This window comes from Microcebus murinus, chromosome 32 (assembly GCF_040939455.1).
Source record: "Microcebus murinus isolate Inina chromosome 32, M.murinus_Inina_mat1.0, whole genome shotgun sequence".
In the NCBI taxonomy this organism is placed as follows: Eukaryota; Metazoa; Chordata; class Mammalia; order Primates; family Cheirogaleidae; genus Microcebus; species Microcebus murinus.
The window spans coordinates 5002307-5074238 of NC_134135.1; the positions used below are offsets into that span (position 1 = coordinate 5002307).

General features: G+C 43.9%; 3 protein-coding genes and 1 long non-coding RNA gene across 12 annotated transcripts in view; 3 read left to right on the plus strand and 1 right to left on the minus strand.

The window, feature by feature from the left end:
* Positions 1–18254: 18254 nt before the first annotated feature.
* LOC142865740 (uncharacterized) lies at positions 18255–22623 on the plus strand. Its single transcript, XR_012915877.1, has 3 exons — positions 18255–18340; positions 19238–19366; positions 22546–22623. It is a non-coding gene; the product is annotated as an uncharacterized LOC142865740 (long non-coding RNA).
* ZNF613 (zinc finger protein 613) lies at positions 20292–36206 on the minus strand. Of its 6 annotated transcripts, none has more exons than XM_020283500.2 (6): positions 34502–34936; positions 33849–33888; positions 29235–29445; positions 25457–25583; positions 25082–25174; positions 20292–22598 (listed from the first exon to the last, which is right to left on the minus strand). In XM_020283500.2, the coding sequence occupies exons 4-6, from the start codon at positions 25488–25490 to the stop codon at positions 21106–21108; spliced, it is 1620 nt and encodes a 539-aa protein (XP_020139089.2). In that variant the 5' UTR covers positions 25491–25583; positions 29235–29445; positions 33849–33888; positions 34502–34936; the 3' UTR covers positions 20292–21105. The 6 variants fall into 6 exon arrangements, with proteins under 6 accessions (XP_020139089.2, XP_020139082.2, XP_020139087.2 ...); XM_020283493.2 differs by having other exon boundaries at positions 29245–29445; positions 34502–34934; XM_020283498.2 differs by lacking the exons at positions 33849–33888; positions 34502–34936 and adding an exon at positions 36079–36206 and having other exon boundaries at positions 29245–29445.
* Positions 36207–36375: 169 nt separating this feature from the next.
* On the plus strand, positions 36376–50545 carry LOC105882871 (uncharacterized). 4 transcript variants are annotated; one of them, XM_012785561.3, is made up of 5 exons: positions 36376–36560; positions 38738–38912; positions 47019–47145; positions 47441–47533; positions 48141–50545. In XM_012785561.3, the coding sequence occupies exons 2-5, from the start codon at positions 38898–38900 to the stop codon at positions 49784–49786; spliced, it is 1881 nt and encodes a 626-aa protein (XP_012641015.2). In that variant the 5' UTR covers positions 36376–36560; positions 38738–38897; the 3' UTR covers positions 49787–50545. The 4 variants fall into 4 exon arrangements, with proteins under 4 accessions (XP_012641015.2, XP_012641025.2, XP_012641023.2 ...); XM_012785571.3 differs by having other exon boundaries at positions 48276–50545; XM_012785569.3 differs by lacking the exon at positions 47441–47533.
* A 17375-nt stretch (positions 50546–67920) lies between these two features.
* The window catches only part of LOC105882842 (uncharacterized), a 13144-nt gene continuing 9132 nt past the window's right edge, over positions 67921–71932 (plus strand). The window contains 2 exon segments of the mRNA XM_075998987.1: positions 67921–68035; positions 68601–68825. Coding sequence (XP_075855102.1) covers positions 67921–68035; positions 68601–68825 — 340 coding nt within the window.

Below are 71932 nucleotides of genomic sequence, written 5' to 3' on the forward strand. Positions count from 1 at the left end.
CAGCCAAAATGTCCTTCAGTAGGTGAATGGATACATTCTGTGTGATTTCAATTATGTAACATTCCTAAAATGGCAAAACTATGGATACAGTAAAAAAGATCAGTGATTTCTAGATGTTGAGGGAAGGAAAGGATGAATAGGTGGAGCACAGAGGATCTTTATAGCAGTGAAACTACTGTGTACGATACACATCATTGGCAACACTAAGAATGAACTCTAATGAAAACTATGAGTTTGGGTGATAACAATGTGTCAATATAGGTTCATCAATTGTAACAAATGTACCACTCTCCCGTGGGATTTTCGCAGAAGGGAGGCGGTGCGTATATGAGTATGTGGAATAAGAGAGTACAGGGGAAAGCACTATAAATTCCACGTAAGTTTTCTGTGAACCTAAAAATAATCTGAAAAATAAAGTACATTTTTGAAAAAAGGAAACTAAAAATTCAAGGAACTTTATTACTTATTTCACAGCATGCTGTATGAACATCTGATTGCGTCAGTTTCACTTTCTCCCTTTCCAACCCAGTTCCGGTAGGGATGATGCAGAGAGGCCCTGGTGAATGCTGCACATGCAGTGGGTTTGACTGACAGTTCAGGAACCTTGAGTATAGAAAAATTCAATCATTTAAAGCAGCAGCTAGCAAACCTCTCCCACCATTTGCCCCTACAGGGAGCTATTATCATTATTCCATATATAAGAAACAGTTCTGCCTACTGCTCCAAAGGTTGATATTATCCCTATCTTCCAACGAATTGTTTTTACACATTCAATGAAAAGACAGTTCAGGACAAGTGCTGCTTCTATGTCTGTCCATAAGATATGTCCATACATGAGAAACCCACAGACATCTGTCTTCCAACAATACCCATCGCTCATTTCTTCACTGTGATAATTATCCCGTAAGTACATCACTTGCTCAGCTACCCATTAATCTGACAGAAAAGCTAAGTCCAAATCCATTTAATTTGTCTCAAGAAACATTAGATTAAGTCTACTATAAACAGAGTATTATCCCCAGGACGAGAGTAATCTACCTTACTCACCTCTGCTATGTCCATGCAGGTCCCAAAATTAATCCACTGAAGACCCCAATCCCATTAGGGTTAGAAAGCCATGTGGCTCTTTCACAAGTTTCTGTATTGACATTTCAAGGGTGATGAGAGAAAAACAACTGATCACTGGACAAAAAGATAGTTTACATATTTCTAATAAAGTCAGGAAATTTTGTGTTTCTCAGCCAGAGAAAGCACAGTCGGAATACGGCGGAGTCATCATTCATGAGAATAAAGGGGCTGATAGTTGGAAAACACACAGTAATTAGAGAAGCAGTGTTCACCAACCACAGACTGGGGTTATGGAATAGAGCAAGACAAGCATGCAAGATGGAAGAGAGAGTGTAAAAGGACACAAAGGTGGTCACCAGGAGAAGGATGCTTTGGGTGGCTCTGGACTCAGGGGAGGATTTAGAGGACCCATTAGTCCTGTGAATGTGACGGACCCGCTGCTTGTGCCTGTGCAGAATGAAAATCATGGAGCCACTGGACAAGATTATGAGCACAGAAAATAAAACTTCAGGAAATACAAGTAATGCTATATATAGTGCATCTAGAATTTTTTCACGACCTAGAGTAGAACAATAGCCAAAATTTCTTTTCTCTGTTATGTTTTTGCTGCTCCATTTGACAAGTATATTCACAGGAAAAATAAAATGTACTGCTATGAACAGGATCCAGCAGAAGAGAACGGAGTAGCCAATGTACTTTGGGGTTTTTATTTTCAGATCCTTCCACCTGGAGTTCCTGGGGCTGATCGTGATGGCCTGGAAAACACTCAAGAGGCAGGTGGTGCCAATGGACACTCCCCTGCCCACTCTCTGGACATACAAAAGAAGTTTGCATCCAAAATCACTGAAGAAATGTTTCAACCTAAAAGCTGTCAATGTCTGAGGAACCCCATTAGAAAGAATAACCACGGAGTTGGCTATAATCAAGTTCTTGATAATCAAGTCTTTGGACCTCAACCTGTATTCAGCATGGCAAAGGAAGACATAATGGTAGAGAAGAGAGTAATTGCCCAGGACTCCTATTGCAGTCTGTGTAAAGAAGATTATTCCTATTGCCATATTCCCAAAGGCTACTGTGTCCTTCAGCACATTTTCCTTTACATTATGACAACAATGATTCCTATGAGCAAAAAGCTTCATTAAATATTTTTGACAGCAAGAGAAACTTTCACGTGTTCTCCTGTGGGACTGTCAAGGAAATCGAGATGCACACAGAAATGGAGAGGATTAACAGTCTATTTCATGAAACTCGGTATTAAGGATGAGCTGGTGTTCCCTTGGAGGAAGCAATGACAAGTTAGAGCAAATAGAAAAAAATCATAATGCAACATTTTCAGAACAAACTGCTTTTGCTAATCATATGGAAATAATAGACAGCCTCAGTCACTACCACTCTGAAAACCACGCACATGCATATTAAATTAAAATGACTCAATTGATTGTTTTATATTCACCCAGGGGTGTCTTGTACAACAATGCTAATGAATGCAAACAATACATTTAGAAAAATCATATGCAATTAAAAAAGACAAGTTGGTGGCCAGGCGCGGTGGCTCATGCCTATAATTCTAGCACTTTGGGAGGCGGAGGCGGGAGGATTGCTTGAGCTCAGGAAGTCGAGACCAGCCTGAGCAAGAGCAAGACCCCATCTCTACTATAAATAGAAATAAATTAGCCAAACAACTAAAAATAGAAAAAATTAGCCAAGCGTCGTGGCGCGTGCCTGTAGTCCCAGCTACCTAGAGGCTGAGGCAGGAGGATCCCTTGAGCCTAGGAGTTGCTGTGAGCTAGGCTGACGCCATGTCACTCTAGCCAGGGCAACAGAGTGAGACTCTCTCAAAAAATAAAAACAAGACAAATTTAAAAAATTATTGCTTTATGATTACATTTATATAATCTAAACAAGCAAAAATGACTTAATCTCTTAAATGTTAGAATAGATGTAAAACTATGCCCCAACAATTTCTCTTATACAAATACATTCAACAGAACTATCCTGTTGGGAGTGGAGAATTAGAGGAGGCATAATGGGGCACTGGGGTGCTGGCAACATTCTCTTTTTGTCATTTAGGAGTTGCACACAGAGGTGTGTGTTGTTTGCAGAAATTCCACTGAGCTGTGCTGTGCACTTGTAATTTGTGTATGTTCCTTTAATTTTAAAATATCCATAGTTCCCCCAAGAGCGGGAAGGAGGGAAGATATTGTCCCTGTGAATGAATTTGACCTACTGCTATTGTCTACACAAGATGAAACTTATGTAGCCACAGCCCCAGATTATGTGGCTACACCAGAGACACCAGAGTAAGAACAACACTGCACACCTTGAGTTGCGATTTTGTCACGAGGCTCAGTAGAACAGTATTCTAAATCCTTTATTTTAAAAAAATTTTAAAATAAAAAAAACCCTTTATTTTTTCTTTGTGCTGTTTTCCTACAATTATACAACCATATACATATGTGTGAGCTTTTATTTTCAGTTCGACCAACCTGGAGTTCTTGGGCCTTGTTGCGTGACTGGACGCACTCAGAGGGAGGTGATATCATGCCTATGGACATAGTCTACCATCACTGTGAGGGTATAAAACAAATTCGCATCCCAAATCTTTGAGGAAATACTGCAATCTAAAAGCTTCCATGGCCTTCAGGACACAAGAAGTACCCATATTAATGTGCTTGAGAATTAAATATAAGGACATCAACCTGAATTCAGTGCAGTAAAGAAAGAGATGATGGTAAAGAAGAGGGAAAGTGCCCAGGATTCTAACCATAGTCTGAGATATGTGACCATCCCTATTGCCAAACATCTGGAGCTCATTCTGCCAATTCCCACTGACTGACACCAGCAGAGCCAGAGGATCCTGCCTGGAGAAATCCAGTGAGGGCTACATTTATATCAACAAAATCCAGTATTCTCACCAAGAAATATTTATTTACTTAAGGTTTATTCTGTTAAGAGACTTCCTAGAGTTGAATGTATAAACTTTAAAAAGGTCTTAAAATATATGAATCACTGCTATAATGCCTTACTTATGGTACCTTCTTTGATTTTTCAGAATTATATGATGTAGACACTAGTATTATTTTTTTGTCAAGACATGCAGATCATAAAAACAAAGATGTTAATTGATCTTGTCTCAATTCACATTCTGGATAGGGGCAGTGTGAAGACTTAAACTTGGGCTGGATACAAAGACAGTACCCTTAGAATTATGCTACAATAACAAATAACAGGTATGTTTTCAAATAATCTATACCTATACTTATTTTGTTTTTATAACTTGCCATTTTATGTTTTTTGTATTTTATAATATAATTTTGGTAGCAAGAATTTTCTATTTTGATGTAAAATTTTATTCTATAGACCAATATTAAGTATGAATAAAGCTTCAGAGATCTTAGTAAAATGTAGTGCACCCACATAGGGGTGGGGAACCTGTGGCCCTGAGCCCACATGTGGCCTTCTAAGTCCTCAAGTGTGGCCTTTTGACTGAATCAAAATTTTACAGAACAAATTCTTTTATTAAATGGGGTGCAACAGAGAAAGATAAAGTTTTCTTGCCTGCTTTGGCGCTTATAAAAAAGCAATCTTGAAATCGGAAGGCTGCAGGGTCCCCACCCATGCCGGGTAGGATTCATTTGCTGTCATTGTAGGAACAAAAATATAGTGGCGTCTATCAAAGAAATTATCGAGCCATATTACTTTGTCCCTGACCTATGAAACGTGAAACACTTTCTGTGATAAAATAGTAAGCACAGAAGGTAAGTTATTGTTAATTTCAAGCTAAATGCTTATCTGTTACTAATAACTAGGTTAGGTGCAACTGCTAGTAATGAAGTGAGATTTATGAAAAATATTAAAATGCAAGAGACTAACATAAATGGAATCTGGAAAATATGAAACCTTGAATAATTTATATAATCAAATAACAGGAAAATGTATTGTGAGCTTGGGGTTGATGTTAGTATATTATGAAACCAGAGGAAATAACACAAAATAACACATTTGGTCCTTATAACTTCTTTCTAATATTCATAATTATAACATTACCTTTCCCTCCAATGTGTTCCTAACTTCAGAGAAAACTCAATCTTACCACAGTCATCAGACCACAGACAGACGTTACATAGAGACAACAATTACTAGCTCCATTAAGTGGATCATAAACCTGTATTTAAATAAAAATATTTTACTCCAGAAGCAAACTCAAATCATGGTCTCTGCATAGGATTTGGTAATTCTTATAGTTCCATCCTAATAGTTATTATAATTATGTAGGCATTATAAACACATTTATAATACCGAGCATTCACTCTGTGATTTGTGTAAGGTAATGTGAACAGCCAATTCATTTCATTACTACAATCCTTAAGCACCTTCAAAATGAGTATCAGATTTTTATTAGCATTTGAATTATTCACCACCAATCATCCTCAGCTAGAGTTTTATTAAATTACACTAGGAGTCATCAGAGATTGACACAGGGTCTAGGACCCATCTCTTTTTGTGAACTCGGCTCATAGCTTAGAACTTATTCCTTCTTGTTGTCTAGCTTTGCCAGTGGACCTTTTACTACCCCTGAAGAATCCCGTTTCCAGGCATGAGCACTTGGACTTTCTTTCTTTACTTAAGACTTTGCAATGAAATACAAAACACTTACTGGAGTTCTTCGGTCTGCGCGTGGTGGGCTCAGTGTGGAGGTCAAGACAGCAATACACGGTGAAGGGGAGGCAGTCGGAGTCTGAGATAAAGGTTGGTGACTCTGTGATCTCACCTCCCCTCAGAACTGCAATTATCATTTCACCTGCAGTGGGAATGACAGTGCAGGCTTGGGGAACTGAGAACATTTCCAGAAAAACTTTTTTCCAGTTGCTAATTATGAAAACCAATTACAAGCTTCTCGTGAGTATCTCCAAAGAGACTGTTGGAGTGTTAGAGAGGCTATTACTTTTTCAGGATGCCCGAGGCACACCGGCTCTCATGCGTAAGTACTATTGAGCTCTGGGCCTCGAGGTCCTTGCGAGGGTTTTGTGTCTCGCTAGATTCCAGCGTCCCTGAGTTCTTCCACCCAAAGTCAAGTTAAGTTTTCATTTTGGGGTCCCTGAGTTGCACCATTTTAAGTATTCAGCCTAAAAACAGAACCAAACAGTACCAGAGAAGGATGTCTAATGAGGCAAGAGTGAAAGGAAGAACATGATGTTAACAATTGACATTGGAAGTCATTGGTTTCTTCCTCATGATGGCTGACTTAAGGCATTTCCAGTGTGCCTCATCCACTTATAAGAACCAAAATAGTGTTAAATGATCACACCTTGAACATATTATCCAAGAAGGAGCATAGCTGTTCAACAGAAAAGCAAAAGGAAAATCCAGGTTCTAGGAAGAAGTGCAGGCACCGTCCAGGCTGGACCGGCTAAAGGCCACGGTGAATACCCAGTTGGGAGAGCACGAGTGAGTGTCTCTGTGGGCCGCTTTCCTGCGGAAGTGCAGTGCAGTCCAGTTTGTCTCCAAAATTTCCCCTTTTCATAAGGACACCAGCCATATTGGGTTAGGGGCCCAACCTACTCCAGTGTGACCTCATCTTACCCTAACTAATTGCTTCTTCAATGACTCTATTTCCAAATAAGGCCATATCTTAATGTAGTGGGGGTCAAGACTGCAATATATGACATTTGAGGGGGATACACAATTCAAGCCATACGAGAAAGGGTGTGATGATGCCATACTCACAAAATGCAGATGTGACTCAGCTAAATAATGGGAGAGAGGCCCACAGAAGAAGAAGCGAAGGGAATGTTTCTTTCTCAGGCAAATGTGGAGTCCCAGGTCACATGCTAAGTCCTCTATTCCTTGGGAAAAGCCATGCTTTTCTAATTTGAGAACTTCTACTTCTCTACTTCTGAAATACAAGCCAAAAAGAGAATATGGTGTGTGTGTGTGTGTGTGTGTGTGTGTAGTATCATGGGAAATTAATGAAATTAATGAAGAATGACTTTACTGTATTGTTTAAATATTTTACTATTAAATTTATTTCTATCTGTATTATTTTTCTATTTAACAGAACAACTTACCACAAACTTAGCAGTTTAACAAAACGCTCATTTATTTTCTTTCATTGCTTATATTTGAAATCTTTGGGGTTCGCCTGCATACTCCGATTAGGGTGTCACAAGCTAAAATCAAGCTTTCAGTCAGGCTGGGATCTACTGTTGACATTCTGGGGAAGAATTCACATTCAGGATATTTTAGATTTTGACAGGATTTATTTTCTTCTTACACTTACCTTTTTTTTTTTTTTTTTTGAGTCGGAGTCTTGCTCTGTTTCCCAGGCTAGAGTGCCGTGGCCTAGCTCACAGCAACCTCAGACCTCTGGGCTCAAGCGATCCTCCTGCCTCAGCCTCCCGAGTAGCTGGGACTACGGGCATGCACCACCACCTGTTCTCCATCTTCAAAGCCGGCAGTGGTGTGCTAAGTCCCTTGCTTCCTCCAATCCTGCTTTTCTTCTCCTATAGCATCTTCTGCCATGTCTTTCTGATAAGCTGCTGTAGTTCCTTCAACTCCTCCAGATAATCCAGGACAACCTCTCAATCTTAAAATAAGATGATCAGTAACCTAAGCAATGGCAAAATCCTCTTTACCTGTAAAATAGCAAAACCACCCAGGTAATGTTACCCCCAGGGTTGTGAATCTGCCCGTGGTGTCATGAGACCCGCACATTTGTGTCAATAAAAAAGTTAGTTTTAAACATTGTCTCTATATTTACAGAACTATTACCACTGGTTATCTCTGGTGACGGATTCATATAAATAAAAAGCAAAGGAGAGTAAAATCTTAAACATTTTATTTTTTATGGTAAAGCTTACAAATGTAAACTTATATCAATAATAGCTTAGAAAGCTTAAAATAAAGTGTTATATTTTACAAATATCACAAAAATAAAGGAATATTTATCACCTCAGTCTTGGCGAGTAATAGTCTTTGTTCCATGACCGTTCTTCACACAGAAGGGGACCATCCAAATGCATGAGCTGGCGCCTCTTTGGAGCAGAGTACCGGACCCCGTCAGCAGCCTCTCCGCTAACCCTGGCTGTGGAGACTCCTGCACGGGGAAACCCAGAGAAAAGAGCAACTGCTGTTGAGTGTTGTTCACCTAAAGTTGCGGCTGCTGTCCTCCACTGTATACTCAAGTTAAGGGGGCTTTGGGGGCACTTTATAGGAACAAGGCTTTTGCCTCTCGAGGTGACATTAGAATGTAAGGCTGTTGTGATGTGACCATCAGCGAGGGGATGAATGAATGAGGGAATCTACTAACGGCCCCCGGATGCCTTTTGCCACCTTCATCACTCCTTGCCTAATCCTTCCTTTTACCCCACTTCTATTTTCCCCTGCTTCGCCCTCCACCCCTCCTCTGTGTGACCTCTAGACAGCCACTAAATCTGCGCCCTCCCTCGGACCTCCATCCAACCGTTCCATAGTTCTCCTGGGCCCCCTCCCATGACATCTGTGACACCCGTCCCTCAGTGCCCTTGGTCCTGGAGCCTCCGTCAGACCCTCCCCACCTTCAGTCGCCCCTACAAGCTCTATCAGCTGTGCTGTCCTTGCTCTCACCTGTATACACTTCCAATCCCGGTATCTCAGCTCTTCCCCCGGGTTTTCTATGGCTCAACCCAGAAAATGCCCAGCTCTCACCGGCATTCCCATCTCTATAAAACCAACGCACGCCCTGGACCCATGACCCCAACCCTACAATCCTGACCCTTCCTTGTGGGCCCTGCAGCTCACTTACACCCACCACCCTCCACACCTCCCTCATTGTCCTCTGCCCGTTTTGCCTGCCTGCGTGCCCATGACCTCCCCCAGGCTCCAGCTCCTTGTCCCAAACTCTGTCTGTCTACGCTCCATCGTTATTCTACAAGATTGGCCCACCCCATGTGTATTCCCCTTCCTTCCACACGGTATGTTAACCCCTCCCCTCTACTGACCTGTACCCACTTTGGTCCACTAACCCCGTCCTCACGAGCACTGTTGTTCCCGTGACCCTCTGCTACTCTTATCACCCCATATCCGAAAATGGCCCATATCTTAACTTCCTTTGTCTCCTTGCATTCTTAAAGGGGTATTGCTCTTTATTCCCTAAGCAACATTTAATATCCTTTACTTTCTATCCCTCTGCCCTCTCCCTTCCCTGCACTCTCCACACCCCATGACGCCCAGGCTCTCTGCACCACCACATTTTTTATGTCCCTTTCTCCCGTGCCTCTTTTCTATTCTGTTCTATCTCCCACACACCTCCCCCGTACACTGTGGTTCTCCCAAACACTCCAACTTTCCCGCCAGAGGTATCCAGACAGGAGGCGGTGCTCGCGGTACTTTTCAAGTGCTGAACACTATACATGTTGCCTTTGCAGGTTCTTTCGGGGTTAGAAGGATGATAGAATGTGGAAATGCCCAGTTAATCGAGCATCCAGAAGTCTGGAGATATAGTTTTGCTTCTGTATAAGAACATATTATTGAGATACACGCATGCATGTGGACTGTATGAGGGTGAATTTATGAAAGAGCGTAATTGTGATATTGTGTGAGTGTGTATCATTATGAGTGTTTATCTGTACATGGCAAGTGTATGCATGAATGTGAGTGTGCAACAGAAATTGCGTTTGTGGCTGAATAAATATATATGAGTGTGTGTGTCTGTGTGCACATGTGTTTGCATCCATGTATAAATGAGTTTATGTAGTATATGTGTGTGTGCGTCATGTGAATTTTCCACCACTATGATTCTAACTACTAATTTTAAAATTGGGAGGTTGGGTGCGGTGGCTCACGCCTGTAATCCTAGCACTCTGGGAGGCCGAGGTGGGAGGATCGCTCAAGGTAACCAGTCTGAGCAACAGTGAGACCCTGTCTCTACTAAAAATAGAAAGAAATTAATCGGCCAACTAAAAATATATAGAAAAAATTAGCTGGGCATGGTGGCACATGCCCAGAGTCCCAGCTACTTGGGAGGCTGAGGCAAGAGGATTGCTTGAGTCCAGGAGTTTGAGGTTGCTGTGAGCTAGGCTGACACCACGGCACTTTAGCCCAGGCAGAAGAGTGAGACTCTGTCTCAAAAAATAAAAACTATTGTGAGAGGTTAATGGGCAGTAATGCAGAAACACTAAAATAAATAAATAAATAAATAAAAATTGCGGGTGATTGCATAATGAACCTGGATCATATTGTTTGTAGAAAAAATTAAAGAATAAAATTCAACTCATAATTTACATTGCTTAATTAATTATAAAGACAGGATTGTTCATTACTGAAATTTCAGCAAAGGAAAGTGTACAGGACTGAGTTGAACATTCAATGATGTTGAATTAAATATAGCATTGCCTTATTTGATATTGCCTTATTTGATGATGCAATCTGCCTATGAAATAACTGATCCTAATGCTTTTTTTGTTAGAGATAGTTTTGGAACTTTCTCTCTTCCATAAAGATTTTTCTCCTATGTTTAATCACTTCTAGGATTAATATTGGTGAAATCTATCTTCCTACCAAATGTTCATATTAATTAGCACTGAGTGCTATAAACGAATCCAATGATATCTAATGTAGATGGCATCATGTTTGTCCTTTGTCGTACCTCTTTTTCAATTATTCTCAACTATTTGTGTCGTTCTGTTTCTTTGCTCGTAACTTATGTGATGATGCAGCTCAGTGGTTTGAAGATTACAAAAGATCTCAGGTCTGGGTAGGAGAACTCAATGAGGCAGGGCGTCCAGTGAGACACACATACGTCGCCATCCTTGGTGTGTCAGACCTCAGCATTTCCTGCTCTCCTCCTGTGAGACCCTGTCTGCCTCTAGGGATCTTGTAGAAGAAACAGCTTGTCCCAAATACTCCAATAGTCTCTGAAGAGATGACAACTATAAACCTGTAATTGTTTCCTGAAAATTAGTAACAGGGAAAAATGTTTTCAGAAATATTTTCATCTCCCCAACCTGTGCTCACCATGCTGCTACAAGTGAAAAGGTAATTGCAGTCCTTAGGGGAGATGAGGTCACAAAATCGTGAGCACATATCCCAGAGTCTACATGCCTCCTCGCGCATGTGCACAAGCTGCCTGGACATGCACGGCGTGTCTACTGTCCAAGCAACGGAAAGAATTCAGTGGCTATTCTCCATTTCAACCTGAGAGACAGAATCAGTAAGGGAAGAGATTGTACCAAAAGTCTGGGTAAGTGATCATATTGGAAAAAGTCTTTTCTGGGTTTGAACTTGGTCCAGTGCCAAAGCCATACAGCAGAAGTAATTCCGAGTCATGGGCTAAGCTACTAAAAATATTATAGAAGGGTTCCTAGACCTCACACCAATCTCTAGGACTCCTAATCTAATATCTGGTCATTCACGACGACAGCGACTGCTGGTGTTTAGTCCAAGTCAAAACAAAGCTGATTTTAAATGTGCTAAGGTCTGCAGTTCCAATATTCTGCTGCTCGGCCTCTTGGATAGGAATCGTGGACATGAGTTTCAGGTTTACCGCTGGTGCATCAATAATACCTGCATGCTTGTAATAAAGATGAATCTACAGGAATACTTTAATCTTGTGCAGGAACAGTGTGTCTAATAGCAGTTGCTGGAACAGAAAAGTTTTCTGTAACTCAGGACTAATGAAGTGATTAGTGGATTCAATAATTGTGTCTCTACAGATTATGCAGAGACTTGTCCCTCTTAAAGTTAGAGAAGCATCATTTAAAGAAAACTTAACCTTATGAGTTTCAGACAGTACGTGTCAGGCTCAGATGTATCTTGTGATATTTCCTCTACTTTAAAATATAATGCTAATCCAAAAATGTACTTTAATTTATACAATACACGAGATTTATGCCCTATCATTCCATTTTGCAGGTATCCCACATTTTAATCTTTCTCAAATGGTGCCTTATTGCTAATAGTTTTATTTAACTCAGGTATTAATCAATAGATAAGCATATGATGTAAATTAGTAATAATTTAGTAATAATAACTAAATTAGTAATAATTTAGTTTCTACCGTGTACTATTATATCAGACATCAGTGTTTTACATCCCATAGTTCCTTTAATATTTTTCATTGTAATTTTGTTCCTGAGATAAAAACAGATGAGTCATTCTGTTGCCATTCTAATATCACACCATTTCTGCATTGATTAAATCCAAATATCAAGGGGCAGGTATTTGTAGTATTACACTGCAATCTGTGTATCTAGTACATTTTACTAGGATCTCTAAAGCTTTATTTAAAAATTACATTGACTTATAGAATACATTTGTATAAATAAATGAAAAATCGTTACTACCAAATTTTAAGATAAAATGAAATGACAAGGTGCAAAATAAAAACTAAATTTAGAGCTGGTTCATTTGAACAACAGAGCTAAGCAGCTTTTTAGCATATCATGAATTAAATACAGTATTTTTGTTACCAGCACAGCCTGGTTCTCATCTCTACTTTGCTTCTACAAGGGTGTGAATTTACACCAAACAATCTCTGTGCCTACATTTCTCTTCATCTTTATAAGGAAAGTAAAAGCTATGCCTGTCTCATAAATTTGTGAGGAATAAAGAAGTCCCAGCATATATAGCTTTCATAGCTGTGATTCATACATTGCAAGTGTTCTTTAAAGGTTATATGTTCAACTCTTTAGGAAACCCTAAACATGCAAAAACTTTAATGCTTTCCACATGAGAACTGTTGGTAATGGAGAATAGTGGATTTCAGCCAATGTGGCAATTGTAGCCCACTCCTTATTTCCACACAGGATTTTTCTGCTCAGAAGACAAATATCAATCACTGAGAACTAACAGGATGTTTGCAAGGGATTTGGCCATAGGAATGATCTTCTTATCACAGACTGTATTTGGAATCCTGGGGAATTTCTCTCTTCTATTCCATTATTTCTTCTTTTATTTAACTGGGGGTAGGTTAAGAACCACAGATTTGATTGTGAGGCACCTGATTGTAGCCAACTGTTTGGTCATTTTCTCTAGAGGAATCCCCTACACAGTGGTATCTTTTGGGTGGCAACATGTCTTCAATGATTTGGGCTGCAAATTTTCTTCCTATATTCATAGAGTGGGCAGGGGTGTGTCCATTGGCAGTACCTGCCTCTTGAGTGTCTTCCAGGCCATCATAATCCATCCTGGGAGCTCCAGGTGGGCAGAGCTTAAATTGAAAGCTTCTGAGTACATTGGTCCCTCTATTTTCTTGTGCTGGATCCTGCAAATGCTAATCAATGTCATTTTTCCTATGTATGTGACTGGCAAATTGAACAATAAAAATATTACAAACACAAAAGATTTGGAATACTGTTCTGCTGTTCGTCATGAGAAAACTATAGACTTCCTGTACGCAGCACTGCTGTCTTTCCCTGACGTGTTCTGTGTGGGGCTCATGCTCTGGGCCAGCAGCTTCATGGTTTTGGTCTTGCATAGACACAAGCAGCAGGTGCGACACATTCACAGGGCCAACGTCTCCCCCAGATCTTCCCCTGAGTCCAGAGCTACGAAAGCCATCCTCCTCTTGGTGAGCTTATTTGCCTATTTTTATATCCTTTCCTGCATCTTTCAGGTTTTTTTGGCTCTTGTTACTAATCCCAGCTGGTTTCTGGTAAACACCACTGCAGTGGTCGCTGGCTGTTTCCCAACTGTGAGCCCCTTTCTGCTCATGAGCCAGGACTCCAGGGCATCCAGACTCTGGTTTGCCTGGATAAGGACCACAAAACCCCCCTAACCATAGAAGGAAGATATTAATTGTATGTTTTTTGCACAATGTTTGTTTATTCATTCATCCCCCACAGGACTGTAACAGTTATATCAAAATATAGTGATGGTAGCGTACACACACGTGCACATGCACACACACATACATTTGTACATTATAAATGTGTGCATGTACATAAATGTATGTGGGCATGTGGTACATATGCAAATCATTACGATTGTGGCTGTTATCCATTAAGTAATAATACTAGGAAATATTACATAGGATATGTAAAATTTAGAATTTAAATTAATACTAATACGACTGACAAACTAATATAAAGCATATTTTATCTGATATTTATCTTGGCATTGTAGTTGGTCAACTGGTGAAATATGTGAAATGTATTTTTCACTTACGTATTAATACTTTAATTCTTATTCTTAGCCATATATCTTTCGAAAAAAAATGTCCAAATGAATAAAGTCAAGCAGTGTTTACTTTAAAAGGAGTACTTAGTCTTTTTTATTTAATGTGATAATGGACATACTTGGAAAGCATTTACCAACATATTGCGTGGTTTTCCTGACAGCTGCACTACTTTCTTGTCTTTCTGTGTTTATTTTTGTTCTTGTTAATTTATTTTAAATCTCCACATTTTACTCCTCTTCTTTGGGTGCTGTATATTTACTAATGCTTAGATTTCAACCTAGATATAGCAGTGGGCTGTCAACACATTTTACATCTTTAAAAATTAATCACAATGTAAAGTTATGTAATACATCTACTCTAGACCAGCGGTCCCCAACCGTTTTTGCACCAGGGACGGGTTTCACGGAAGACAGTTTGTCTACGGAGGTGGGAGTAGGAGCAGGGGTGGGCCAGGCGGTGAATTGCGGGAGAGGCGGAGCTCAGCTGGTCACGCGCGCCTCTGTCTTCCTAACAGGCCACAGATTGCAACTGTAGACATAAGACAATTGAAAGACGTTGCTTCTTCAGATATCGACTACGCAGCAGGGAAAAAAACAAAAAAAGACATTGCATACTAATCTATTTACTTTCTTACAACTTATTTTTTAATTGTTGATCCACAGGTTTTTTGTTTGTTTGTTTGTTTTGAGACTGAGTCTCACTCTTTTACCCGCCTAGAGTGCCATGGAGTCAGCCTAGCTCACAGCAACCTCCAACTCCTGGGCTCAAGCAATCCTCCTGCCTCAGCCTCCCGAGTAGCTGGGACTACAGGCATGCACCACTATGCCCGGCTAATTTTTTCTATATATTTTTAGTTGTCCAGCCAATTTCTTTCTATATTTTTAGTAGGGATGGGGTCTCGCTCTTGCTCAGGCTGCTCTCAAACTCCTGAGCTCAAATGATCCACCAGCCCTGGTCTCCCAAAGTGCTAGGATTACAGGCGTGAACCACTACGCCCGGCCAATTGTTGATATATAGTTGTAAAAGTTTTATTACAGATCATGAATGCACTGCTCAATGAAATTTCACAAACCAAATATATCTCTGCACACAGACCCAAATCCAAAAACAGAATATTGTCAGCTTGGGAGGTGTTTCCTTGTGCCTCTGCCAGTCACTATTCCTGTGAGTGACCACGACTTTGGCATTTAATGGTATAGATCACTTTCACTTTTTTGTAATTTATAGAAATGGAATAATTTAGCATGAATTCTTTTGTATTTGGCTTTTTAAAAATCCACATATCTGTGAAGTTTGTATGTATTTTTGTGCTAGAATTTAACTGTACATATATCAAAAAATTAATATAATAATTGTTCTTCATGCACATGTGAGTGATTTTCAGCGTGGGGCTGTTATGAATAGTGCTGGAATGGAAGTTCTTCATATTTTGGTGATACATGCATGGATTTCTGCTGGGCATATATATGACAGTGGATTGTTGGGATCTACGTTTACATCTACTCAGCTTGGGAGACATTGGCAAACATTATTCTGAAATGTTTACACGAATTTCACACCCGAAGAAGCTCTTAATTTTAACACCATATTATTTATGATGGCCTCTTTTATGGTTAATATTTCCTGTCTGTTAAAAGTTTTTTTCTATTAAGATATATTAGAGATATATATGTTCTCTGTTTTCCTCTAAAAATATTTTATACTCTTAAAATTTGTATCAGGAACCCATTCACAATAATTCTGTTATAAGTGTGAATATCAATGTCTTCTTTTTCATCAAGCACTAGTCTTGACTAGTCTTTTAAAAATTGTTTTTGTTTCAGTGTTTCATTTTAGATCGTGTTTGTACCGAGACCAGACTTAAAGATCTCAGGTGTGCTCCAACTCTGCGCCTTTCCCTGAGGAAATAAATTTCAATTTATTCTGACAATGTTGCTCCTGGCTTTCTTTTTATTTGCTGTCACCTATCATTGCCTCATCCAGCTTAACTTCACTTTTCCTTAGAGATTACTTTTCTGTCCAGTTTCCTGTTCTTGGCTGGGCGCAGCGGCTCACGCCCTGTAATCCTAGCACTCTGGGAGGCCGAGGTGGGCGGATTGCTTGAGGTCAGGAGTTCGAGACCAGTCTGAGCAAGAGCGAGACCCCGTCTCTACTATAAACAGAAAGAAATTAACTGGCCAACTAATATATATAGAAAAAATTAGCCGAGCGTGGTGGCGCATGCCTGTAGTCCCAGCTATTTGGGAGGCTGAGGCAGGAGGATCCCTTGAGCCCAGGAGTTTGAGGTTGCTGTGAGCTAGGCTGACGCCACGGCACTCACTCTAGCATGGGCAACAAAGCGACACAATGTCTCAAAAAAAAAAGTTTTCTGGTCTTTCTGTTTCTTTTTGCCTCTTTCAGTCTTTAATACCACACTGCACTACAAAATCAAGCGTCATCTTGATGTCAAAATCTTCAGTGGGACTGAATTATGTGAAGGTGGTAGGGTAGGAAATTCCCCAGGAATCCTCCCACATAGGCAACAATTGCACTGGTAGAATCTGTCTGATGCAAATAGTTGGCATCTCCAGAGCATATATTATAGCAGGTTGTATCTTCCAGGGAAAAGTTTGAGCAGCAACTTGCAGCTAATTTCTGGCAGGTAGTGGGTGGTTCATGTGTTCCTGTAGCAGCTTGCACACATCTTGGGGAAGCCAGGGTGTGCAATAAGAACTCTGTCCTCCAAATATCAGGGACCTCTGTTCAAATTGTTTACTGCTGCATGTGGTCACAGAGGTGCAGCCAGCCATGATGGCACTCAGATGCCACCCTTGAAAGTCTGCCCCACGCCCCCTCTGGGGATTCAAATGGCCTGACCATTGTTTCTTTGTTATTTTTCCACCTATCATTAGTCTTGTTCACCCTTTTAGAATACAGACATTTAAGACTGAGGCTATTCAAAGGCAACTGCATACATGGAGGAATTTAGAAAATCGCCGTGCGTGCTCAGGGAAAGGCACAGTTAGAGCACATCGGAGAAGATCTTTAAGTCTGATCTTGGTATAGGCATAATCTAAAACAATAAAAAAACTAAAACAAAACCAAAAATATTTTTTTAAAGACTAGTCAAGTGCAGTAGTGGGAAGGGGGGAAAGTAGTAGAACAGGAATTCAATCCGTAACTGACTGTGAACAATCAAGTGAGATAACTTACTACGTTCGGACCAGCCAAAACCAAAACTTTTTTTAAACTCTTGGAAAAGGGATAATGTGATTTAAAAAGTTGCCTACGATATTATTAGGTTCAAATATGCAGTTCAGATTTGCTATGGTTTCAACATTCCCCTAAAAAGCTTATGTGGCAAACTAAATCCACAATGCAACACTGGTAAGAGGTGGGAAACGTAAGAATTGATTAGGCCACCAGGGCTCTATGCTCATGAAACGAATAACGCCATCTTCTTAGGAGCGAGTTCATTATTGCATGAGTGGGTTTCTTACGAAAGGATGAGTTGCACCTCTCTTGCGCTATCTCTTGCCCTCTGCAAGTGATGTTTTCGTACCATGTTATCCTGCAGCAAGAAGGCCCCCACCAAATGCCAGAGCCCTGACCTTGGACTTCCCACTCTCCACCAGTAAGGACCAAAGATTAACCCTAGGCCAACATGACTTCCGATTCCGGTGCTCTAGCTCCGCGGCAACGCCTCTGTTAGGAAACTCTAGGGCGCAGGCCGGAAACCGGGCGTTCCCGGAAGTCCAAGTTCTGGCCGTTGGCCACGCATTGTGACGCGACGCGGTCGCGCCCATCTCGGCGCTCGGGTGACGCGGTAACGACTGCTGCACCGCACCGCTGTCGGAAGGCACCCCATTCACTTCAGGGCACCCCACTCACCGCGCCATATGCGGAAATGATTACAAGTATGAAAACTTTAGCAGGCTGCTAAAAAAAGGACGGCCCGCGCACTACCCCATACTGAGCCGTTGGGAAGGAGCACTATGGACGCAGTCATCTCAGGGGATGTGCAGATTCTGTTGAGCAGAAAATACAATTTCGTGGGAGTTTAGGGTGGAATTGTCTAGTACCCCAAAGGGCCTCCAGCTTAGGGGCGCCTCTGGAGGATCAACAGGCTTGCGGAAGGTGAGATGGCTGAAGGGGGTCGGGGAGGCAGTGGTCACAGTGGACCAAAGTTGTGTAGGTTTTGAGACTCCTTTAGGGGGTGGAGAAAAGAATAGGCAACGCTCCTCTAGCTAAGACTGTCTTGAGGCCAAATACTGGGACAGTCTCTGAAGACCAATGCCCATGCACAGCTGAATAGAGTATGTGGTTACCTATGACAAAGAGAAAGGGATGAGGCTTCAGATGTAATCAAATATTTCCCTAAAACACAGGAAGATGGAAATGGAGCATATGAGAGTATAAAATAACTAAACAATAAAGTTATCATTTGACAAAGAACACAATAAATGTTAGCAATAACTTTTATGAAGGTAGGGAGGTGAATGAAGCAGTAGTTGGTACCTTTTTTAAAAGGCAACCTGAAATTGTCTCTCCAATTAAAATTTTTTATTTATCTGGGATGCCAACTTCTGAAAGGTACTCGAGTTCAACACCTGGTCAGCAGAGCAGGCCCAGGCCACCCATTCAGAGACCCTGACTGATTAGTTCAGGGATTAAAGACATCATGACTGCTATTATAACATGTGCAGATTCACAAGGCAAGAAATGGAGAGAATTTAGAGTCTAGGTTGAAGCGTCCCTTTCTTATTCTTTACTGGAGAGCACCTGTACTGAATCCATCCTGTTAAAGCCTCGACACTTTGTATATTTTTATGTTTTGTCAGTGTACCTGTATGTACAACAGTGCCTGCCACAATGCAGATACAAAAAAAAAAAAAAAAATCCTTGTTAATTACCCAATAACCCACAATTTGGGGGAATTGTGAGGCAGCAACTTTATGGCAAATTTCTACCCTTTTTTTGCCATATAAGCAGGACTCACTGTTTCTAATTTTGATATATCTTTATTGGATGAAGGGAAAGAACTCTTGAGTATTGGAGAGAGGACAAGGGCCCCATCCTCAGGTGAGAAGGAAGATAAATCACATCTCAATTCATCATGTCACAGAGGAGCTGGGATCTTTGAAATGGTGGCAACTCTCAAAGGTGATAGGCCTATCGGCAAATTTAAGAGTTCTCCTCCAAGATATCCAAAGGGATCTCATCTTTTATCTTACATACTGTCCCCTATTTTTAAAGAGTGAAGTTATTTTCTTTCTTTAATTGGGCTTATTCTGTGGATCTTATTCCTTATCTAATCTGCCCCTTTTATAGTCTGACAGACACAAGTGTCTATTTAGGACTTTTTTAAATTTTCATTTTTTAAAAAATACTAATCCTTAGAATTTCTTTCCAGTAGCTCCTTTCCTTCAATGACAAAAACAATTTGATTGATTGTCCATTGGGCCAATCATGCACCTTCATTCACCTTCCAAATCTACATATAATTGATTTCTATGTTGGTATGTGCTGGGGAATACATAAGTATCTACCAACTATCAAGGAATTTAAACCTAGGTAGACATGAACATTTTTAAAAAGTATTCATATTGTTTGATGTAAGTAAAATTGTGTCCTTTCCCCTTCCCACTCCAAATAATAATGTCCCTTGAACAAGAAATTATCAGGACACTTCAATCCTTATGCTGTATGTCCCTTTCAACTAATGTGGTATATACATTTGCTGGAGGATAAAATTGCTATATGCATATAATCCAGCTTTAAAAAGTGCTGGCTCAAAATTTTGTTTATCACTGCCATTGCCTACAGTACCTATTACAGGGAATAAATGAAAAAGTTTCTAGTGTTGTGTATATCAATAATAAGACAAGTTAGAACGCAAACTACCTTCCAAGGTAAGAGCATAGCTGATTGGTTACTCATGAGTTTTGAACTTCATTCCCCTGGAGTCATATTTACAAAGTAAACACATCCAAACATGGTATGCTACATTATAGAGTTAAATATATTCAAAGTTTCCTTTTGAAGGACTTCAGAGTCTAAAGTAATAAATATAGTAATCAAAGAAATATAAGAGCTAATCATATAATAGTCTTGTTTGGGACTAGAAGACTCATGCCCAGAAAAGAGGGGAGGGGTGAATTGTATTATAAGTTTTACCAATGATGTGCAACACCTCCTTTTAAGGAGTTACTGACATACCAACTAGGAGTTTGATTCAAGTATATTGTCTTAAGATATACTTCTTGCATATTATCTGCTGTATATTGATGTTAGATTTATGACAGTAATCTTTAAAATATTCATTTTCACAGGGGTGGTTTCATGTGTTCTCACTTAATTTTGGAGATGTTCCAGTTAGTGTGTTCATAGTTTTATTTCTATGATTTCCTCTCACAATTGATGAGGCAGAATGTACCACTGCCAACTCTGCCACATTCATGGCCTTCAAGTCTTCCAACAGTTTCTCTCCTTCAGAACTCTCTGACACCTACTGAGGTTTTATGTCTGGGCAAGGACTTTTCCATGATCATTATATTTCTACCAACTATGAGCTCACTGATGACCTGTAATCTATGTTCACTGAAGACATAGTCCAGATTAACAGGGTCCTTCTTTCCATAACAGACTTTCTCAGCCTCTGCATTCTCACTATTTTGCTGTCGTTATATGCTTATTAGCCACATTATTATGAACTAGGTTTTACTCAAGGGTTTTCCGTTTTGAATGTATCAGTTTTTTCCTGTGTTTTTTGTGACATAGAATATGATGTAATTGATCACTAAAAGCACTACCACATTCACTGCATTCGTAATGTTTCTCTTCTGTGCAAATTCTGTTGTCTGCTGAGGATGAATATCTGGCAACTGGCTGTCCCACAGTGGCTACATTGCTATCTGCTTGGAACTTATCATGTTAACAGGGCTTTTATCTTGAATAAGATCACTTGTATGAGATGAGCTGTGACTCTTTGAGAAAGGATTTTCCAACTTGACTGAACCTACACGTTTCTCTCTTGCATGCAGCATCCCCTTATGATAAACAAGGCATGACAAGTGGGAGAAAGCTTTCCCACAATCAGAGCATCCATAGGGTCTCTCTCCTGTATGAGTTCTCCGATGTCTATTGAGGCATGACTTATCTCTGAAAGCTTTCCCACAGTCACTGCATGTATAGGGTTTCTCTCCTGTGTGAATTCTCTGATGGTTAATGAGACCCGACTTATGTGAACAGGATTTTCCACACTCAGTACATACAAAGGGAGTCTTTCCTGTGTGAAATCTCTGATGGGATATTAAGCACGACTTCTGGCTGAAGGCTTTTCCACAATCATTGCATACATAGGGTTTCTCTCCAGTATGAATACGTTGATGTATAAGGAGATTGCCTTTTTGGATGAAGCCTTTTCCACATTCATTGCATATATAAGGCTTCTCTCCAGTATGAGTTCGCTGATGTACAATGAGATTGCCCTTCTGAATGAAGCCTTTCCCACAATCACTGCATATATATGATTTCTCCCCTGTGTGAGTTTTCTGATGTGCATTGAGTTGTGATTTCCAACGGAATGCTTTGTCACATTCAGTGCATTCATAGGGCTTCTCTCCTGTATGAGTTCTCTGATGTTCAACAAGCCTGGACTTTCTGGAGAATGCTTTCTCACACAGACTGCATTCATGAGGTTTCTCCCCTGTATGAACTCTCTGATGATTAATGAGCCGAGACTTCTTGATGAAGCCTTTTCCACAATCACTGCATAAATATGGTTTCTCTCCAGTGTGAATTTTCTGATGTGCAATGAACTGTGATTTCCAGCGGAATGCTTTGTCACATTCAGTGCATTCATACCGTTTTTCTCGTACATGAATTTTCTGGTGTTCAGTTAGCCTGGACTTTCTAGAGAAAGCTTTCCCACATATACTGCATCCATGAGGTTTCTCTCCTGTATGAACTCTCTGGTGATCAATGAGGCGAGACTTCTTGAGGAAGGCTTTCCCACATTCATTGCATATATGGGGTTTATGTATCTTTTCAGTTCTCTGATGCTTTATGAGTTGTGAATTTATATTTGTAGAATTTCCACATTCAGGGAATTTCATTTCATTATGAAATTGTTCATGTTTATCATAGAGGAAAGATTGCCCATCTCCATTAACCTCAACAGAATTCTTGATCTGATAGCTTTTGTTCAGGTTGATTAAACTTAAATTTGACTTTAATATTTTCTCATGTAAGTCAAATATATCATGATTTTGCTTTAAAGGAAAATTATTTTTTCTCTGTTGAATGATGTTTCCAAATTCATTATGTTCCCCTCTCTTCAGACATCTTCTGTTTTGTGAGTGCACCTGTAGATGATTATCAACTTTCTTGATTTCTATGAAAGAAGAGAACAATAAATCTTTCCATCAGATGGAACAAAATAAAACTATTTCACAAACAGCTTTTTGTAGGCTGGCTCTTTATTGACTACACTATTATCTCAGTTTAAAACTCCATGCACTCTGCTTGTTGCAGGCCTTCCAGAAAAAAAAAAGAAAAAAAGAAAAATAATTAAAAAAAAACAATAAAAAAAAAAAACACTCCACGTAGATATGTTCAGTGTAACTTGAATGAGGGTAAAACACAATAATTTAACAAAACAAAAGGTAAAACAAGCCACTGTATAAACAATATTAGCTCATTCAAAAGAAATCAACACACGTTTGGCTGCTTTCTAAATGTGATCTTATAAAGCATGCTGGGACAATAAAATTAAGTCACTGTTAGCATTGGACCACAGAAGTTGGAGGGCTATTTGCTTTAAAATGATAAGGGACACATTCATACAAATAAGGATCCACACATCCTTATTAAATTATGACTATGGATCAAGCACTATGTTGATGATGGTGATATAATTAGAAATATATTCCTTGAAATCAAGGTGTTGGCAAAAATTAAAAAAGAGAAATATATTCTTTATTTTCTCTGAGCAGACATTCCAGATAGGGTAAAACTGAATAAAGAAACAATGAAATAAGGAAGGTACATAAAAATTATGAAAAGTGGTTTGAGGGAGCAACAGAGAGGGAGATGGAAGAAATCAGGATATAATTTAGAGAAAGAAAAAATAAGGCTCAGTAGTCATGATTTCAATATGAAGACATTAATAAAAGTGAGGAATTAAGGATTATTCCTAATTATTTGGATTGTGCCACTAGATAGTGGGATAATGCCTTTTAATGAGATGGAGACTAAACCTGAGGTTCCAAATGTGGGGGAAACCAAGTGTGCATTTTAAAGCATATCAATCTTGAGATGGGTTTTAGATACTCAAGTACAAACATTAAAATTCCAGTTTCAGATATATAAATCTTCAGAAAGGTCTTGACTAGAGATAGCAAAGTGGAAATCATCAGTAGGTAAATATTTAAGGACAGAGGACTGGATGAGATGTTTGGAAAAAGTGTGTAGATTGAAACAAGATGAAGGCATAGGACCAACTTTATGATTATTATAATATTTCAAATTTGGGTTTGGAAAAGCCCATTCAGGGGTACCAAACACTATACAGATTAGGGAAATAAGCAGACATAGGTATTAGAAACTATTATCCCAAAGAAGTGAGTCAGAATGTTGTAAACACAACATTTGATTTCAAGATAACTGATAGATTTTTGTATGGTCATTTTATTCCTGTAACTTGCTATTTGTTTTCCATATGTAGACCATCAAACCAAATTTCCCAAAGTATCAATCTCACATTTAAAGGAAAACTTTTGTAGTCAACTCTCTAACAGTTTAGATTATTGTAACACATTCTTTATTAATGCAGAAAGAGGAAAAATAGTGATCCCTATGAACTTTGGACCACATAGTCTTCAGAAGTAGATGTGCTGCTGCACTGGCTAGGGAACTCACCTTTTTCAGTCACATTCTGTGCCTGTACACATGTGATATTCGAATAATTGTTCCTATTTCAATGTTGCTGCTGTAATGATCCCTAAACTTGCCACTATATTTTAAAATTCTACATAAATGTCTTATTTGCCATTATTTAAAGGGTCCTAAAGGATCCTGATCTCAGACCAAGACTGTCAGCAGTTTTGCCTTCCATTTGCTAAGAACTACTGGATGTACTTTATTGTTGCTACACTCCTGTCAGCCTGTTAAAAGTATGATTACATTCAAGGGTGATACAAAACAAATTTATAACCCCCCCACATTCTACCTCAATTGCACATAAGAGTCCACAACAGTCAACTCAGAAATAAAAATTTACCATGATTACCCTATTTACCCAAGTTCACACTCAACTAGTTCCCCTTCAAATATTTCTAACCTTCATGTGTCTGAGTTCAGGCCAATCTTTTGAGAGGTCCCCACAAGGACTTGCACATTTCTGATTCCATACCTTTATTCTTTTTTCATAATAGCTTAGATATCACTGATATCTGACATAAAGATTATATATATTTGAGGTGTACAACACAATCCAAAGGGGCAGGAAGGTGCAGTAGTCAGAAGACAGTGCTGAGATCAAAGATCTCTCTTTGGAGAAAGACATGGGAGGTAGAATTTCATAGCAAGAGAGGTAGAAAGAACAGGCAGGGATGTTCTGATAGGAGGAGAATCCTAAAGAAGAAGAAACTTTGAGGAAAAAAAATCAGGATCTAGCAGAAATAAATAGTGATCAAATCCAAGAGGAGAAAAAGAGGTAGACATTCCTCTAAACACCTAAAAGAGTTCTTGTGTGCGAAGAGGAATGCGTGGAGGCTCTATCCACACACCCTCAGACCCCCTCATGGTTGAGATGCTTCTAAACATCTAGCATGCCACTTGCTCTGCCACCCTCCTTGCTGGCTCTCACCCACTCACCTGGATAGATTCGACTGTGGATCTCATCTTGTACTGACCATAGTTCTCCCTGTTCCAACTTGGAGAACATACCTGGCTTGTTGGCTTGATACCCTGTTCATGGGAAATGACAGAAGACTTAGGCTCACTGAATTAAGCTGTTGTCTGTCAACAAGGGAGGATGTTCTATTTTAGAAACTACATAATTAACATGTCTACAAAGCAAAGGCTTTTCTCCCAAAAGGGGACACATTATATTCTCTTATCTGGGGCCAGAGAAAGGACTGAAAAATCTACGACTGCAGAGATCCATAGGCCCTCCGGAGCTTTCAGAAGCTGAGGAAGGAAAGGACAATGACTGGGCACCTTCTGAGCAACATGGGGCACTGTCCTTACCCACTGACACCAGGTTGCTGTAGTTCTCCAACATCACGTCCCGGTACAGGTCTTTTTGAGCAGCGTCCAGGAGCTGCCACTCCTCCCAGGTGAACTCCACAGCCACATCCTCCAGCGTCAGCAATTCCTATAAAAACAGAGTCCTGCTTAATATGAAGTGTTTCTCTTTTATTAACATAGAATATGAAGGACATTGTTCTTATCATTTTTACCATATAGGTTGCATCTATATTCCAGGTGCTGTGACTTGTTTTAAAACATGTTTTGTAATAAAAGCAAAACTGATCTCCAAAATCTATCTATATTCGAAATCTATCTCTAGCAAAATATTCTGTAATAGTACAGTTATTCATCAATTAATAAATCAGAAGTTTCTGTGAGAACCAATCATTTGATGCTCTTGCTAATCCTCTTTTTCTTTGAGTACATATTTGCCAAGCACTAAATATATTTGTAACAATATCAGTATGAATAAAGCACATTCCTACATTCAACATTAACCTTCATACTCAATATCAGAATCAAAGATGAAGAAACTTCAGACACTATAATAGCAAGATACTGCATATTAAATAAGTATATTTTATGTGTTAGGAAGACTAAAAGAATCTTTCTAAAATATGTCCAAGGAAGAAGAGAATATTAAGTATTATTAGGAAGACTAAGAAAATATATAGTATTACTTAAAAACCATTAACACACATATTTTTAAAATTATTTATGTTTACATTACCAAACGTGTTAGCAGCATACATTGAAGAGATAATTAGTGAATTGGTAAGCAGATCTGAAGAAACTACCCAAAAGGCAGCACAAGGACAAAATGATACAATATATAAAAGATAGATTAATAAATATGGAGGATAGTTGAAGTCTAGCATTTACCAATCTAGTGTATAAAAGAGGAGATACAATGGAAAGGTACTATCCAAGGATCTAAGGGTTAAGATAGATACTTCTGTAAATACATATATACATACACATACACAGTCATGTACCACTTAACGACAGGGATACATTCTGAAAAATGTCATTAGTCAATTATATCATTGTGTGAACATCACAGAGAGTACTTGCACAAACCTAGATAGCATAGCCTACTACACACCTAGGCTATATGATATTGTCTGTTGCTTTGAGGCTACAAACCTGTACAGCAGTTACTGTAGGCAATTGTATTGCCTACATTAAATACTGTAGGCAATTGTAACACAATGGTAAGTATTTGTATATCTAAACATATCTAAATATAGAAAAGGAACAGTAAAATTATGGTGTAAAAGATAAAATGGTAGGCCGGGCGCTGTGGCTCACGCCTGTAATCCTAGCTCTTGGGAGGCCGAGGCGGGCGGATTGCTCAAGGTCAGGAGTTCAAAACCAGCCTGAGCAAGAGCGAGACCCCGTCTCTACTATAAATAGAAAGAAATTAATTGGCCAACTGATATATATATAAAAAATTAGCCGGGCATGGTGGCGCATGCCTGTAGTCCCAGCTACCCGGGAGGCTGAGGCAGAAGGATCACTCGAGCCCAGGAGTTTGAGGTTGCTGTGAGCTAGGCTGACGCCACGGCACTCACTCTAGCCTGGGCAACAAAGTGAGACTCTGTCTCAAAAAAAAAAAAAAAAAAAAAAAAAAGATAAAATGGTACACCTGTCTAGTGCACTTAACATGAAGGGAGCTTACGGGACTGGAAATTGCTCTGGGTGAGTTGGTGACTGTGAAGGCCTAGTACATTACTGTACACTACTGTAAACTTTATAAACACTGTACACTTAGTTTATACTAAATGTACTTTTAAGAGAAGTAATTGTGCTACAATGTTGCAATGTCTCTAGGAAACAGGAAATTTTCAGCTCTATTATCTCATGGGACTACTGTCATATATGAAGTCCATTATTGACCAAAACAAAATCATATGTCACATGACTATATATATTAATAGATAAAATGTAAATGTACACAAAGGTAATAGTGACAGGAAGTATACACTACTACTCATTTGTTAAAGCTTCACTAGAGGTTAAGGAAAGAAACTCTTTTTTACTATGTATACTCTGTAATCACTGGAGTTTTTCTTTTTACCTATAAAATGTACCATCTACATTTGTACAACTGAATATTTAAAAAGGTAATAAAGGAGGAAGCAGTAGGTAAGAAATGACTTTGAACATGGAAAAAAAAAGTGTGTACTATCTTAGATAGGGAGAAGTTCTAAAGAAAACCCTCTGGATCACAACAACCCATGCCCCTACCCAACAATAGTACTTTCAAGTCCCTACTGCCCAATCTGTACTCAAACACCAGATCAGCTACCTGTTCACACAGGACCTTAGAAAGTCATGCAATCTTTCCATTTTCCTTGGCCATTTAGGTCTTATGCCCAGATTGACACTAACAGCCATAACACTGGGTTCTTGGGTCACCTTGCTATGGCTCCATGAAGAACTATGTCCACTGAGTTCCCTTGGTGTCTTCTCAAGGGGTCTCTGAGGACACTTGCTTTGGCATTTATGAGAAGGCTACAGTTAAAGACACCATCTGTCATATTACCTCTAGGAAGAACCATTCAAAAAATGTCCTGACACCTAAATGCCATGTAATAGTGACCTCTCCCAGGAACTATCTGCTTTCTCCTCAGTTAGTGCATATCCTGTGACTATCAGACTATTGTGATTCTCTGAATACAATGACTGTCAGAGACATCATAGACAGAAGCTGACAGCTAATATAACCCACAGGATGTTCCTGTCACACATATGTTTCAACATCAGGCACTGTGAATTCTATTGTGCTGTTTTTACTCACGACACTTCTGGCATCAAATGAGTGGGATTTCCCTCCCATCAACCACTTCAATTCTCCACCACCAAAAAGGTGTCCAACAATTTGATTCAATTCCAGCACCAACTCTGGAGTTGGTGAAGACCCCACAGGTTAAGGGCTCAGTCTCACAAGACCAATCCCACTTCAGACACCAGTCACAAGTGTGGGGTCCCCAGGTTATTCACTCTTCTGTTGACTTCATTACAAATTTAGGGCTTCCCACAACCCACCCTCAGGTTCAATAATTCATCAAAACAGCTCACAGAACTCAGGAAAGCACTTTACTTACTATTACTGGATTTTTATAAAGGAAACAACTCAGGAACAGCCAAATGAAAGAGATGCATGGGGCAAGGTGTGGTTGGGTGCGGGGATGGTGTGGATATCCATGCTCTCTCTGCACACACCACCCTCCCAGGACCTCGATGTGTTCGCCAACCCAGAAGTTCTCCAAACCCCATTGTTTACAGGTTTTTATGTAGGCTTTGTTACATAGGCTTGATTGATGAAATCATTGACCATTGGTGACTGACTGAACTCAATCTCCAGCTCCTCTCTCCTCCCTGGAAGACGTTGCAGGTAAGGATGAAAGTCCCAAGCTTCTCATCAAAGCTTGGATTTTCTGGCAACCAGCCTTCATCCTTAAGTTATATAGGGGTCCACCAAGAGTCACCTCATTAGAACAAAAGAAGCTCCTATCACCCTTATCACTCAGGAAATTCCAAGAGTTTTAGGAGCTCTGTGCCAGGAACCAGGGACAACCAAGTATTTCTATGATGCTGTATCTATGAACAATATATTGCTGATCCTACCTTGTCTAGATGTTGAAGTTAGGGCCTACGTTTATTTCTGTACAAATCCTGCTTTACCAGTGTATACTTTTCCATTTAATTCAACTGATTTTTAAAGTCTTCCAGAAATCAGTCCCTTAATGAAAAAAAGAATAGAACAAACCAAAAGTCACCTGGGCCTTGATCATTTTCTTCTGTTATTGGGAAGTGGCCAGTAACTAGGATGCTGCGTCTGTAGTCTCTTCCTGAACTGTCCTAAATTTCTGGTAGGAAATCTTAGTCTTTGGTAATGGTGTCCCCACAAATGATGACATCCAGGTCCTGGAACCTCTTCCTCACTTCACTTGATGTGTCCTGGTGCCGGGACCTGTGGGCTGAAGAGTAAATTCACTTTGAGTGTACATTCCCTCTGAGCCCAGGTGCTGTCACTGCTGCTCAGCTTTATTTGGGGCCCCAGAAGATTTTATGCCCTGGGGTGATAACACATAAGATTCTAGATGTACAGACAGATAATGTCTTTCTTTTGTGAAGAAGTGGGGTGACTATGAAGGAGGAGATGGGGAAGGAGAACCAGAACAATATGATGCCATAATACCAAGGGATTCTTAGAGAGGCCAATTTTTAGAAAGAGGACATACAGAAGGTGAGGACCTGGACATTTGTTTGTTTAAAACCATGTGGGTCTGTGTACCTGTTCAAAAGTTGTACACATATGTGCAGGCACACCTCACTGTGAAGGCAAATGTGCTAAGCAAAGCATAGGCACTGTCTTACCTAAATTTATCATTACCACCTGCTTCATTACATGCTTATAAGGTATAAATCTTTATTTCCAAATCTAACATAAACCTAAGGCTTAGAGATTAACTCTACTGTCCAAAAATACATACTATACAAAAGCTGGGAAGAGAGTTTCTTGGGGAAATTATGCCATTCAAAAGGGCTCATGTAGATTGGGGAATTTACAAAGCCACATGCACTCATAGCACAGGATACCTACTGAGAAAAGACCTGAGACAACCCTAAGCTTTCCCTCTGGCTTAAATCTAGGCTCAGTACAAGCAGGAAGTGAAGACTAAGGCAGAGTTGTAGACAGCCTGGCTATCGATGGTTAGAGTACTTAGCACACAATGCACAACCACAGAAACATTATGCTAAGTGAAAAATACCAGTTACAACATGTCACATATTATATGATTCCATTATATGAAATATCCAGATTATAGACAGAAATATCCATAGAGACAGAAAGCACATTGGTGGCTGCCATGGTCTGGGGTAGGGGGAATATGGAATGTGGAGTGACTGCCAAATGGGTACAAGGTTTCCTTTTTGGGGTGGTGAAAATGTTCTATAACTAGATAGAAGTGGAGCTTGCACAACATAGTGAATGTACTAAGAGCCACTGAATTGTTGACTTTAAGATGGTTAATTTCATTATGTGTGTGAAAATTCATAATGTCTTATAAATTTCATCTCAATTAAAAAAATCAAATACATCCTATATACATTTATTAAAATAATATAAGTACTTTCTCTAAAGTCAAGAGCAAGGCAAGGATGAGCAGTATCATCACCATTATCTTAACTATTCTGAAAAAGCTACCCAATTAATTTGATAAAGAATCAAGTAAGAATAATCAATACAAGAGGAAACAAATTATGCTTCCCAATATGACTAAGGAAGAGTTAGAGTTTCACAGATTCAATTGAACATATATCAAAAGTTTAATTAAATTTTTAGTAAGATGGCTGATTACAGAACCTATATCTAAAAATTGACAGCATTCCAAAACATACATATTTCTTTATCAGTTTTAAATGACTAAACAATTTTGAGAATAGTTTAACATTTTGTATTGAATACTCTCAATAGAGATTTTACTAAGACCCAAAATCCACTTTAGAAATCTTTGCAAAGGAACTAGTGACACATACATGCAAAGTTGACGTAAAAATATTATTTAGGTCTATTAATAGAGGATTAATTGGATGAATAAAAGTACACACATCCATACTATGTAGCTATTAATATTAAAAATACTAACAATCTGAACTTAGTGAAAAAAAGATATAAGTTATACATAGCATAAGCACATAAGTTATACATAGCATAAGCAACAAAAGTTGCTCAACATCATAAGTCTTCAGAGAAATGCAAATCAAAACCATAGTGAGATACCACTTCATACCCATTAGAATGGCTATAACTAAAAAACCCCCAAAATAACGTGTTTGTAAATGGAAACCCTCAAATATTGCTAGTGGGAATGTTAGTTGGAAAATAGTCTGATAGTTCCTCAAACAGTAAAACATATTTACCATATGACTTAGCAACTCCATTCCTAGGTTTATATACAAGAGAAATAAAAACATGTCCATACAAAAGCTTGTACACAAACATTTATAGCAGCATTGTTTATAATAGCCCAAAGGGAGAAACAACAAAAATACCCATCAGTTGATGATGGGATAAACAAAATGTGCTATACTCATACCATGGACTATTATTCAGGTATAAAAAGAAATGAAGTACAAATACATGCTACAAAGTAGACAAACCTTAAAAACATTATGCTACATGAAAGAAGCCAGTCCTAGAAGATCACATATCATATGACAATATTTATACTAAATGTCTAGAATAGGCAAATCTATAGAGACAGAAAGTAGATTAATGGTTGTTCAGAGGTTGGGGGGCAGGGAGAGATCAGGCATGGTAGTGAAAGGGGTATGGGGTTTCTTTTTGAGGTGAGGAATTCACTTTGGTGATGGTTGCATATACACAAAGCCACTACATTTTAAATGGGTGAATTACATGGTATGTGAAGAATAAAGCTGTTATTAGAAAAAGCTATCAGTAGAACTCAATTATTACATACTTACTGAAATATTTACGGGCAAATGTATGAATGTCTGCAACTTACTTTGAAATGCACCCAAAAACCAAAACAATATTGTTAAGGGTGGATTAATGATAAGTAGAGAGGGTGGTACATATCTACATATAGGTGCATGTGTATACACACACACACACACACACACACACACAGAGATAGAGAGAAAGGAAATACAATAAAATTATGATAAAACCTAGGTGGCAGGCATACAGGTATTCAACTGTAAAATTCTTTTTTTTTTTTTGAGACAGTCTCACTCTGTTGCCCTGGCTAGATTGCCATGGCATCAGCCTAGCTCACAGCAACCTCAAACTCCTGGGCTCAAGTGATCCTTCTGCCTCAGCCTCCCGAGTAGCTGGGACTACAGGCATGCACCACTATGCCCAGCTAATTTTTTCTATATATTTTTAGTTGGCCAATTAATTTCTTTCTTTTTTTTTTTTTTTTAAAGCCAGTCAAATTTAGCAGTGGTGGGGGGTTTGAATATCAACTTTAGTGACACTAATGTTAATAAGTTCTGATAACCCACTACCATTGGACCAGCCTAATTAATTTCTTTCTATTTTTAATAGAGACGGGTCTCACTCTCGCTCTCACTCAGGCTGGTTTCGAACTCCTGACCTTGAACGATCTGTCTGCCTCGGCCTCCCAGAGTGCTAGGATTACAGGCGTGAGCCGCTGCGCCTGGGCCTGTAAAATTCTTTAATACACATGCACACACACACAGTACATACTGGGTGATACACAGGTGGGAGCTGGCAGTGCAAAGAGGAGACAGTGGTCTGCAGCAACAGCTTCTACTACCAGCCCTTGGGTCACTCACCCTTGTGCTCAAGTAATCATTGTCAATGGCAAAATGACTATTGAAGTTATAATTGTATTAAATTAATGCTAATAATTTGGATATTTTATTTTTGACCGCTTGGGTAACTTTAGCCTTTAACCAAGCATATGTGGGTTTTTGTTTGTTTTTCTTTTTCCTTTTTGGGTAAAGCTGTCAAATATTTGTATATAAAAAAATGTGTTATTACTGCAGCCTTGATATTCAGGGTGGATTGTAAAGTGTAAATTTTTATGAGATTTCAAAGATTAAGATTATTTAGATAACATTATTTACAGATTTAAAAGATGTGGTTATCACAGGTCTGCTGAGGGGGAAACTATTGAATAAAATAACTAACTTGGAATAAATATTTTGCATTAGTAAAAAAAAAAATTGTGACAAAATGTTGGAGGAAAATTTAATAAACATTCAGTAAAGTGACCAGAAACAATATACATATTTTTTAAAACTAACTGCTCTTCTATGTAACAGTAAATTAGAAGAGGAGGTCAAAATTAAAATACACCATTTACAATGAGGAAAAAGTTAAAAATCAAGGTGGAAAGAGGGTGAGGAAATAACACCCTTGGAATCAAAATCTGCTCTTAAAAGTGATAACTGAACTTTTTAATTACTGAAATTCTATCTAAATATATGCATATACTTAGTGATTCCAGTCATAATGGTGCAAGTTTGCCTCTTGATGGTATATTATTACAGAAATCTTTTAAAAACAATTGTTAAACAAAAATTATGTTTACTAGATGAACGTTTGATATAAAATTAAATATGGAAAATTATACCAATGTTTCATAGTTTATTTGAATTGTGAAAATCAAGCATAGAAAAATGAAAATTGAAATTGAAATGCACAAAAATGTTATAAAAACTCATCACTGGGAAAAGTCATCATTTTGGGGTAAGAGAAGTATTATTTTACTTATGACAGAATGAACCTGATAGGAAATATTTACTTATTCGTGTACATACATACATTCACACAGTACACTTGCAGGAAGAAGGACAAAATCCTTTTCTTTAATAGACACTTTACCTTTTTAGGTTTGATCAATCCTGATCTTCCCAAAGCTTTCCTATGTACGGGGACAAGAGAAAGAAGAAATGTGAGAAGCCAAAGGAGATTTATAAACTAGTACTTGCAAAGAAATGTAAAGAGCTGAAGGGATATGTAACGTGGAACCTGAACACACACACCAACAGGGTCCCTGGACAGCCAAAGCTTCAGCCTTCACAAGTCTCCCAGTGACTGACACATCTAGCCCTCCCTAAACACTGGTCACACTCCCTTGGTCGCAATCCCGAAACCTGGACCACACACCGGGTTCACCGACCTTGATGAGCCTGGGCTTCTCTCTCACCGAGCCACAAACTGTAATAAGTCCGGAACCCGAATCTGACACCGCTTTCACTGACAAAACCACTGCCCTCGCCAGTCCTCAATCACTGCGCCTTACGGACAAGAGTGGCCCTGACCACGGACCTTCCGTCGCCGATCGCGACAGAACCTTTAAATCACTGAGCCCCGGAGTCCCTCGGGACTGACTCCCAACCGCCCTAGCCGCAGACAGCTCGGTCACAAACTCCCGCTTGCTTCCGCTCCCCCGACGAGCCCCACAGCTCCACTACACGGACACCCAGACACCCTCGTCCCCTTATCCTGTTCCACAGAGAGAACCACACACTAACCCGATTTATTTGTGAAGCTACCGGGACCTCCTAGTCGGCTACACTTCCGAGAGTTCTTCCACTTCTGGGCCCTAGCCCAGCCTCCCAGCCGGCCTACGGCGCCCGACGAGGGTCTAAAGCGTTTGTACGGAGCACAAGACGACTGGATTTCCGGCCTGTCTTCGCCCAGCTAATATGTCCGCGCCCAACTCGTAACAGACCTCGGGGCGGCCATCTTTAAATACTGGACGTACAGAAGACGAAGTAGCCGTTATTGGCCAAGTAGCCAGGGAGAGTTCGAAAAGGTGAAGAAGCACGGAAACCACCCCAGTTCCTGGCACCTTAGGCCCCGGGCCGCAGGTTCCTTGATACTTACGGGGATACAGGCTTCCCTTCCGGGGGCAGGGCGGCGGTGGAGCCAATGTTAAGGGCGGGGCTTTCTGAGAACCAAAGCCAGAAATTCTGGAAGGAATAATTGAGATAACTCCAGGAACGATAATACGCCCGATTTCCATTCCTACATAGTTATTCAAGAGTAATGAAATAACGTGTTCTCACAAAGACTCTCAAAACTGTTCATAGCACCTTCAGTCCTAATAGAATAGCCCCAAACAGGAAAGTCCAAGTGCCCAGCAGGGCAACTGCCTGCTAGGTGGAGACGGCGCAGAGCTGATTTATTTCGCTCACAAGACCCACTGTCCTTTCACATTTTATTTTTCCCTTCTCCAGCTGATGGATATTTCAGTTGTTTCCATCTGATGCTATTATAAATAATGCTGCTATAAACATTAATGTGAAAATTTTTTGTGTGGACACATGTTTTCATTTCCTGGGTTATACGATCAGTATGTTTAACTGTTTGAGAAACTGCCAGATTATTTTTAAAAGTGGCTGCACCATTTTACATTCCCACCAGCAGTGTATGAGGGTTTCAATTCTTCCTGACCACTTGTTATTCCCTATCAGTAGAATAACAGAGTATGTACTCTTTTTCTGTCTGGCTTCTTTTCCTCAAAATAAGGTTGTTGAGATTTATCTATGTTGTTGCATGCATCTGTAGTTTATTGCTGAGTAGTAATGCATGGTATGATCACACTACAGTTTGCTTATCCATTGTCTCTTATTAACAGACTGCCTTATCTTAAAACATTCCAAGCTTTTAGAAAAAGCTTCGAGTCTTTAACCAGTTACAAGTCAAAGAATCTTTAAACCCACCTAAAACCTGTAAGCCCCACTTCAAGATGGCCCACCTTTTCAGGTCAAACCAATGTACTGATTTATGACTTTACCTGTAACCCCCTGCCTCCCTGAAATGTATAAAACCAAACTGTAACCCAACCACCCTGAGTCTACTTGCTCAGGGCTTCTTGGCTGTGGCTACCGGTCATGGTCCTTGAATTTGGCTCAGAATAAACCTCTTTAAAATTATTTTACAGAATTTGGCTTCTTTTCCGTTGACACACCCAACCCCCACCACTAATCCTGGCTGGGAGACATCTTTTCCTTCAACTGGTTGGGCTGACTCTGCCCACAGTTATCTCCAAACCCTATATTATTCTCCAGAAGCATTCCCGTAGCCCGTTTCACGTGCTCCTTACCCTTAAAGGAGAGCGCTTTTTTCTGTACGGATATGTACACCTTCATCAAGATGGCCGCGCCCGCTGTAAGGTGCAGCTTCGTACCTACCAGAGGCAAAGCAGCGGCGGCCATGTTGGGTTTGGTGCCGCTTGTGAAGGGGATTGGACCCGCGAGGGGGCAGGCGCATGCGCATGCGCATCGCCCTTTGCGGTGCTTGCGATTTGCTCACGGGGACCAATGGTTATCTTGGGTGGGGAAAGCGGTTGTACGGACAACTTTCCAAGATGGCGATCCCCAAATAAATCGGTTAAAGGGCGCCGCCATACTCTTCCTCAGAGTCTTTGTCTAAAAGACCCGAAATCCTAACCGAATCTACCCGGGGTGATGGTTGGCAGCCTGCAGACTCGGAGGTTACGGAGGTTAAACCTGACGAGTGAGGTGGAGCGCCCGGCTTGTGAGTCTGAAGCAGTAGTGATGGATCGTGGCTCTTTCGACCCAGCCGGTGCGCTAAGGGATCTTTTAACGGGGGTTTCAGTTTCGCCTTCCGGGAGCGGAATCAGGAGCTGGATTCGAGGAGATTTGGGGTTTATGGTAGGGGAGTTTGTGGGGAGTCCGTGACAGTAGAAGCCGTTGTGGAGAAGCGGGAGGGTAGGGAATGGTGACGGCCTGAGAGTGGTCCGGGACTGGGGTGGGCTGGAGAAGAATGTGAGTGCTTGGGGTTAGAATTTGTAGGGGGTTAGTGACTGCGGTGGTCTTGGAGGCAGATCAGTGATTGGCGTGACTTCGGGAGTGGTTCAGTCGTTGGGATGTTCTTGGGGTCGGTGATTGGGGTGCCCTTGAAGGAAGCTGGGTGTCTTTGGGGGTGTGTCAGTGCCTAAGAAGGTCTTCTTGGGGAGGCTCAGTTCTTGGGGCAGCCTCAAGGAGAAAGGGACGGTGTCAGCGACTGAAGCATCCTTGGAAAAAGGCGAATCCTTGGGATGTGCTGGGAAGATTGGTCACTAATGGAAGTGTCCAACAGGTGAGGTCAGTGACTGAGATGTTCTTGGCTTAGGTCAATGTTTGGATATAGTTGGGAAGAGGGAGGTCAGTGATCGGTGCATCCTTGGGGATGGTCAGTGAGCGAGGCGGCCTTGTGAAGAGGTCATTGTTTGGGGCAGCCTTGTCTTGGAGGGTCTGAGTGTTTGGGTCTTGATAGGACGGACAGTGATAGTAGGACTCAAAATCAGAATGATCTGGGCTGGCTGTGTGATCCATATTTTAATTATGATGTAGGTAGGCATTGGTAGCCAAGAGATTTGTGGGAGTTGGAACTTCAGAAAGTCTTTGGGTTTTGGAGGGCGTTGGGATTTTCAAGCTCACTGACTTCTCATAGATGACGTTACTGCCTTCTTTAAAACCTGCTTTCCAACTTCCTCTGTCCTCTGAATCACCCCATGTGATGAACATCCTCAATGTTTCCACAACAATGAAAATTGCTTTGAAATGACTGGGGTCCAAACAAATCTAAGGTGAAATACTTATTATGAAAGTCGTGGTGTCTGGGACTCTGGTCTTCAAACTTACTGCTTATTTCTCTAGGTTCTTCCCTTTTAGGTCCTTCTGATACATAAGGGGACATTCCCACATCCCAAATCCTGATACCCAGAGATACACATTGTTATCATTTTGTTTTATTTTCTTTTCCATATATTTCTGTGATTTGTTTTATTGTAAAAATGTGATAACACTGAATAAGTAGTTTATAATTTGCTTTTTTAAAAAACTTAACCTTATATGATAAAATTGTTCCACCATTACTGATTTTGGTACAGAGCCTTGTTGATATCTGCATAGTATTATATACGTGGATTCCCTTGCAGTGTTGTCTGAAATTACATTAAATCTTTGCAATAATTTAGGTAGACAAGACATATTAAAATACTCATATAGGTCTGGACATTACTTGTTATCTTTAGTCCCAGATCATATATATTTTTGCTGCTATTGCAAATGGCTTTTATTTCTGCTTGAACTTTTTGTTATTTTTTATTTTCTGGTAGGTAGAAAAGCAGCTAATTTAAGAAATATTTTCTTTTCCTTACTGAACTATTTTATTATTACTCATGTGTTTTAATTGATTCTTATAGGTTTTCTAGGTAAGCAATCAGAACACCTGCAGATGAGTTTGACATGGAGAAAAGAGAATACAGACTTGGGATTTGGGCAGACCTAGATTTTGTCTGGATTTTGTACTTACTGTGTGAACTTGGGCAAGTTTCTCAACCTCTCTGAGATCCTTTTCCCATTTGTTTTTTTTAAAAAATCAATAGTAACTACTCATATAATAAACATGTCCAGCATATAGTAGGTACACAAAACAGATTTGCAAACAGTAGTCCACTGTTTATACCTGTTTCTCTGGAGTTTTTAGGCTTTTAAAAAGTTCTCATTATTGACATTTTTCCTCCTTTCTCTGTTTATTATAAAATCAACTATCAGGTAATATGTATTATTTTTTCTTTAAATTATTATATTAACCTACCACCTGAAGAAAACACTTAACTTTTAGATAATTGTACATATATATGTGTGTGGGTGTGTGTGTGTATCTAAAACACACATAGATATAAGGACTCACACAACTCAGAAAATCTGTTATACTCACAGTTTATTACAGCAGTGAATTTCTTTAATCCTCAGGTCCTGGCTTCCTGGGATAAAATATTTCCTATGAGGGAAAGAAGTAAAGGTACCAAGATCAGCACTTTATCCTTGACCAGAGACCACCTTCAGAGAAGAGCCCAGAGTCAACAACAGAGCAAATAATAGAGTTGCTGGCTGGGTCTAAGGGCTTCAGAAAATGTCCAAGTCCCAAGTGAGTTGTTAATTATATATTAATTTTCACTTGGTTTTCCAATGAAAAGTGGAAGAAGTTTAGTAATACTTATAATTAAAAGAATAATATGTATGTTCAATATTTATGAGCAGTACTCTATGCCAGATACAGCATGAATAAGTAAATATCAGAATTCAGTAAAAATATAATGAGATTAAAGATCAACTTCACAGCCAGGTTGCAATGGGAATATGTAAATCATATGTTTATACAGAGAGCTTAAAGTTAGAACATAGGTTATAGTCCGTGAGGTTTTAAACAGTTAATAAAATTGGGGGGCAAACTTGTCCCTAATACAATCATGCATCTCTTAACGATGGGGATACATTCTGAGAAATGCATCATTAGGCGATTCCATGATTGTGCAAACATCATAGAGTGTACTTGATAAACCTAGATGGTTGAGCCTGCTACACACCTAGGCTATGTGCTATAGCTCCTAGGCTATTGCTTCTAGGCTAAAAACCTATACCGAATATTACTGTACTGAATACTGTAGGCAGTTATAACACAATGGTAAGTATTTGTGTATCTAAATATGGAAAAGGTACAGTTAAAATATAATATAAAAGATAAAATATGGTACACCTGTATTGCTTGCTATGAATGGAGCTTATAAGATTGGAAGTTGCTCTGGGTGAGTCAGTGAGTGAGTGGTGAGTGAATGCGAAGGCCGAGGACATCACTGTACACTACTGTGGACTTTTATTTATATTTATTTTTGTATTTTCTTTTTTTTTTTTTTTTTTTTTTTTTTGAGACAGAGTCTGGCTCTGTTGCCTGGGCTAGAGTGCCATGGTATCAGCCTAGTTCACAGCAACCTCAAACTCCTGGGCTCAAGTGATCTTCCTGGCTCAGCCTCCCGAGTAGCTGGGACTACAGGCATGCGCCACTATGCCTGGCTAATTTTTTCTATATATATATTTTTAGTTGTCCAGATAATTTCTTTCTATATTCAGTAGAGATGGGATCTTATTCTTTCTCAGTCTGGTCTCGAACTCCTGACCTTGAGCAATCCACCCACCTCAGCCTCCCAGAGTGCTAGGATTACAGGTGTGAGCCACCGCGCCCGGCCAACTGTGGACTTTATAGACACTGGACACTTAAGCTCCACTAAATTTATATTTAAAAAAATCTCAATAATAAATTATGTGTAGCTTACTATAACCGTTTTATTTTATAAACTTTTTAATTTTTTTTAACTTTTTGACTCTTTTATAATAACACTTAGCATAAAACACAAATATTGTACAGCAGTATAAAAATATTTTCTTTGTTTATATCCTTATTCTATAAGCTTTTTTCTACTTTTAACATTTTTATTTTTACTTTTTAAACTTTTTTGTTAAAAACTATGATATACACACACATTAGCCTAGGCCTACCCAGGGTCAGGATTATCAGAGTGACTGTCTTCCACCTACACATCTTGTCCCACTGGAAGGTCTTCAGGGGCAGTAAAATGCATGAAATTGTCATCTCCTAGGATATCAATGTCTTCTTATGGAATACCTTCTTAAGGCCCTGCCTAAGGCTCTTTTGCAGTTAACTTTTTTTTTTATAAGTAGAAGAATAAAAATACTCTAAAATTATTAATATAATAAAAAGTATTATGCAGAAAATACATAAACCAGCAGCAGTTGTTTATTATTAAGTATTAATACTGTTCATAATTGTGTGTGCTTTTCTTTTATATGACTGGCAGCACTAATTTATTTCCACCAGTGTCACCACAAACCCATGAGTAATGCCATGTGCTACGACATTATGATGGCTATTGTGTCACTAGGTGATAGGAATATTTCAGCTCCATTCTAATCTGATGGGACCGCCCTCATATATGTTGTCTGTCATGGACCAAAATATCATTATTTGGCACATGACTGTATTCCCTGTTCCAGTTAATCTGTTGCTGTATAAAAAGCCACCCCAAACCAAGTGGGGTGTGAATTTATTTTTGTCATCCTCATGGATTCAGTGAGTCAGGAAGTGAGACAGGGCTCCATGGTAATGGTTTATGTGTTCTGGGGTTCCCAAGACCACCTTCAGGTTCAGTTTTTTTCTGGAATAACTCACAGGATTCAGCAAAGCTGTTATACCCATGTGTATAGTTTATTACAGTGAAAGGATACAGATTAAAATCAGCAACAGAGAAAGGTACATAGGGCAGGGTGTTTAGGAGGTGCAGTGAGAAAACTTCCAATTGACCTCTCCTAATGGAGTTACGTGACAGTGCTTAATTCTCTCAGTAATGATTTGGGACAATGACAATATGCATGGAGTGTTGCTAGTCAAGGAAGCTCACTTGAGCCTGGTGTCCAGGGTTCTTATGTTGGTTCAGCCATGTGGGCAAGGCTGACCACAGGAGTGGCTGACCTCAGTCTCCGGCCCCTTCAGAGGTCAAGCTGCCGAAGTTTGGACCATAGCATCCACCGTACATTGTTAGCATAGCTGTCTGGTGTGGCCCAAGGCTCCCAGGTAAATAAAGATGCTCTTATCAAGCAATATATTATAAGGGCTTAAAGGTTACTTCCCAGGAACAGGCAAGGGTTAAAACTTTCTTTGGAATGTGCAGTGTGTGGACAACGCAGACCCACTGTATTAATCTCACTGCACAGCTTATTTCCATACCATGATGTCTGGAATCTCAGCTAAGCAGACTCAAAAGGTTGGGGGCTGCAATCATCTGAAGGCTTCTTCATTCCCATATCTGTTTCCCAGGCTGGGTTGACGTGAAAGCTAGGCTCGGCTGAGGCTGGTGACCGGAACAGCTCTGCCTGGCCTCCTCCCGTGGCTTGAGCACGATGTTGAATCCTGAGAGGCCCAGGGTGAAGCTACGTGGCCTTTTCTGCCTTAGCCTCAAAAGTCTGTAGAGTCACTTCTGCTGCATTCTGTTGGTTGCAAGCAAATCACTAAGACTGGCCAGATTCAAGGGGGGAGGAATAGGCTCCACCTCTTGGTGTGGGAGTGGCAAGGTGACACGGTAGAAGGGGTTTGGGACCATGAGATATTACCGAGGCTATGTTTAGGAAATACAGTATACCACATGGACATAAGAAATCATTTGCTTTGCCCTAAGTAGAAAGCGCCTCTAGGAAAGTAAATATTTCACGTCAATTAAGTAAAAAGACATTTCTTTAACGAGTCATTACTTAGATCATGTAGAGTCTAGTGCCCGCAATAGCAAACCACTATTGAATTAAATGGTAAGTTTCTTTTGGTTGTTTCTGAGCAGGCCTCAGACAAGCCGGTGGTGTCATACCAAAGCCAAACTCAGCAATCAGAGTGCTTCAGGGGCCCAAACCCACAGCTTCCTGGTGGACTGATTTTATCTAGGGATAAAACCTAGATTATCAAGAAGAATAGAGGGATTCTATGACCATCAAATGGTCTTCTCCAAACAGCCTTTGAAATTTAGTTTTTTATTTAAATCAGTGCTTCTCACATTGGGGTGATTTTTGTCCTTCAGGGGACATCTGGGAATGTCTGGAGACATTCTTCATGTCACACCTGGGGAGGAGTACTAATGGGACCTAGTGGATAGAGGCTAAGATGCTGCTAAACATCCTACAATGCCCAGTACAGGCCCCACAGCTAAGACTACACGTCCCCAAATGTCAATTGGTTGAGCATCCCTTATCCAAAATGCTTGGGCCAAAGTGTTTCTGATTTCAGATTTTTCTTAAGATTTGAGAATATTTGCATTATATGTAGCAGTTGAGCATTACTAATCTGAAGATCCGAAATCCAAAATGCTTCAATGAGCATTTCCCTTGAGCATGACCTTTGAGCATCCCGGTGGCACCCAAAGAGTTGTACTGACCTCCTTGCTTGTCTCGGAATGTACCAGCCGTGCTTCTGCCTCAGGATGTTTGGCTTCTCTCTTCCCTTGATCTGAAATGCTTTTCCCGAGTTATCCACATGACTTTCCTTAAGTCGTTCCTCAGGTGTCAGGTTCTCAGTGAAGCGTTTCCTTACCACCATATTTGAGTTCACACCCCTTCCTGCCCCCACTCCAGGCAGATTCCCTTCTCTCCTGCTTTGCTGTCCTTAGTTGCAGTTTACACTAGCACAGCATTAGAATCTTTCATTCTTGTCAGTTCAATAGGTAAAAAAACATGCCGTGTCACGATAGTTTTAATTTGCATATCTCTTATAAGTGAAGTTAGGGATTTTTTCATGTGCTTTAAAGCCATTTATGTTTACCTCTGCGAGTTGACTATTCATACTATTTACTCATAATTCTCTTTGTGTTTTTTTCAAATATAGACTCAGACCCAAGGTTTTTAGCATAATATATTTTTTCCTTCTTTCTTCCTTCTTTTTTTCCTTCCTTCCTTGTTTTCTTTTCTTTTTTTCTTTTCACAGAGACAGGGGTCTCACTATGTTGCCCAGGCTGGTCTTGAACTCCTGGGCTCGAGTGATCCTCCCACCACGGTCTCCCAAAGTGCTGGGATTACAGGCCTCAGCCACCACACCCAGCTTAAAATTCTTTTTGGATGTTGGTCTTTTCCTTCTCAATTTGGAGAGTTTGTTACATATGTTAGAGATCAGATATACGTTTCAGTATTTTTTCTTTGCTAATGGTGTGTTTTGCTTTTCAATCTCTAACATTTTTTATCTTCGAAGGATTTCAAACTTACAGGAAAGTTGCAAGAATAGTACAAAGAACTTTTACAAAGAACACCCTTAACCCAGATTCACCGGTTGTTAACACTGTGCCACATTTGCTTTATCATTCCTTTCTCTGTTTCTCTTGTGTGTGCATGCGCTCTCTTGCTTTCTCTCGTGCTGTGTGTGTGTGCATAAGTATATATATGAGACAGAAAAAAACAAAGTGCTTTCCAACTCTCACACCACTCACCACAGAATACTTCACCTCTGGCCACCAAAACATGTGGGGATTTCTCCTCACCAACAACCAATTCTCCAGCAGACACCAACAGGATGTCCTGTAATTCAATTCAATTCTGATACTAGTGTCAGAACATGAAGTTGAAGGTTTCAGTCCCACAAAACTGCCCCCATTCTAGATGCCAGTCACAAGTCTCAGGCTGTGATTTGTACCTCTGACCAACCAGCTATAAATTGGGAGTTCTTATAACCCCTTCCTCGAATTAGATTAATTTGCTCATAGAACTCAGGGAAACACTTACATTTACTACATTGTTATAAAGGATACAGATGAACAGTCAGATGAGCAGATGTGTAGGTCAGGGTATGTGGGGGAGGGACTCGGAATTTCCAGGCCCTCTCCCAGGTATGCCACCCTCTGGGCTCCTCCATGTGTTTAGCTCTCCAGAAGCTCTTACAACCCGGTCCTTTTGAGTTGGTTTTTATGGAGGCTTCCTTACTAAGCACGACTGATTACATCACTGGCCATTGGGGTTGGTTCAACCTTCAGCCCCTTTCCTCTCCCTGGAAATTAGAGGGTGGGTCTAAAGTTCCAACCCTGTAATCACATGGTTGGTTCCTCTGGCCGGCAGACCTCATTCTGAGACTGTTCAGGAGTCTCCCAAGAGCAGTCCCATTGGAATAAAAGATGCTCCTATCACCCAAGAAATCCCAAGGGATTCAGGAGCTCTTGTGTCAGGAACTGGGAGCAGAGACCAAATATATATATTCTTATTATATCACAGTATGTGTGTATGTGTACATATATACATATTTAATATATATGAATATATTACTCTTTAAATGACCTCAGAAAAATTACATATGTGTGTGAATATGTAAACATAGGTATATAATTTATAATATATAACATATAAGTGAATATATATACTGTCATGCACTGCATAACAATGTTTTGGTCAACAATGAACTGTATATATGAAGTGGTCCTCCACTAAGCCAAGGTTAATTTATTCTTGAAGAAAGAAAATTTTTTTATAAATTGAGTGTAGCTTAAGTGTGCTACCGTGTTTATAAAGTCTGCAGTAGTGTACAGTGATGTCCTAGGCCTTCACGTTCACTCACCACTCACTCACTGACTCACTCAGAGAAACTTCCAGTCCTAAAAGCTCCATTCATACTAAGTGCCCTATACCGGTATACCATTTTTTATCTTTCATACTATACTTTTACTGTAGCTTTTCTATGTTTAGATATGTTTAGATACATAAGTGCTTACCATTGTGTTACAATTGCCTACAGTATTCAGTACAATAACACAGCCAGGTTTGTAGCCTACTCTATATCACCCTAGGTATGTAGTAGGCTGTACCATCTAGGTTTGTGTAAGTACACTTTATAATGATCGCATAAGGACAAAATCTCCAAATAATGTGTTTCTCAGAATGTATCCTTTTCATTAAGCAATGCATAATTGTATTCACACACACATCATTTTTTTCTGAACACATTTGAGTATAAGTTGTAGCAACATGCCCCTTGCCTCCAAATACTGTAGTCTATATTTCATAAGAAAAAGGGCATTTACTTAACCACAATACAGTATCAAAATTGGTTTTTTATCCAATTGATACAATTTATTATGAATACAAGACTATTCTCTAATTTATAGACTGTTCAAATTCTGCCAGTTCCCTTTAAAATATCCCTTATTGTCATTTTTTTTCCTAGCCCAGGATCAAATACTGGTGTACACATTGGATGTAGTGTTTGTGTCTCTTTAGTTCACTTTAATTTGTATGTGATCTGAGGCAGGAATCAAGGTTCATTCTCTTCCATATATTTATTTAGTAGTCTCAGCATCATTGTTGGAAAGACTTTCCCCATTGGATTGCTTCGGTTCCTTTGCAGAAAGGTCTAATAATTGTATAACTGTGGGTGTTCCTGAGCTGTTCCTTTGATGTGTTTATTGACCCTTATGCCTGTGCCAAACATTCTTAATTACCATAGCTTTTTGGTAGGTCTTGAGGTCAGATATTTAAGCCCTGTACAGAATTCTTTCAATATTGATTGAGGAAGTTCCTTTCCTTTCCTAGCTTTTTCTCCCTAGTTTTCTGAGTGATTTTCATAGATGGGTGTTGAAATTTGTCAGAAATTTTTTAGCATCTATTGAAATCATCGTATCAGTTTTCCTCTTCATTCTGCTAATATGATGAATTACTTTGATTTCCAAATATTAAGGCAACCTTGCAATCCTGGGATTAATCCCATTCTTTGTGTTCTTTATTTACATATCTTTATTATATATTTATGGATTCAAGTGTTCAATAGCTACTTGACGGCTATGGTGGCCAGTGGCTACCATTTTGGACAGGACAGATACAACATTTTCATAATTGGGCAGTACTTTCCTACAGAGATCTATTTCTAAAACACCAAGTTGATCATATTATTCCCTCACATGTAAACCTTTTCATGGATCATCCATAGCTATAGGACAGGTGCATTCTTGTCTGGAGTTAGTGTGCCTCTTTATCTCTTTTTCTTATTATCTCACTATACCCTCTTCTCTTGTCAACCTATCTGGTGAATGACTGTGGTTTCCTCGTGCCATCTTTCATGTTATTTCTTTCTGGAATGCCATGCCACCTCTCCCCTCTGCAACTCACTGTAAAACATGGAATTGATCTCATAAGAATTAGTTCCATAGTCATCTCTATAAAGCTTAACCTTTATCATTTTTCCTCCTCCCTATTGGTGCCCACAAGGGTATATATATCTTACTTGCCCTGTATAAATATATTGTAGTCTCACGCAGCTTTCATTTTTCTCTTTGCAAGCTAGAATGCTCCTTCAGGGTAGAAGTGAGTTTTATTTATAAAGAATGCCTACTACAGTGTCTGACACATAGGTGAATACAAATAAGTTGTAAGTGATTTCTAGGTTTCTAGATTAAAGGATTTAAGAACTTTGTGTTTCTCTTTTGTGAATGAATGATTGAACATTTGAGTCAGTGAATGATTGAATGGAAGCACAAAGATCGGATTTTCTAAATAAAAAATGTTTCCTTTTCCCTATACAAAACTGGTACATGTTAGTATAACACAAAACTAGTTCCATGGAAGGCAGTCAAATGACTTATGGGAAAAGTTATTATAAGAAATTCCTATTTTTCTTCATAGTATTATCCAATGATAATCTTTTAGAATGAACAGGAATGTTCTATTACAGGGCTCACTGTCATTCAAGGATGTGGCTGTGGGTTTCACCTGGGAGGAGTGGCAGCTACTGGACCCTGTTCAGAAGAACTTGTATCAAGATGTGATGTTGGAAAATTATAGCAACCTACTATCAGTGGGTAAGTACAGCTTCTCCAGTGTAGGCGATCAATTACCTTTCCTTTCTCAGTGATAAAGGGGTGGGGCTTCATAAATGCTTTACTTTTTTTAAGACTTGAGTTTCACATATCATAGATTCTCAGTACCTTTCTGGCCTCTAACAGAGTGTTTTTTTTCTTACCTCCAAAGTAAAAGGCCTTAACTTGGCCAAGATGCAAATTGTTCAGCCCCTTAAATGTAATTTTTGCCATTTTTCAGAAATCTTGTAGCTCAAATATTTGGGTCCATCGGTCCTCTATAATTTTCCTTGAATAGGGTATCAGGTTACCAAAGCAGATGCATTCTTCCCCTTGGAACAAGGAAAACCATGGATAATAGAGGAAGAAATCCAGAATCAGATTCATCCACGTAAGTGAAAAAACAGCCCTATGGGAGAAATGGAAGTATATCCTAGTTGGTCAGAAATAGGGATATACCTCTGAAATGTTGTCTGGAGAAATTTTTTTCTCCAAACAACATTTCTGTTTAAGTTCTGAATGTGACTCAAAACAGCTGACATAAACTCCCCACCTACCTTAAAATTGCCTCTATTTTTTAATCTTTCCATAATAGAACTCTTTTGCTTGGCTTTTAAAAGAATACAGGTCTTTCTTTTATGTACTTTGATCAGATCCCTCTCTGTCTCATCCTGGAACTTGCTTTCCTGGTCAATCTGTCTCCCTGGCATCTTCCATTTACCTGTTTCTCCTTGTCTCCATCCCCTCAACCCACAGTCGTAGCTCCCTTTTCTTATGCCCTCAAGTATTCATAAATTTTCCTCCCTTCTCAGTTTGTGTACATCCCATACCCCTTATCCCTTATAATTTTTTGTATGTTTTTCTTCCTTCCACTTATAACTGTCTCAGACTTTCATTCTCTACCCACAGTCTCACTTCCTCTTCTCTCCTTTGCCTTTGCTACGAGATTCTACCCTTTTTATTACACAATCACTGGAATTCATTGGTCTCCTTTCTAGGGGATGCCTGGCAAGTCAACGATCATACAGAATGGCACCAACAAAACCAAAGCAGCCTTGAAACTAGTGATCACAAATATCATACATTTGGGAAAATAGTATCTTATCTGTGTTCAAACCTTTGTGTCCCTTCAGCACCAAGATCTCACACATTGGACACACTTGGGAAACATCTGAAACCGAATCTAGACTACGTTATTCAGGATGGAAACTATACAAGAGAGGAAGTTGAATTTAATGGATATGATAAATTTTTTCTTTACACTAAGCATGGGAAAATTCATACTGGAAAACAATGCAGTGGATATAATGCATGTGTAAAGGTTTTCAGCCATGAGTCACAGCTCATTAAACATTGGAAAACTCAAACAGGAGAGAAACACTATGACTGCAGTGACTGTGAGAAAGTCTTTTCCCAGAAGTCAGATCTCAATAAGCATCGAAGAACACATACAGGAGAGAAACCCTATGGATGCAGTAGATGTCAGAAAGCCTTCAGCCAGAAGTCCCATCTTATTTTACACCAGAGAACCCATACAGGAGAGAAACCCTATGAGTGCAATAAGTGTGGGAAAGCTTTTACTGATAAGTCATGCCTTAATAAACATCAAAGAACTCACACAGGAGAGAAACACTTCAAGTGTCATATATGTCAGAAAGGCTTCAGTGATAAGTCACAACTCACATTACATCAAAGAATTCATACAGGAGAGAAACCCTATAGTTGTGGTGAATGTCAGAAAAGTTTCAGCAATAAGTCACAGCTCATTATTCATCAGAGAGCTCACACAGGAGAGAAACCCTATGGCTGTGATGAATGTGGGAAAACATTCCCCCTTAAGTTTAGCCTCATTCTACATCAAAAAACTCATACTGGGGAAAAGCCTTATGGATGTAGTGAATGTGGGAAAGCCTTCATCCAGAGATCTGAGCTCATTAGACATCAGAGAACTCACACAGGAGAGAAACCTTATCATTGCAGTGAATGTGGGAAAGGCTTCAGTGTGAAGTCACTTCTCAATACGCACTGGAGAACTCACACGGGAGAGAAACCCTATGGATGCAATGAATGTGGAAAAATGTTCTCCATCAAATTTAGTCTCATCCTACACCAAAGAACTCATACAGGTGAGAAACCCTATGAGTGCAGCCAGTGTCAGAAGGCTTTCACTCAAAAGTCACACCTAACTATTCATCAGAGGTCTCACACCGGAGAGAAACCTTATGAATGCAGTGAATGCCACAAAGCCTTCAGCCGGAAGTCCTATCTCCTTATCCATCAGAGAATTCACTCGGGAGAGAAACCTTATGAATGCCTTGAATGTGGGAAAACTTTCTCTCACAAGTTTAGCCTCATTATTCATCAGAGAATCCATACAGGAGAGAAACCATATGGATGCAGTGAATGTGGGAAAACTTTCCCCATCAAGTTTAGCCTTGTTTTACATCAGAAAACACATACAGGAGAGAAACCTCATGAATGCAGCAAATGTCAGAAATCTTTTGCCCAGAAGTCACATCTTATTATACATCAAAGAACTCACACAGGTGAGAAACCTTATGGATGTAGTGAGTGTTGGAAAAGTTTCTCCCACAAATTTAGCCTCATTCTACATCAGAAAACTCATAGCAGAAAGAAATCATGAAACAAGTGAATATCTGAAAGTTGTCATTGAGAGGGAATAGCTCATTATTCCACACAATTTACGTAAGTGTGAAACCTCAAGACTGCAGCAAATGTGGACAAGCTTCTTTTCAAACTTGCATGCCATTTCCCATCAGGGAATAGTGTTGAGTATGCTGCCAGTCAGGAGGTAATACCTTTCCCAATAAATGTCAATTGAATGTAAGCCAGAGGGAACAAACAGGAAGGGACATATATGTATTGATTGATTGTGGAGATGTTGTTGGCATAAAATTCAGCTGTATTGGTATCAGAGAATTTACATTCACGTTGAGGAAGAAATTCTATACTTTAATGAATCTGATGAATCATGCTCTCATGGGTATCATTTTATAGGGGCTGTCATTTTTCTGCTGTTGTGATATAGAAAGTATTAAATATGTAAATAAATATGCTGGTCAGAAAACAATGCAAAAAATACACCAGAAGAATCCCAAGTATGTAAGTGTTTTGTACCTATTTTTATTATTTTTATCATACTGAGACTTGCATGTGTGAGTGTAACAATTGTGAATACATAGTAAATATGTTTAAATATACATAAAACCTTCCCAAAGAATATCTGTAGTGAATCTTTATAATGCTACCTAAATTTCATTGAACTACAATGGCTCATTATTTTAGTAAGAAATCTCAATACAATACTGCATATCTTTTTCTCCCTAGTGTTTGCTACTATTTTTAAATGGATCTGGAAGATGTTGTGCCTCTCTAGTAAACTTTGTATTTTATCAATTTTAAGATGGACATTTTTTCCCACATATTACCGATGCTTAAATTAAAATGTGGCATACAACTGATGGCTTTACATATTTAAATGGAGAACATGGCATGTAAACTGTTGGCACATCATATAACCAAAATATTCTAGATTGGATGCAATGTAGTAGAAGTCATCATCTTTATAAATGATTTTGTGTCTTCTAAATCAGCCACATATTTGAGGGTTGAGGAAGATGATTATTCACAGGGTTTATGCCCCTTCTGAATTCTAAATAGTTTGAGAGATAGTTCTTGATATCAGATAGATGGAAATTAAATTGCTGTAGTCCTGGTATTTATTGTTTGATTGGATATTATGGCTTGATCCCATGGCCAAATAAAATAGGCTTATATTCTCCCCTACCCCACCATCACAAAGTATGCAAAATATGCTTCCCTTTGAAAGAGCATAAGCCAAACATAAAAGACGTTTTTATTAATCCTTCTCTAAAATGTAGCAGGAAATTCTAAATTTTATTTTTTCTCATTTATTTTTTATTTGCATATATTCTTGGGGTACAAACAAGTGCAGTTTTGCTACACTGATATATTGCATTGTCATGAAGTCAGGGCCTTCACTACATACATCACTGAAGCAACACACATTGTACCCACAAAGCAACCTCACATCACCCACCCCCCTACTTCTCTTAACTAAATTATTTTCTTAAATGGGGAATGAACTCTAAAATACATTGAGCCTGATTTTCATTTTACAAAAATATATTTCCTTTCAAGCACAGTGTTTTACATTAAAACAGGTGACTGCAATTAGTTACCCAGGGTAAAATATTGAAAGGACTCACATGACTTCACAAATTATGTTAATAATTACATGAGACTCCGAGAAAGAGAAAGTCTACAATACAGCATAAGAAAAAACCCAATAAAATAAAATAAAATACAGGTAAACATTAAGGTTTTGAGACATGCAGGCATAGATTCTAGGGACCTTTTCCAGTCACACAGGACAGTATTTGTCTCAGATCAGAAACCACCAAATACATATGTGACGTATCTCAATTTCAGGGGAACCAATTCCATTTGATCACATAGCCAAAACCAGCTTTTGTAAACAGGTGTAGATCTATTTTGAAAAACAATGCAGACAAGCTGGTATATGTACCTCAAGGGGAGTTTTGGAGTTTAAACTACACATCATAAATCACTAGCTAGTACATATCATTCCTGTATTGATCAAGGGTCACTACCACAGTGTTTTGGGTGTTTATGGAGATCATAGAACAATCACAGACTAACCGCAAGTTAACCTTATCCCTGTGCGGCACCATGTCTTCAGCAGTGTTTTTCTTTTATTCATAATATTTTGAGATGTTGACTAATTGCATGGGAGTGATTTTCTGAACTAGCAAAAAAATTGAAAACCCAAAAGTCAGTCCTTTAAGATTTGTCTATGCAAGTACACGGATGGGTCTAGGGGGAAAAATAAAGAAGAAAAATTAATTTATTTAATAAATGAAAAAAATAAATAAAATTTGTCTAATAAGGAAGATTAATCCTTTTCCAATTATGGGATCATATTACAAATTTGCAGGCCTTTTTTCTTTTATAGATGTCTTCAATATCTGCTGAAGAAAATCTCTGTAGATATTGTATGGTCACAGGATACAATTCTTTGTTGAGTTTCTTCTCCCTCACTTTCTCTCTCCCTGTAGTAGTCTCCTTCAGCAGCCATATATTATTATTTGGGCAAATGTTAATGAAAAGTAGGTTCATTGACTCACTGTAACAGAGTAACCTGGGGAGCTTTCCTGAAATATAGATTAGCAGACTATGCACCAGCTAATATGTAGGACAGTTGTTCTCAACCTTGGCCAGATGTTGTAATCACCTACAGAGCTTTTTAAATAAAATGGCATGCAGCAGCCTGGACATTAGGGCTCTTTTTAAAAACCTCATCAGGTAATTCTAATATGTAGGCAATTTGAGGTCCCCTTGATTATTAATAAATACAATTTTTGCTGACAGAACAGAAATAAGAAGGGCTAACGTTAATCCCAAGGATACCGACAGACTTCCTTTCCCAAACCAAGGAACCAACAGTCTTGCACGTGGGGAGGGGCAGGGTTGGAGAATCTTGGGGATAGGAGCAACAATGCCATCTCAAGTACAATATGAAGTATTGATTAGCAAAAGAAATGCTATTCTGTTGGCCGAGTTTTTTTTAAAGGATTTGTGCAGGAACAGCTGGGAGCTCTCCAAGGTACTACGTGTGAAGCCCAGGAAGTTGATTAGAAGCAGCAACATCATTTTAGTGAATGAGAAATCTTCACACACCTTGTTCCCTCACCAACCCCCACCCCAAACCACAAATCAGTGTGTCTACAGTGAGATGAGTACTTCTCAATATTTCCTTGATGTGTTCAAAATACTACAAGGGGCCCAAGTAGAGAAGAACCTCTCAGTGGAAAATATCTGGCTCATCTTTCCTCATCCTTGCTCACTCAGTCTCTGACACTCACCCTCAAACACTAATTGCAGGGAATAACTGCTATCAGGTAACAACTGAATATTAGCAAAGCCCACTCTCTCCAGGTTAAATTTGAATTCTAAACCCAAACTTTCAATAACATGTTAAAGTATCCACCTGATCTTGTGAGACTGATGGTTAAATAAACTACCTCTTGCATGGCAAACTCATCTGCAGTCTATTTGTGGTCCAATTTTCACTGACCGATGTGAGATTGGGAGGTGACCATTGCCTTGCTGACCCCATCAGCTCTGTCCTTACTAGCCATGGCTTCTGGAGTGTTGGGAAAACAGAATGATGAAAAAGACCCTTCTGAGTGCCAGAATCTTAATCTTTTTTCACCCTGTGCTATCAGCAGTATAGAAGCTGGTGGAAAAATACCTCCAGGCCACTTCAAAAAAGGATACTTAAAAGTTTCCCATCATTTCTTCTCATTATGTGATACAGGCTTCTCCAAGTTTACCTTGACATCTCATCATAATAGGTAACAACCCCCCAGTTGGCAGTGGGTGTTCAGGCAGGAGAACTAGCATGTTGAAGATGTGTCCATTGAGGACTAATCTGGTAATGATCTCTTTGTGGGCCCTTCTTATTATTGGGTGGATTTAGGTACTCTTGGAAATTTGACATCCAGATTATATTACCTGGCCCACACTCAACATCAGATTACATAAATCCAAGGTTCATTGGTTTAAATCATAAGCTCTCAATCACAAAAATAATCTTAATGAAAGAAAGGCAGGATATTGATGCTGGGGGGTGGGTACACAGGAATTATGAATTCCATTTTTTACATGATTAGAGTTTAAGGAGCACAAAATTCCAGAGAGCTGTAAAAACACTGTACCAGAAGACAGAAGGCAAAGGCATACATTTGGTATTACTGACTAACCTTCTGTACCTCAAGTCAGATGTCCAGGTTAGTTCACCTAGGTTGAGGCTATCCCAGCATACATGAGTTCAGAAGAAGATGCTGCAAAGAATTTTGTTAAAATCAATGTCTTATCCTTTAATCCAGCAATTTTCATCTAGGCCACAATGCCCAGTGTCATTACAGACATGTCGTTTTGCAACCACCTTTTAGACGTCTGACTTAAATGCTAATAAAGCTTTCTATGAACTGCAGCCATATGCTCAATTGTACCTCCATTCCTGCCACCCTTTTTATTTTCCATACTCTCAGTAGTTTGATATTTAAAAAGATATTTCATATCTTTCTCATAAGTAGATCTGTTCATAAATACTCCAGATCTCTCTCATTATGGATACATGGAAGGATTGTATTTCTCTATCCACTTGAAGCTACATATGAACCAAGGTATTTGCTTTAGCCAATGACATGACAGTGGAGGTGATTACCACTTCTCAGCAGAAGCCTTAGGAGCCAGCGTATACTTTTCTATGACCTGGTTCCATCTCCCCTAGTAACCAGTAATATTCCCGGTGGGGGTTACTCCTGCTGACGGGATTCTGAGTGAGGACAATGATGATTCTCATTGACAATGATGATTCTCTGACAATGAGCAGAATTCTCAAACAGCCCACACGCACTTGTAATATGAGTGAGAAGCAAATCTTTGTTGTTTTAAGCCATAGATATTTGGGGGTGGTCTTTTTATAACATAGCATAATGTAACAGATACTAATACTTATTCAATCTAGAATTCTCTTAAATTATTTTGTAACTCTCTGTGGCCTTTTTTTTTTCTTTTTTTAAAAAAGGTCCAATCTCTTTAGTATGGCATACAAGGACCTTGTATTAGTTTTCTATTGCTGTATAACCAAAAACATCTCTATGGGACTTTCTATAATCCTAGACAGCCAATCCTAAAATTCTCAGAGGAGACAAACAGGCAAGAATATTTTAAACAATTATGACAAATGTGACAAGGATTTTGCTGTACTTGATAACAAGATTTGCTACAAATTGATAGTAATTAAGACAGCATAGTGTTGGTACAGGGGTAGACACCTATTCCAAATTTTAACAGAGAGCTCAGAAAAATGATTAATATATATAGAAATTGGATATATAACTGAAATGGCATTACAAGTCAGTGCAGAAAAGGGCTATTACATGGAGCTAGCCAAACTTAAGTGTACAAGTCCTCAATTCAGCCACCAGCTGCAAATTCAGAGGTCTTCAGGGCCACACTCACTTCTGACCAGCTGCCTTCAAATTTGGGGGTTCTCACACAACCCCCAGGTTCAGTAGATTACTTCTTCAGGTGAGAATGACTCAGAAGTCGCTGAAAGCATTATACTTATGATTACAGTTTTATTTTCAAAATAGGATACAAATTTGAGCCAGGCCAAAGAAGAGGCAGATAGGCAGAAGTGTGGGAAGGTTTTAAACAGGAAGTTTCTGTCATCCTCCGGGCTGTGTTACCCTCCCAGCATTGAGGAATGACAATACTTGGAAGAGTGTTGTCAACCACGGATACCCCTGACCTTCCTGTCCAGAGTTTTTATTGGGGTTTTATTACATGGACACAATTGATTGGGTTGAACTCAATGTCCCTTCTACTCCCTAGAGTTCAGACATACCACATGGCTCAAAGCCCCAACTCTACAATGTCATGATTGGTCTTTCTAGCATGGCCAGCTCCCATCCTGAGTCATCTCCTTAGCAGAATCTATCAGGTGTGGTTTGAGGGCCCTCTATGAGTAACAAAGACACCTTACTGCCCAGGAGATTCCAAGGATTTTGAGGTTATTTCCTAGGAACCTAGTATGAGGACCAGCTAAATTCTTTATTACACAGTTATTTTTTTAAAGGTGCTAAGATAATTATCCTATGGAACAAAGCAATATTTGATGCCTGATTCATACTCTACACAAATCAATGCTCTAAAAGTTGGCAGACTTTTTTGGTGCAAGTCAGATAGTAAGTATTTTAGGTTTTGCTGGTTACATACAATCTATGCAATCTCTGTTGTATATTCTATTGATCTAACTCTTTAAAAATATAAAAGCTAGTCTTAGCTTAAGGGTAAAGCCTAAACAAGCTTTGGGCAGTATTTGGCCCACAAGCTGCAGTTTGCTAAGCCCTAGAACGCTGAATGTGAACAGCAAAACTTCAGAAGTTTTAGAAGTAAGTATAAGAAAATGTCTTTATGATCTTCATGAAGTCCTTCATGGAGAAGGACTTCTTTAAAAAGATTAGCACAAGCCGGGCGCGGTGGCTCACGCCTGTAATCCTAGCACTCTGGGAGGCTGAGGCAGGTGGATTGCTTGAGGTCAGGAGTTCGAAACCAGCCTGAGCAAGAGCAAGACCCCGTCCTACTATAAATAGAAAGAAATTAATTGGCCAACTAATATATATATATATATATATATATATATATATATATATATATATAAAATTAGCTGGGCATGGTGGTGCATGCCTATAGTCCCAGCTACTCGGGAGGCTGAGGCAGAAGGATTGCTTGAGCCCAGGAGTTTGAGGTTGCTGTGAGCTAGGCTGACGCCACGGCACTTACTCTAGCCTGGGCAACAAGCGAGACTCTGTCTCCAAAAAAAAAAAAAAAAAGGTTAGCACAAACTATAATGGGAAATATTGTTCAATTTCAGTTACATGAAAATTAGATAATTCTGTATCATAGACAACAAAAACAAAGTGAAAATATAAACTGCAGACTGGAAGAATATATTTGCAACACAACTGAAAATGGATAAAAACCTAGAATATATAAATAATTTACAAATCAATAAGAAAATGACAACAGGATTAAAATTAATAGGTAAACATTGACAGAAGAGCCAGTATTTATGAAAAGACAAACTTTATTTTTAAATGGAAGCAGTCCAATTTGTGGACTGGCCAATTCTCAGATTTTATTTATTAACTTTATCTTTTTGTAAAATTTATAGCACTCTATTGGATGGGATAGATATTTTTTTTGAGAGAGCTGTTTTATTTTCATAAAAAGCAACCTAGCTTTATTCTTATTTACAACTAAAAAATTAAGTTGAAAGCATATTTTGATAATTTGATAAGTTGAAATCATATTTTGATAATTCTCAGAAATTACTGAGCAGAAAAAATACTTTCCTTTAAAAGTCAAATAAGGAAAAAAACTTCTTTTTGGTTCTGCAGCAGATCATACTGGCTCTTAAGTTATTATTTTAACAAAGTAACATCACCTTGAAATACCAAACTCTAGTGGTGTTTTGGGGTGATGAGTTACAGAGTCACTTAACAGGATAAATTAAATTGCAAATGAAATGATTAATAGCCTCTAAAGTTTACTCTGATTTCAGCTGCATCTTTATGGAATGAAGGCAAAGCTCAACGAAAACCCATAAAATGAAATGACGCGCAAACCAGCCTTTTCTTGCACCCGCAATGGTCTGGCGTAGTGGTCCTTCCCAGCTGTCATCAAACCTTCTTTTCTTCCTCCCATGGCTGAATTAGCCAAAATCTTGTCTTCAAAAAATACACACCAGTTTTGTAAACACGAGACTTCCTGAGCGTGTGAAGTTCGATGAGTCCAGCTGAGGTTTAGGAATAAACACATCAAAGCCTTCGGCAAGTCGCCCTTCCAGATCTGAGGAAAGCGAGTCAAGAACACAGGCCGGCTTCCTCGCTGGTCGCCAGCTGCTCTTGGAGACCACGCTGGCCGCAGGCCCCCTGCCTTCTCAGTTTCTAACACTCTGGGCTTCTGTCTCACAAAGAGAGGGTCAACAGTCTCTGGGCACTTTTTCATTTTATTCTCCTAGAGCGAGATAGCAGTTCCCCTGGAAGCATATATGGGAAATCGGGGGTTATTGTCGGTTTTGAGTTCCAACTGCTGAAGTTTGCAGTCGAGTTCTTGCAACGTTGACTGGCAGTTACAAGTACAGTACTTTGATCCAACGGACGAATGCATCACCCGACCCTCTCTGTCGGAGCTCGCGGTGGTGGGGGCTGGCTCTGGAAGGTTCTAGATTGGATGCCACACTGCCCTGGAGCACTGCCTGCCTTGGGGTGTAACTCATCCCACCCACGCTGAAGGAGGATGGAGGCTGGGTGGGGAGGCTCAGCAGAGGGGTTCAAACGCTGAGGCCGGATTCAATGCAAACCTTGGGGCGTTTCTTTTACTTTTTCTCTTTCTTTGCCAACACGCTGATATCCACACTTAGGATTTGTGTTTTCAGTTCCACGCCTCCTCTGGTGGAAACGGGACGGGAGGGGCGCGGGGCTGTCTCTTTGGCCTCCAGTCGACAGCGCCGGTAGGGTCTGAGACCTCACGGAGACCTCACGGTGGCGACCCCCTGCGCCCGCCAGGTCGAGGCCCTGGAATTCCTGCTTCTCCTGCGAGAGAACTGCAGGGCGCCGGGCAGGCCGGGGACCGGGCCGGGGAGCAGGGGCGCCGGCTTCGCCGCCAGCGGAGAGGCGGGCCACGTCGCGCCTGGGACCGCAGGGGGGGGCAGCGAAGGGGAGAGGGGAGAGAGCCGGCTCGCCCTCCCCCACCCCCCCCCGCTCGGCGGCCGCGCCCCTCCCCCCCGTTTGTCAGTGGGAAGGCGGCCGGGCCGGCTCTGGTTTGGGGGAGCGGCTGCGCGGGGTCCTTGGAACCAGTTTGAACGGCTGTGTAAAGCTCGGGTTGGCCGATTCGCGCAGCCTCACGGTGCCCGCTGGAGCAAGCTCGGAACAGAGAGGGCAGACGGGGACAGAGCGGGCAGACTGGGACAGAGAGGGCAGACAGGGACAGAGGGGGCAGACGGGGACAGAGAGGGCAGGGGACAGAGCGGGCAGAGGGGATAGAGCGGGCAGACGGGGACAGAGAGGGCAGAAGGGGACAGAGAGGGCAGACGGGGACAGAGAGGGCAGACGGGGACAGAGAGGGCAGAAGGGGACAGAGGGGGCAGACGGGGACAGAGAGGGCAGACGGGGACAGAGAGGGCAGACGGGGACAGAGGGGGCAGATGGGGACAGAGGGAGCAGACGGGGACAGAGAAGGCAGCAGGGGACAGAGCGGGCAGACGGGGACAGAGAGGGCAGACGGGGACAGAGCGGGCAGACGGGGACAGAGCGGGCAGACGGGGACAGAGGGGGCAGACGGGGACAGAGGGGGCAGACGGGGACAGAGGGGGGCAGACGGGGACAGAGGGGGGCAGACGGGGACAGAGGGGGGCAGACGGGGACAGAGAGGGCAGACGGGGACAGAGAGGGCAGACGGGGACAGAGAGGGCAGACGGGGACAGAGAGGGCAGGGGACAGAGAGGGCAGACGGGGACAGAGGGGGCAGACGGGGACAGAGAGGGCAGACGGGGACAGAGGGGGCAGACGGGGACAGAGGGGGCAGACGGGGACAGAGAGGGCAGACGGGGACAGAGGGGGCAGACGGGGACAGAGGGGGGCAGACGGGGACAGAGAGGGCAGACGGGGACAGAGGGGGGCAGACGGGGACAGAGGGGGGCAGACGGGGACAGAGGGGGGCAGACGGGGACAGAGGGGGGCAGACGGGGACAGAGAGGGCAGAAGGGGACAGAGCGGGCAGACGGGACAGAGAGGGCAGGGGACAGAGAGGGCAGACGGGACAGAGAGGGCAGGGGACAGAGAGGGCAGACAGGGACAGAGAGGGCAGACGGGACAGAGAGGGCAGAAGGGGACAGAGAGGGCAGACGGGGACAGAGAGGGCAGACGGGAACAGAGAGGGCAGACGGGGACAGAGAGGGCAGACGGGGACAGAGAGGGCAGGGGACAGAGAGGGCAGACGGGGACAGAGGGGGCAGACGGGGACAGAGAGGGCAGACGGGGACAGAGGGGGCAGACGGGACAGAGAGGGCAGACGGGAACAGAGAGGGCAGACGGGAACAGAGAGGGCAGACGGGAACAGAGAGGGCAGACGGGAACAGAGAGGGCAGACGGGAACAGAGAGGGCAGACGGGGACAGAGGGGGCAGACGGGGACAGAGGGGGCAGACGGGGACAGAGAGGGCAGAGGACAGAGAGGGCCGACGGGGACAGAGAAAGCTGACGGGGACAGAGGGGGCAGACGGGGACAGAGAGGGCAGACGGGGACAGAGAGGGCAGACGGGAACAGAGAGGGCAGACGGGGACAGAGAGGGCAGACGGGGACAGAGAGGGCAGGGGACAGAGAGGGCAGACGGGGACAGAGGGGGCAGACGGGGACAGAGAGGGCAGACGGGGACAGAGGGGGCAGACGGGGACAGAGGGGGCAGACGGGGACAGAGGGGGCAGACGGGGACAGAGGGGGGCAGACGGGGACAGAGGGGGGCAGACGGGGACAGAGAGGGCAGACGGGGACAGAGGGGGCAGACGGGGACAGAGAGGGCAGACGGGGACAGAGAGGGCAGACGGGGACAGAGAGGGCAGACGGGGACAGAGAGGGCAGGGGACAGAGAGGGCTGACGGGGACAGAGGGGGCAGACGGGGACAGAGAGGGCAGACGGGGACAGAGGGGGCAGACGGGGACAGAGGGGGCAGACGGGGACAGAGAGGGCAGACGGGGACAGAGGGGGGCAGACGGGGACAGAGGGGGGCAGACGGGGACAGAGAGGGCAGACGGGGACAGAGGGGGGCAGACGGGGACAGAGGGGGGCAGACGGGGACAGAGGGGGGCAGACGGGGACAGAGAGGGCAGACGGGGACAGAGGGGGCAGACGGGGACAGAGGGGGCAGACGGGGACAGAGAGGGCAGAAGGGGACAGAGAGGGCAGACGGGGACAGAGCGGGCAGACGGGACAGAGAGGGCAGGGGACAGAGAGGGCAGGGGACAGAGAGGGCAGACAGGGACAGAGCGGGCAGACGGGACAGAGAGGGCAGAAGGGGACAGAGAGGGCAGACGGGGACAGAGAGGGCAGACGGGGACAGAGAGGGCAGACGGGACAGAGAGGGCAGACGGGGACAGAGAGGGCAGACGGGACAGAGAGGGCAGACGGGGACAGAGAGGGCAGACGGGGACAGAGGGGGCAGACGGGGACAGAGGGGGCAGACGGGGACAGAGGGGGCAGACGGGGACAGAGGGGGCAGACGGGGACAGAGAGGGCAGACGGGGACAGAGAGGGCAGACGGGGACAGAGGGGGCAGACGGGGACAGAGAGGGCAGACTGGGACAGAGGGGGCAGACGGGGACAGAGAGGGCAGGGGACAGAGAGTGCAGACGGGGACAGAGGGGGCAGACGGGGACAGAGAGGGCAGACGGGGACAGAGAGGGCAGATGGGGACAGAGAGGGCAGGGGACAGAGAGGGCAGACGGGGACAGAGGGGGCAGACGGGGACAGAGAGGGCAGACGGGACAGAGAGGGCAGACGGGAACAGAGAGGGCAGACGGGGACAGAGGGGGCAGACGGGGACAGAGAGGGCAGACGGGGACAGAGGGGGCAGACGGGACAGAGAGGGCAGACGGGAACAGAGAGGGCAGACGGGACAGAGAGGGCAGACGGGAACAGAGAGGGCAGACGGGGACAGAGAGGGCAGACGGGGACAGAGAGGGCAGACGGGGACAGAGGGGGCAGACGGGGACAGAGGGGGCAGACGGGGACAGAGAGGGCAGACAGGGACAGAGAGGGCAGAGGACAGAGAGGGCAGACGGGGACAGAGAGGGCCGACGGGGACAGAGGGGGCAGACGGGGACAGAGAGGGCAGACGGGGACAGAGAGGGCAGACGGGAACAGAGAGGGCAGACGGGGACAGAGGGGGCAGACGGGGACAGAGAGGGCAGACGGGGACAGAGAGGGCAGACTGGGACAGAGAGGGCAGACGGGGACAGAGGGGGCAGACGGGGACAGAGAGGGCAGACGGGGACAGAGGGGGCAGACGGGGACAGAGAGGGCAGACGGGGACAGAGGGGGCAGACGGGGACAGAGAGGGCAGACGGGAACAGAGAGGGCAGACGGGGACAGAGAGGGCAGAGGACAGAGAGGGCAGACGGGAACAGAGAGGGCAGACGGGGACAGAGGGGGCAGACGGGGACAGAGAGGGCAGAGGACAGAGAGGGCAGACGGGGACAGAGAGCGCAGACGGGGACAGAGAGGGCAGAGGACAGAGAGGGCAGACGGGAACAGAGAGGGCAGACGGGGACAGAGGGGGCAGACGGGGACAGAGAGGGCAGACGGGGACAGAGAGGGCAGACGGGGACAGAGAGGGCAGACGGGGACAGAGAGGGCAGACGGGGACAGAGGGGGCAGACGGGGACAGAGAGGGCAGAGGACAGAGAGGGCAGACGGGAACAGAGAGGGCAGACGGGGACAGAGGGGGCAGACGGGGACAGAGAGGGCAGACGGGGACAGAGAGGGCAGAGGACAGAGAGGGCAGACGGGAACAGAGAGGGCAGACGGGGACAGAGAGGGCAGAGGACAGAGAGGGCAGACGGGAACAGAGAGGGCAGACGGGGACAGAGGGGGCAGACGGGGACAGAGAGGGCAGACGGGGACAGAGAGGGCAGATGGGGACAGAGAGGGCAGACGGGGACAGAGCGGGCAGACGGGGACAGAGAGGGCAGACGGGGACAGAGAGGGCAGACGGGGACAGAGAGGGCAGACGGGGACAGAGAGGGCAGACGGGGACAGAGGGGGCAGACGGGGACAGAGGGGGCAGACGGGGACAGAGAGGGCAGAGGACAGAGAGGGCCGACGGGGACAGAGAAAGCTGACGGGGACAGAGGGGGCAGACGGGGACAGAGAGGGCAGACGGGGACAGAGAGGGCAGACGGGAACAGAGAGGGCAGACGGGGACAGAGAGGGCAGACGGGGACAGAGAGGGCAGGGGACAGAGAGGGCAGACGGGGACAGAGGGGGCAGATGGGGACAGAGAGGGCAGAAGGGGACAGAGGGGGCAGACGGGGACAGAGAGGGCAGACGGGGACAGAGAGGGCAGACGGGGACAGAGGGGGCAGACGGGGACAGAGGGAGCAGACGGGGACAGAGAAGGCAGCAGGGGACAGAGCGGGCAGACGGGGACAGAGAGGGCAGACGGGGACAGAGCGGGCAGACGGGGACAGAGCGGGCAGACGGGGACAGAGGGGGCAGACGGGGACAGAGGGGGCAGACGGGGACAGAGGGGGGCAGACGGGGACAGAGGGGGGCAGACGGGGACAGAGGGGGGCAGACGGGGACAGAGAGGGCAGACGGGGACAGAGAGGGCAGACGGGGACAGAGAGGGCAGACGGGGACAGAGAGGGCAGGGGACAGAGAGGGCAGACGGGGACAGAGGGGGCAGACGGGGACAGAGAGGGCAGACGGGGACAGAGGGGGCAGACGGGGACAGAGGGGGCAGACGGGGACAGAGAGGGCAGACGGGGACAGAGGGGGCAGACGGGGACAGAGGGGGGCAGACGGGGACAGAGAGGGCAGACGGGGACAGAGGGGGGCAGACGGGGACAGAGGGGGGCAGACGGGGACAGAGGGGGGCAGACGGGGACAGAGGGGGGCAGACGGGGACAGAGAGGGCAGAAGGGGACAGAGCGGGCAGACGGGACAGAGAGGGCAGGGGACAGAGAGGGCAGACGGGACAGAGAGGGCAGGGGACAGAGAGGGCAGACAGGGACAGAGAGGGCAGACGGGACAGAGAGGGCAGAAGGGGACAGAGAGGGCAGACGGGGACAGAGAGGGCAGACGGGAACAGAGAGGGCAGACGGGGACAGAGAGGGCAGACGGGGACAGAGAGGGCAGGGGACAGAGAGGGCAGACGGGGACAGAGGGGGCAGACGGGGACAGAGAGGGCAGACGGGGACAGAGGGGGCAGACGGGACAGAGAGGGCAGACGGGAACAGAGAGGGCAGACGGGACAGAGAGGGCAGACGGGAACAGAGAGGGCAGACGGGAACAGAGAGGGCAGACGGGAACAGAGAGGGCAGACGGGGACAGAGGGGGCAGACGGGGACAGAGGGGGCAGACGGGGACAGAGAGGGCAGAGGACAGAGAGGGCCGACGGGGACAGAGAAAGCTGACGGGGACAGAGGGGGCAGACGGGGACAGAGAGGGCAGACGGGGACAGAGAGGGCAGACGGGAACAGAGAGGGCAGACGGGGACAGAGAGGGCAGACGGGGACAGAGAGGGCAGGGGACAGAGAGGGCAGACGGGGACAGAGGGGGCAGACGGGGACAGAGAGGGCAGACGGGGACAGAGGGGGCAGACGGGGACAGAGGGGGCAGACGGGGACAGAGGGGGCAGACGGGGACAGAGGGGGGCAGACGGGGACAGAGGGGGGCAGACGGGGACAGAGAGGGCAGACGGGGACAGAGGGTGGCAGACGGGGACAGAGAGGGCAGACGGGGACAGAGAGGGCAGACGGGGACAGAGAGGGCAGACGGGGACAGAGAGGGCAGGGGACAGAGAGGGCTGACGGGGACAGAGGGGGCAGACGGGGACAGAGAGGGCAGACGGGGACAGAGGGGGCAGACGGGGACAGAGGGGGCAGACGGGGACAGAGAGGGCAGACGGGGACAGAGGGGGGCAGACGGGGACAGAGGGGGGCAGACGGGGACAGAGAGGGCAGACGGGGACAGAGGGGGGCAGACGGGGACAGAGGGGGGCAGACGGGGACAGAGGGGGGCAGACGGGGACAGAGAGGGCAGACGGGGACAGAGGGGGCAGACGGGGACAGAGGGGGCAGACGGGGACAGAGAGGGCAGAAGGGGACAGAGAGGGCAGACGGGGACAGAGCGGGCAGACGGGACAGAGAGGGCAGGGGACAGAGAGGGCAGGGGACAGAGAGGGCAGACAGGGACAGAGCGGGCAGACGGGACAGAGAGGGCAGAAGGGGACAGAGAGGGCAGACGGGGACAGAGAGGGCAGACGGGGACAGAGAGGGCAGACGGGACAGAGAGGGCAGACGGGGACAGAGAGGGCAGACGGGACAGAGAGGGCAGACGGGGACAGAGAGGGCAGACGGGGACAGAGGGGGCAGACGGGGACAGAGGGGGCAGACGGGGACAGAGGGGGCAGACGGGGACAGAGGGGGCAGACGGGGACAGAGAGGGCAGACGGGGACAGAGGGGGCAGACGGGGACAGAGAGGGCAGACTGGGACAGAGGGGGCAGACGGGGACAGAGAGGGCAGGGGACAGAGAGTGCAGACGGGGACAGAGGGGGCAGACGGGGACAGAGAGGGCAGACGGGGACAGAGAGGGCAGATGGGGACAGAGAGGGCAGGGGACAGAGAGGGCAGACGGGGACAGAGGGGGCAGACGGGGACAGAGAGGGCAGACGGGACAGAGAGGGCAGACGGGAACAGAGAGGGCAGACGGGGACAGAGGGGGCAGACGGGGACAGAGAGGGCAGACGGGGACAGAGGGGGCAGACGGGACAGAGAGGGCAGACGGGAACAGAGAGGGCAGACGGGACAGAGAGGGCAGACGGGAACAGAGAGGGCAGACGGGGACAGAGAGGGCAGACGGGGACAGAGAGGGCAGACGGGGACAGAGGGGGCAGACGGGGACAGAGGGGGCAGACGGGGACAGAGAGGGCAGACAGGGACAGAGAGGGCAGAGGACAGAGAGGGCAGACGGGGACAGAGAGGGCCGACGGGGACAGAGGGGGCAGACGGGGACAGAGAGGGCAGACGGGGACAGAGAGGGCAGACGGGAACAGAGAGGGCAGACGGGGACAGAGGGGGCAGACGGGGACAGAGAGGGCAGACGGGGACAGAGAGGGCAGACTGGGACAGAGAGGGCAGACGGGGACAGAGGGGGCAGACGGGGACAGAGAGGGCAGACGGGGACAGAGGGGGCAGACGGGGACAGAGAGGGCAGACGGGGACAGAGGGGGCAGACGGGGACAGAGAGGGCAGACGGGAACAGAGAGGGCAGACGGGGACAGAGAGGGCAGAGGACAGAGAGGGCAGACGGGAACAGAGAGGGCAGACGGGGACAGAGGGGGCAGACGGGGACAGAGAGGGCAGAGGACAGAGAGGGCAGACGGGGACAGAGAGCGCAGACGGGGACAGAGAGGGCAGAGGACAGAGAGGGCAGACGGGAACAGAGAGGGCAGACGGGGACAGAGGGGGCAGACGGGGACAGAGAGGGCAGACGGGGACAGAGAGGGCAGACGGGGACAGAGAGGGCAGACGGGGACAGAGAGGGCAGACGGGGACAGAGGGGGCAGACGGGGACAGAGAGGGCAGAGGACAGAGAGGGCAGACGGGAACAGAGAGGGCAGACGGGGACAGAGGGGGCAGACGGGGACAGAGAGGGCAGACGGGGACAGAGAGGGCAGAGGACAGAGAGGGCAGACGGGAACAGAGAGGGCAGACGGGGACAGAGAGGGCAGAGGACAGAGAGGGCAGACGGGAACAGAGAGGGCAGACGGGGACAGAGGGGGCAGACGGGGACAGAGAGGGCAGACGGGGACAGAGAGGGCAGATGGGGACAGAGAGGGCAGACGGGGACAGAGAGGGCAGACGGGGACAGAGGGGGCAGACGGGGACAGAGAGGGCAGAGGACAGAGAGGGCAGACGGGAACAGAGAGGGCAGACGGGGACAGAGGGGGCAGACGGGGACAGAGAGGGCAGACGGGGACAGAGAGGGCAGAGGACAGAGAGGGCAGACGGGAACAGAGAGGGCAGACGGGGACAGAGGGGGCAGACGGGGACAGAGAGGGCAGACGGGGACAGAGGGGGCAGACGGGGACAGAGAGGGCAGACGGGGACAGAGGGGGCAGACGGGGACAGAGAGGGCAGACGGGGACAGAGCGGGCAGACGGGGACAGAGAGGGCAGACGGGGACAGAGAGGGCAGACGGGGACAGAGAGGGCAGACGGGGACAGAGAGGGCAGACGGGGACAGAGAGGGCAGACGCAAGGAAGGGACCAACTGACACGAATCGCCCTCTTCCGTCCAGCACGTTGGGTCGCAGGCGGAGGCACCGCAGCCCCATGACTTAGTCCCAGAAAGAAAGAACGGTTGTGCGCGATGGCTCCGGAAACCCTCTGCGCCGTGTCGTTATCCTAGGACGGCATGGTAGCGGCGTTTGCAGCCTGCTGTTTCATAGGCCACAGTTCCAAGTTTTTACACTTGGTGTTTTCCAGACAGATCTGAAGCAAAAAGCGACTGCTCCTCCCTCACACCTTCGAAGCCTCGCCGCACCCACCTCTGAGATGCAGGGAGGTGCCTGCCTCGAGCCTTGGTCACCCAAGGTTAGCGGCCACGTTGTTTTCTCCTTCTCGGGGCGTGTTCTCCGCGTGGGGACACTTGAACTTCCTTTAAGATGTTCACAACGCACAGCCAGACATCAACCAGACCCACATGCGTTTGTGTCTTTCCACAGGTGGGAGTTTTATTGACGCATATTTATCATAAAAGCCAGGAGCTATGGGGCGTTCCCAAGAAGGCAGTTCTCCTTAGTAATGTCCTAGGACTGCCCAGAGCCTTGGGCACGCAGGCTCAAGTCGATTCACAAGTCAGTGAATACTATAAACCATACATGCTAGTATACTTAGCTAATATATAAATGTTATATATCAATTTTCACATCAAAGAAAGTGACATATACCACCAAGAGAAAAGGGGATAGGAAAATGAGTTAACAAACCAGTCTAAGAAGAGCGAGGTGGACAAAGAGAGTGTCTTGGGCTGATCCAGACGGTCATTAATGTCTTACATAAAGAGTCCTTGATTTAGGCTAGGAAGAGTCCCTGATTTGAGCGGAGCCTTTGGCAGCAGATGCCCCGTGCTGATCAGGAGCGACAGTAAGATGGTGTCTCTTGAGACAGCTATGTCAAACTGGTGGAATCTTTCTCTTTGTGAAGTCCCTGAGTCCTCCGGCGAGGGCTTGCACCCTTGTCTGGTTAGGTGTAGTCTCTGTCAGGTGAACATCTGGGCCCCTGGGCACGATGCCATTTAAAATGTAAGAGTTTTTTCCTAAGATAGTGTTTCTTACGTCAAAGGTGCTTTCTACAATGGCCACGTTCATTGGGCCGCCACTAGCATTTTCTTGTCTGTCCCTAGACAAAGGGCGCGTCGGTCTCTCCCGGCCCGCTGAGGTGGACCTGGCTGTTGCCGTGTTCGCCTTGGGTGAGCTCGAGCCTTGGGAAACCTGTGCGGTTGTGCAGCATTGTGGGCGATCCTGCCAACCTTGCAGCGTGGGGCTTGAGGTGTCAGGAGAGGTGACACTTCAGCGTCTTTCACTGTCTCCAGTGTGAAAGTAAAATTAAAAGGGAGACAAGGCTTGAGAAATTCCTGAGCAAACAAAACCAGTGAGGCCTTAAAAATAGCCTTAACTTTGCTTAAACTGCAAACACAAGCAACACTCTTGTCATTTCTGGCAGATGCTTGTGTTAGGGAAAAACAAAACCTAATGTCAGCCAATCAAAAGTAGCCAACTAACATACAACTATGTCATCAGGGACTTCCCGACAAGACAAATGGAAGAAGTCAATTTCACAACTGTAACCAAATAATTTCTTTGTTTTTTCTTCCTTATTTACCCTATCAGTATTTTCCTATAATATGTTAAGCACAGGAGCGGTAAACTTCTTTTGTTCTGACGCTTCCCAATTCATGAATTTCTGTTTGTCCAGGTAAACAACATTGTATGGTGCCTCAGGTTTTTGTTGTCATTCAGGTCAGTGACTCACAGTCGTTTCCCTTTTGTATACGGCCGCCGCCAGGGGGCGCCGCGCGCGCGGACTTGTTGGCCCCCAAGGCGCCGCCCAGCCCCACGGCGCCGCGGAGCAGACACGCCCCCTGCCCTCGTCGGCCGCCGTAGGCCGGGCCGGGGCCGGGCTGGAGAGCCGGAAACGGAAGAATTCGCGGAGTTTCGCTGTAGCCGCGAGGAAGTCGCGGTTGGTCGGGAGAAGGTCGGGTGAGTGTGTGGGAGGGAATGGTCCGTGAGTTGCTGAAGAGGCAGAGAGGACCCGCGGGGGTCCGCGGGAGAGCTGGCGGTCCGGACGGCGGGCTGCAGTCGGGTGCCTTTGCCGCCCGCGCGGGCCGGGCCGTTAAAGCTGGTCGTCGAGTTCGGCGACCGGAGTCCCGGCGTCCGAGTCCGGGGTCTCTGCGGGGCCCTGCCGGCGGGGCTCGGTGACGAAGCCCGGGGATGGCCGCGGGGGAAGGAGTCGGGCTCGGTTTCAGGGTTGACGAGGGAGGTGTGTGAGCGTCTGGGGAAGGCCCGCCGTGTGCGGCTCAGGCTTGTAGCACCTGGAGTCTGTAGGTGTGGGCCCTGGCTGGTGTCAGGCTGGGGCTCAGACCTTGGCTGCTGGGACAGACCTGTGAACGTCACCTCCCCCCGCAGTCCTTCCAGTCCGGTCCCTTCTTCAAGGACTAGTTTACAGGTCTCGTGGGGCCCCTAGTGTAAGGTTTTCGGCGACGGCGGAAAGAAAACGACAGAGAGAGAGAGTGGGGGCCAAACCACGTGGCTTTATTATACACTCCTGGACGAGGTTCTGGGGCCCCAAACCGAGAGCCACACATGAGTACAGCAAAACAGGCTTTTTTATTACATGAGGGCTCAGAGGAGCCTCGCCTCCAAATTCTGAGCAAATGGGGTTAATAATATGCTGTTTTTTATATGTTATGTTATGAGGAAGTTGGTGGTTACAGAAGAAAAAAATGGTTACAAGGCTTGTGTGAGGTAGGGGCTACAAAAGGTGCTTATCCATGCTATCTGGCAGTTCTGCTTTTATAAGATAGAAGTTACAAAGTTTGCATCAGGCTGAGGTGTAGTAAAGTGCTTTTTATTACAGTTACTTAATCATATTATTAGGAGGGGAGTGCAGAATTTTTCCCTTACATTCCCCCCTCTGGATGCTCCTAAATGCGCTGTGGCTACTGCTGCTGCATTAGTGGGCATCACCTAATCTGAGTGGACAGCATGCCTGGTGGGCCATGAGGCGGGCTGTGGCCTTCTGGGTCCTTTTGATTGTTTATAGGCATATCCAGAGCAGAAATAGAAAGCCACTATAACCCAGAATGATATGACAAAACATATCTTTTTACCCATCTCCCAGTCCTGGGGGGCTATAGAGTAAAGTTGAATGCCCAGTAACAGCCAACAGTATTGATAAGCCAAGAGGGACTTAGATAATCAGTCTGGTCATTTAGTCTGGAGGACCTCGGGTGTGGCAGCTCAGCGGTTGTCATGTCGGAGGCGGATCCTTGGTAGGTCTTGCACTGTTGTCTAGGGTGCCTTGGTCCTCCTCAGTTGATGTCCTTTTTACTTGGGTGCAGTGGATCCAAGGAGTTATTTTTGTGACTTTAACAGCGGTGGGCGTGGTCAAGACTATAGTGTGGGGCCTGTCTAGGTGGGCTTAACAGGCATCTTGATATTGGGCCAGTTGGCTTCTGGAGAGCCAGAGGCAATCCATCCAATTGATGAGTCGAATGACCGTGAGGGGGATGTAAACTGGAGTGTGTCCTCCCACTGTGAACCCTTCAGCTTCCCTGAGAAGGAGGACTGTTGCTGCCACTGCCCTCAAACAGGAGGGCCAGCTCGAGGCCACCACATCGAGTTGCTTGGACAAGTAAGCCGCCGGTCTTTGCCAAGGTCCCACAGCCTGCGCCAGGGCCCACAGCCACACGGTCATATTCGATAACACACAAGTTAAAGTCCTTGGTGTGATCCGGCAGCTCTAGGGCTGGGGATCGATGTAGCTGATTCTTGAGGTTTTGGAAGGCTTCTTCCTGCTTGGATCCCCATTTGGCTCCTGCATCTCAGGTCCCTGCAGGGTCTCATAGAGGGGTTTGGCCATTAGTGCGAAACCTCTTATCCATATTTGACAGAGTCCTATTGCTCCCAGGAACTCCCACAGCTGCCGATGGGTGATTGGTCTTCGGATGGAACAGATCATATGTGCCCACTCTTGCCCCAGCTGTCTTCTTCTGTCGGTGTCTGGAACGTGGCTGTAGTTGTAAGGATTTGGTCGGTGGCTGCGCCTGTGCGCTTTGCAGCCACATGCCCGGCGGCTGTGGCAGCACCTCTCCCGTTTTTCTAGAGTCAGACCGTGGGACTTTTGTTGACAGATCTGTGGTACTTCTGGGACTAAAGGTGATCTGGACCCCTAATTTGTATAGGAGGTCCCGTCCCAATACGGGTGCTGGACAGCCTGGAAATAGAGGAATTCGTGTGTCCCTGGAGCTGGCATAATTGGCTTTGGCAGATAGGCCCAGTCACCTGGTGGCCTCTCTCACGTCTCTCTCCTGTGTCTACTATGAAAGTCATTGGTTCCCCTGGCAACCAGCCCTCCTCCTCAACCTGTCCAGGAGCCCAGAGTCACCTCATTAGCACAAAAGATGCTCCTATCACCAGGAAATTCCAAGGGATTTAGGAGCTCTATGTTAGGAACTGGGGTCAAAGACCAAATGTTAAAACAAAAGATTCTCTTAGCTCCCCTGTCTACAAGGTTTTTGGGTGCTCTGAATCAGGGACATTATATCACAATGTCATTGTTCTTTTTATCCTCTTTGCTATGAGATTCCTCCTTCCATACCTTTCTTCTAAGAGAAAACTTTGAATTCATCACTTTCTCTGGACTAATATACCTCCCTGCCCCCTTGGGAAATACTTATTTCCCTTTATAACACCCAGCCCCACTGTGGATATGTCCCCATGGTAGTCTGGCCTCTGAATGTGCATTTATCTGCTTCCTTAACTTTTCTTTTTCCCACTCTGAGCTGCTCCAAAAGTTCTGTTTTCATCCTCTGTTCTGTCTCATAGGCCTTAAAACCTACTTCATGCAAATATGTTAAGTTCAGCTGGGCACAGTGGCTCATGCTTATAATCCTGGCATTTTGGGGGGCTGAGGCAGGAGGATTGCTTGAGGCTGGGAGTTTGAGACTAGCCTGAGTAACATAGCAAGGCCCTGTCTGTACAAAATAATTAAAAATTAGTAAAGTATAGTGGCATGCTCCTGTAGTGCCAACTACTTGGGAGGTTGAGAGGCAGGAGGATTGCTTGAACCCAGGAGTTTGAGGTTG

Excerpts from the sequence above, each read along its gene's own strand:
- ZNF613 (XM_020283498.2), bottom strand. Across the intron at positions 25,175-25,456 it reads CAGCAACCTGGTGTCAGTGG|GGTATCAAGCCAACAAGCCA; the intron begins GTAAGGACAGTG and ends TCCCATGAACAG. Across the intron at positions 22,599-25,081 it reads CCACAGTCGAATCTATCCAG|AAATCAAGAAAGTTGATAAT; the intron begins GTGAGTGGGTGA and ends CTTCTTTCATAG.
- LOC105882871 (XM_012785561.3), top strand. Across the intron at positions 47,146-47,440 it reads TAGCAACCTACTATCAGTGG|GGTATCAGGTTACCAAAGCA; the intron begins GTAAGTACAGCT and ends TTCCTTGAATAG. Across the intron at positions 47,534-48,140 it reads CCAGAATCAGATTCATCCAC|GGGATGCCTGGCAAGTCAAC; the intron begins GTAAGTGAAAAA and ends TCTCCTTTCTAG.